At 43.3% G+C, this 72,089-nt stretch overlaps 1 pseudogene; it reads right to left on the bottom strand.

Moving 5' to 3' along the window:
* Positions 1-18,246: 18,246 nt before the first annotated feature.
* On the bottom strand, positions 18,247-39,590 carry LOC138820238 (large ribosomal subunit protein uL11m pseudogene; annotated as a pseudogene).
* Positions 39,591-72,089: the final 32,499 nt, after the last annotated feature.

Genomic DNA, 72,089 nt, shown 5'->3' with positions numbered 1-72,089 from the left:
ATTTCTGGAAGAATAAGAATTTTTTTCTACCAAGTAGAAGGGATATGCTAGATGATGGCTTTTAACTATGGAAACAAAACAGCTCTTGTGACTGAAAAAAGTAAGGCAGACAAACTGAGACAGAAAGAAAATGAGTCAGAATCTATGGAAAATCTCAGAAGCCACCGAGGGAGAAACAGCTTGGCTTTGCTTGAGTGTTCTCAGCATCATCTGGATTATGGCTCCTAGGTCCACCACTGCCCTGGAAGACCCTAGAAGACATGAAATGTTCTCTCTCTCCCTTATTGTCCCCAAAGCCATGTCCTGAGCCCAACGGACATAAGGAATGTCCCTCAGGAGGTAGTCAGAGGACATACACTGTCGGGAGATATGAACCAAGACTACTTGTAGTTTTCACTATTGATAACATCACGGCCACCTTGCTCCATGAGCATTTTATGTCTTTGGAAGGCATTAAGTGAATGGGGTCTTCCACATGCCAGGACGTGTGGTCTTCAGATTGCAGAATCAATGTGATTTTGGGTTGCTGACCTTGGCTACTCTTGCTCCAACTTTGTCTGAATTGAGCTGCCCCACTGCGGGCTGGTGAGATTTTGTGGCTCATCACTGATGGACAGAATAATAGAGCCTTGAGTTAATTCTTGTGATGAACCAAGAGGCCTGGATATTTGCTCCTCTGCAACTCATCTATACTTGTCTCCCTTGGTGATGTGGCTGTTGGTAGCCTGAGATGGTCTCAGGCAGAGGTTGTAGGGTCAGCAACTGGATCCCCCTGGACTTGGATTGTAGTTTTTCACCTACCCTGGTGTGACCTGGTGTGACCCTAGTGCCTGTTGGAGCCCTTTACTGTTAAATGAAGTTAACAAACAAGACAATTCATGTAGTGCCTGGGTCACAGTAAACACTTAGAACATGTGAGCTGTCACGGTTGCCATGAGAGAGTGCATGTCTGGAATCAGAAGTCTTAGGTACAGATTTAATAAATAGTTATGTCAAAATAATAGCTTTGCTTACTGAGAATTTCAGATGAATCAAGCATCTTGATAAATGATGATGTCAGTCGACTCATTGCTAGCCACTCTGAGGTCTTAGGATTTTATTAGTGCATTTTGATCCTGAAAATGATGCACAAAGATGAGTAGTTCATCCACGGTCCTTGAGTATAAGGGGTTTGTCCGGGGTCTATGAATGGCTTGTCCAGGGTACATGGCTGATAAGGTTCCAGCCCCAGCTTCTAGCTAGCAAGTAGAATGAAACCAGCTTCTCCTTAGGAATGTACTGTTTGCTTTGGGTTTTATGGAAACAGTGTGGTACTTTAAAGAAGAGTTTAAAGTCTGAAATGCTTCTCCTCTCCTCCCTTCTCTTCCTTCCTCTTCTCTTCCTTTCATGCCAGGGATTGAGCCAGGGACTTGAGCATGCTAGGGAAGTATTCTAACTCTGAGCTACACTCTCAGCTCCAGAAACAGTCTGGAAGCATAAGCTTACTAAAAGCCTGAGACCTAATCACACACTATGGAGGGCTTCTCATCCCACCTTTCCAATGCATCACTAACGGCTTGCCACAGTTCCTTTTACCAACTGCATCATGAAAAAAATCACAAGACAGATTAAAAAGAAACAACAACTGCTGGGCACTGGTGGCTCATACATGTAATCCTAACTACTCAGGAGGCTAAGATCTGAGGACTGTGGTTTGAAGCCAGCAGGAGCAGGAAAATCTGTAAGATTCTTACCTCCAATTAACCACCAGAAGACCAGAAGTGGAGCTATGGCTCAAAGTGGTAGAGCACAAAAGCTCAGGGGCAGTGTCCAGGCCCTGAGCTCAAGCCTCGCAACTGACCAAATAGAAAGAAAGAAAGAAAGAAAGAAAGAAAGAAAGAAAGAAAGAAAGAAAGAAAGAAAGAAAGAAAGAAAGAAAGAAAGAAAGAAAGAAAGAAAGGAAGGAAGGAAGGAAGGAAGGGAGGGAGGGAAAGAAAGGAAGGAAGGAAAAAGAAACAACAAATACATTCTCTAAAGACAGAACAAGAACAAGTATGGACCCAGACTCAGATTTAGTAGGAATATTGTGATTTTCAGACTGGGAATTTACAATAGTTAAGACTAGAATGCTAAAGACTCTGGGCTATTTGACACTATGCAAGAACAGATGGATAATGTAAGCAGAGAAATGGAAATTCTCCTAGTTTCCTCAACGTAAGCCTGACACGACCTATCTCATGAATGACCTGTGAGATTGCTTATGTGCTAACTCATAGGATGCATCCATAAATGAAGGCTGTATATTTGGAATGTATTGAGAATCCAATTCATTCAATTTTTCATGAGTGTGCCAGTAGTGGGGATTGAACTCAAGGCCTCATACTCTTGCTTGGCTTTGTCTACGCAAGGCTGGAGCTCTACTACCTGAGCCAACTTCTACTTCCCCACCTCCACAACTCCTTCCCTCCCCCCCCCCTCCCCAAGTCGTAAAGTTCGTTTTCAACATAGTGTCTTGTACATCTCATTGTCACAATGGGTCAGCCTGTGTCCTTATTTCAGCACTTTGTTATTTCCCTTGCCCTCCCCAAAGTAGAAAAATGTGTGTACAAGATGCAGGGCCCCGACATCAAACACAGTGGAAACAGGGGTCAGCCCCTTATTCTAGCAGTTGGTGGAACACAGGCCCTGTGTTGGGAGTCTGCTCGACCCTGGCCTTCTCGGAGGGCCCAGCACCCGGCGGAGCGGGTCGCCCAGCGAGGGGGCGCGGGCGCCGGGTGGGGGGTGCGCGGGCGCCCGGCGACCGGGAGACGTGGGCTCGGGGGCGCGGGCGCCGGGCGGGCGTGGGGCGCGGGCTTCCGGCGGGCCGCGGGGCCTCGGAGCACGCCTCGGCGGCACTAGGAGCGCGGGACATGCTCGAAGGCGGGCTCGGCCGATTTAGACCCGCCGCCCTAATTGCGGCGAGCTGGGCCCGGGCACCCGCGCGGGGCGGGTGTGCCGCGGCGCCGCCCGGCCCAATTGCTTCCACTTATCCGAGCCTCGGCGGCCCAGTGGGGAGCGCGGGGCCGGCTCGGGCCGCCAGGAAACGTCTTCGCCATCAATCAGCGGCAGTCCGGCGGCCGATCGATCGCCGCCTCCCGCACCGAGGGCCCCGCCTCGGGATCAATCGCCGTCGCGCTCCCGCCTCCCTCCAGGTCCCCGGCCCGCGGACGTTTCGTGCCGGAGACGGTCGATGCGTCTCCGCGTTCGGCGGCGCTGGGCCACGCTGGGCCGCGGAGGTCGCCGCCCCTCCCGGTGCCACTCGTCTGCGGGCCGAGGCCTTCGCTGGCTGGGCAGCTCTGGGGGACCCCTCCTTCCCCCGAGTGGCAGCGGCGGGGGGTGAGGAGAGACCCAGAGACCGCGCAGAGCCCTGGCAGGGGAGAGGGAGGGGCGGTGTGGGGCCGGAAGGCTCCTGATGGAGACCTCTAGACTCCCTTGCTCTGCCTCCACCCTCCCCAGAAGCATTGCCTCAGTCCACGCTAGCTCATCACAACTTTATTCCGGTGCATCTCATCCCCCTCCTCTTGCTTTCATCCTTTCAGCCTCTCCCTTTCATCCCGGCTCTCTCACTCTCAGGCTCTAGGTAGTAATCTTTTCTGAGGTTTGTTTCCCTCCCCCCTTCATTTTCACCCTCCCTTCCTCCCCCATCTTCAACCTCCCTGCCCTCATCGCCTTCCAATGCTTCCTGATTCTGAAACTGCAGCAGGCTCCAAGGCAGAGGGGCTGGTACCCGTCCTGGCCTTGGGTAATTGCTTACTGGAGAGGGAAAGAATTTCTCAGTCCTTCAAGAGTACCAGGCTAATGTCAGCAGCATTAAACTCAGGCTCTCTAATTACCCCTCTGTTCACTATTAATGTTTTCATTTGAGTGCGTGTTGAATGACTCTTTGTTGAGGAAATCAGCAACACTATGTCTGCAGGCAGCTAGAGATCCAAAGGTGAGGAGAGAGCTTTTTTGTTTAGATTGCAAACATCTTTGACAAATCACTCTCCTGGCTGTCTGTTCCTCCCAGCTTTATTCTCCTTTTCCATAAACTTATAAAATGGTAAGGACTCTTCAGAAGTACCAGGTGGGTACAAGAATAAGGGACTCACAGACACCTACCTGAAAAGCCATACTAGTTCAGCACATCTGTTGTCATCAGAGAAATGACGTTTTTACAATGGAGGGTTTCTACCAGTCATTAAGTCAAGATGTTCAAATCCTCCTCTAATATCACATCCCCATTTAAAAACTTAAAGCTGTCTTTTCTTAGCCTTAAAGAGTTGCTTTAGACTCTGTCTCTGTGCTGGATCAACCCATTTCATTATGTGGAAATCTCTGGCTTCTGCTAGCTGGGAAGGCTACCTCCGGTTAGCCTGCAAGTCCCAAATGAGCTTTGCTGTTTACTTATCCTTCCCCAGATTAGCTCTGACTTGGCTGGAAATTAGTATAAAACAATAGCCACAAAATTAGTGGCTAAAAACTCTTAAGAGGCCGGTGCTAGTGGCTCACACCTGTAATCTTACTCAGGAGGCTGAGATCTGAGGATTGCAGTTCGAAGCCAGCCAGGGCAGGAACGTCTGTGAGACTCTTACAATAAACTATTCAGAAAAAGCTGGAAGTGGAGCTGTGGCCCGAATAGTGGAGTGCTAGCCTTGAGCACAAAGAGGCTCAGGGACAACACCCAGGCCCAGAATGTGAGCCCCAGGATGGGCAAAAAACCCCACCAAAAACAAAAGAACACTAAGAAAAGCAAGAACTTAAAGGCTATACTTCCTACCCCACACCCTTTTTAATTTAAGTAGTTGTGCAAAGGGGTTTTAATCAACATTTACGAGTATAGTGCATCTCAATCGATGTCACCTTTTTCATCATTTTTCCTCATTTCTTCAAACCTCACACAACTTTTTAGATTTTGTTCCTATAAGGCATTAACACTAGTTCTTTTTTTGGGGAGGGGGTCCGGTTGTGGGGCCTGAACTCTGGGCCTGGGCTCTGTCCCTCAGTTCTTCAGCTCAAGGCTAGCGCTCTACTACTTGAGCCACAGCACCACTTCTGGCTTTTTCTGCTTATGTGGTGCTGAGGAATCGAACCCAGGGCCTCATGCATGCAAGGCAAGTGCTCTACCACTGAGCCACCTTCCCAGCCCCATCACTTGTTCTTGATAGAACTAGTAAGGCCACTTGGCTTCTGCCTCTGTGTGTGTGTGTGAGTGTGAGAGAGAGAGAGAGAGCCAGAGAGAGAGAGAGAAAGAGAGAGAGAGAGAGAGAGAGAGAAAGAGAGAGAGAGAGAGAGAGAGAGAGACAGAGAGAGACAGAGAGAGACAGAGAGAGACAGAGAGAGACAGGGTCTCAATATATAGCCCCAGATATCCTTGTGCCTTTCCTCTCTCCTGAGTTACTGGGATTACAGGTATGCACCACCAGTCCTGACTTCAAAATTATACATTTTATGTCATCTACTACACATACCAGTCTAGCTGTAAATTCATAGAGCAACTTAGTGTGATTATAGAAAGGCCCTTCCTCAATAAGACACTTTGCTTCCAACTGCCAGAAAACTGCCAGGAAAAGCAGACATGTGCCCTGGAGGCCTCACTTACAGTCACAGAGAACCACATCAGCGCTGAGGACTGACGTTCTGCCCTCAGGGGTAACTGGGTAACCACATCCCACTCAGGCAACACCTGTCTGGTAGTACTCTATGAGTTAATGTTTCATATCAATTCTGGATTCCTTTTGTGATGAGTACCATTGCATTATTAGTTTATGTGACATCATTAGTTTATTGAGAATATGGACTCAGAATATCTCATATTTTTATGATTGTCTTTTGGGTATATATATATATATATATATATATATATATATATATATATATATATATATATCTGAACTCTTACAAAATGAACATAACTTAGCTTCATCTGACCTCTCAGGGTTCCTCAGAAGGACCTTTAGTTTTAAGAAGCCCAGTAGTCATTCTCATCCAATTTTTTAAAATCAGTCTACCTCCCTTCCTCTCTCACTTCCCTCCTCTCATTCTTTCTTTTCTTTCCCCCTTCCTTCCTTCCTTCCTTCCTTCCTTCCTTCCTTCCTTCCTTCCTTCCTTCCTTCCTTCCTTCCTTCCTTCCTCCCTCCCTCCCTCCCTCCCTCCCTTCCTTCCTTCCTTTTTTTTGAGACATGATCTTGTTATGTTGCCCAGGTTGGCCTGGAAGTCATAATCCTGTCTCAGCTTCCTGATTGTAGGCTTGGAGAAACATTTCTTCTCAACTCTAGGCCCAAGAAGTTGGGATGAGAGTGAGCCTCATTCTTACTGGCTAGCCAGAATATCAGATTACCCTTAGGATAAGCATGCGCTTCAATTTTCATAGAGTGTTATTTGGCACTTTATTTGAAACTTCTGTGAAGTTAAGACATTTTCTGCTGGGGGTTGTCACAGGAGTTGGGCTCTGAAAGATAGGTTAAGGATGGGAATATATGGAAGAACAAGAAGATGGAGAAGAGGAGGTATCAGTTGTTCCTCTGCTGAGGGTTAAGCTGGATTTCAAGCTGAGGAAATTGTCCTCCCAGCCTGAATGACTGCTGGAGGGAGTTCTAGAGGTCAAAGTTTAGAGGTCATTTTATACAGATGGAACTTAGAGTCAGAGCTAATCGGGGAGTCCAGAGCTCTTTGTCCAAAGGAAGGCCAGCCTGATAGGCACAGTTGAAGAAGAAGAAAAAAAAGAACACAGAAAAAAGCTTGCTATGGTAGAACAGCTGAAATCCAGGCATTAATTAAGTTAAACTCATCAAACATTTTCCCCAGAAGCTCCTGTGTTTGCACAGATGTGCGATCAGTAAATGTTGAAGGTCAAGAATGTGCTGTGCTAGACATTGTGCTAGGCATTGTGGATGCAGTGATATCAGAAACCAGACTCAGAGGCCGAGGGTGCTGCTCAATGGTAGAGTGCTTACCTAGCATGTGCCGGGGCCTGAGTCCCATCTCCAGCACTGCCAAAATCAAACCAGAAGGAAACAAAAATGAGACTCAGTTGTGGGAGCTTCCAAGCTGTTGACAACAGTGTTCAGGTTGCCTGGCACTCAGCTCCAGGAGGATCCACAGACACTGATGTGGAAGGCATTGTGGACTCCTGATGCTGGCCCCATGTGTAGGAATAGGGACAAAAGCTAGACAGTGACTGGTCCTTGTCTTTCCAGTTCACTTGCAGGGACAGCCCTTCATAAGGTCAAGTTCCCTGACTCAAAAAACACTGAGAGCAAGAGCCAGGAGCACTGGAGAAGAGCTCTGTCATGCCCTGCTTAACATCAAGCTTTCTTAATAATTTTCAGTGATTGGGAAGAGGGGGATGGTGTGTGGGGAAGCCAGAGGGGAGCTGAAGGAAGAGAAAAGCTGTGGCCAATTAGCTGAAATGTTACAGTCAGCCTACCCCCAGCTTGATGGGCTCATTAAGCCTCGGAGCTCCCTGACAGTGTTCGGTTGTAGTTAAGAGGAGACGTGGCCTCTCTGCCTTGCATAGGTGGCCAGCACCAGCCTGAGTGTGCAGGTCTGCATGCTTCTCTCTGCTTACAGAGGGCATCCTCCTGCTCCCCCCACCTCCCCCAGGAGGATCTGGGCTGTGTGTGTGTTGACTCTTCTACCCTGAAGTCTTCCCCAAATACCAAATGATTTCCCTGCATGCGTAGATTATCTTTTCCCTTCAAAAGTTTAATCTGAGTGCTCAATGTTCAGTTGCCAAAGGCGATGAACTAATTTCTCTTGTCATTGCCACTTGCTGGAAATGTCATCATTACTGAAGCAGGAGATGCTCAAGAAGGGAGAGAAGGGAGAAGAGGGTGGGCAGGAGGTGGGGTGCTCTCAGATCCTCCTGGAGCTCTGAAATGCCACAGTTATCGCAGAGCCAGATCCTGATGAAGGGTGTGGTCTGGAGCGGGGGTGGTGTCCAGGTGTAAGAAGCCTGAAAAGTGACCAGGACCCCTAGCCTGTGCCCTCTCAGTCAGTATGCTCTGAGGACAGTCAGCTGTGTGACCTCTGTAATAAGACTTGCTCCCGAACAACAGTTCTGCTTCTTGAAGAATCACAGCTCTCTGTGCGACCTGGCTTATGTAAGGGTCCTTGCAAGAGTGCTTCCTTGCACTTGGTGAACTGGGAGACTTTGCAGACAGGTTGCCTGCTGTCTGCTACTGGTCAGGGAGAAGATAGCCTGATATCAGGGTTGACTCCAAGGTCAGGTCCACCTTCAAAGATGTCTCCGGTCTTGTGATGTCAAGTCATGTTTCTTTCTATCCCTTTCTCTTGCTTTTGTATTCTGCCTTCTATTTTATGAGTTTTTTTTTCTGTTTAAAAATATATTTAGGGCTGGGAAGGTGGCTCAGTGGTAGAGCGCTTGCCTCGCATGCATGAGGCCCTGGGTTCAAATCCTCAGCACCATATAAACAGAAAAAGCCAGAAGTGGTACTGTGGCTCCAGTGGTAGAGTGCTAGCCTTGAGCTGAAGAGCTGAGAGACAGTGCCCAGGCCCAGAGTTCAGGCCCCATGACCGGCAAAAAAAAATCTATATCTATATCTATATCTATATATTTAGAAAGCCAAGTGGCTCATACCTGTAGTCCTAGCTACTCAGGAGGCTGAGGTCTGAGGATCGAAGTTCAAAGCCAGCTAAGACTCTTATCTCCAATTAACCACCGGAAGACAAGGAGTGGTGCTGTGGCTCAGAGTGGTAGAGTGTCAGCCTTGAATGAAAAAGCAGGGACAGCACCCAGGCCCTGAGTTTGAGTTCCACAACTCACAAAAAAAAATTATTTAGAAACTGATGATCCTGGGTGTCTGTGGCTCATGCCTATAGTCCTAATTTGGAGGCTTAGATCTGAGTGAGGATCCAAGTTCAAAGCCAGCCTGGGAAGAAAAATTTGTGAGACTCTTCTCTCCAATTAATGAGGCAAAAACCAAAAGTGGAGTTGTGGCTTAAGTGGTACAGTGCCAACCTTAGGCACAAAAGCTATGGGAGAATGGGAAGGAAGGGGAAAAACAAAGAAGGAGGCAACAATGCTTGATAAGAAATGTACTCATTACCTTGTTCATGTAATTGTAACCCCTCTGTACAGTATTTTCTTTTCTTTTTTTTTTTTTGGGTCCGGTCATAGGGCCTGAACTCTGGGCCTGGGCGCTGTCCCTCAGCTCTTCAGCTCAAGGCTAACGCTCTTCCACTTGAGCCACAGTGCCACTTCCGGCTTTTTTCTTTATGTGGTGCTGAGGAATCGAACCCAGGGCCTCAGGCATGCAAGGCAAGCGCTCTACCACTGAGCCACCTTCCCAGCCCCCTGTACAGTATTTTCACAATAAAAAAACTTATTTTTAAAAAAAGCTATGGGAGAGCATGAGGCCCTGAGTTCAAGGCTTAGTACTGGTACCAAAACCAACCAGCCAACAAACTAACCAACCAACCTGATGAGCAGAAACATTACTGCAATCAATGTACCTGCTTCCATCCTTGACAGCCACAGCTCAGGTTTGTGCTGGATTTCAGAGGTACCTCATGTTCACCTTGGAAATGAGCATGTCACTGCCAAATAGAACAAACACTGAGTGTTCATGGTGCTGAGAAATGTGCTAGAAACTTTCGTCCTTAGTCTTCTCATTTCACGCTCACAACCCCTCCTATGAGGTGTGTGTGTGTGTGTAGATGGAACAAGCTGTCTTACACAGGGATTCCAGCAATGAGCTACATCCCCAATCCACAAATAGAGCTGGGAGATAAGCACTTTTAGATAAGGACCAGAAGTGGTCAATCATTTGCGTCAGGATTTACAGTCTAGTAAATGACGGGGCTGGGATTTGAACCTGAAACGAATTGACTTTTAGTATCTGTTACTTATACCAAGTTTCTTGCTAGTGGTTCTCATCAGAGCTGGCTTAGTCCCGTCTTTGGGCATGGGCTGCAGTGGATAACGAAGGCCTCAGCTCCCCTATCTGTGCAATGGGTAGAGTGTTGTGGACCCTGCCTCCCTTGCTGCTTGTGAGGGCAGAAATTGGTAGCATGTGGGGAAAGGGTCATAAAGTTTTGAGGCAGTGTTAGGACAATTAGTGAATCACTTGGTGATTTTCCTGATAGGCCAGGGGAAGCCCTGATGGCCATTGTGGTCTTGACCGGGTAGTAAAAGCCTCATATTTGACCTGGACGTCCAAGTGAAGGGTGGAGGAGGAGGTTGTGGGTGCTTAGAAGTGTATTCGTCTAGAATCTGGATTCCTTAATCTCTGCAGAAAACTTGGTGGTTTTGCTTTTAAGATCCTAATCTATTTCCAAAAGCAGAACTTGCATTTCTGTAGCAAAGTCAGCCTTCAATCCTCCCTGTTGCCCATCTTTTCAGAGGAGTGGAAGAGGGGGTGTGAAGGTCTTGCAGTGGGCAAGCACTGTTCAAATGTCTCCTGACCACTTAGGTTTTCTCATGGGCCAGAGGGCAGGTGGGCTCCTGAGGCCCAGCTCCTTCATCAGTGCCTGACTATAACTTGTCTCCCAGTCAGAGCAGGTGTCCTCTCAAGTTGTACAGTAGAGTGAGGGGCAGGGTTTGGGGAATGCTGATTCCCAGGCTGGCCTGGCAAGATACCAAGATGATGAAAAAATTGCTTTGGCCTTTGCTCATATGTGCTGCCCTGAGATCTCCCGAAATATGCAAACAAGGCTCTCGATAAGCCAGGACTCTTCATCCACTAGCAAAGCCCTTCTACTCAGTTCTAATGTCCTGGTATCATCTCTTGAACAGTGTCTGATATCTCCAAGCTGGGTCCTAAGCATAAACACCCTCCAGCCCTTCCTCCAGCTGTCTCCACTCAGTCTCTTTCATTTCTTTGCTCACAGAGCACTTACTTCAAACACTTTCTCGCCAAAAATGGAGCACAAGAAAGCACACTGAAATAGCCGCTCACCTAAAATCCCTTAAGATGTTAGGGTCCTCTCATCTGAAACAGATCCATCTGTAAGGCTTCTATAGAACCTGGGGTTAAGCTAGAGTCAGGGCCCCAGGCCCATCAATCACCCAGGTAACTCTGCCTGAGCCCCTTCTGGGAGAGAGATGTTGGTGTGTTGCTAGGAGACAGGACTCTGCCTCTAAGGAGTTTCCAGTGGCTTGGGCTCCTGGGAAACAGGAGTGAGAGGCCTGCCCTCAGGAACTAACTCTAACACAGGAAAAGGTTGAGAGGCAGGTAGGTGAAATACTGTCTTGTTTCTTTTTCCTACTTGTGAATATAATCTTTTCAAAGCCCCTGCCTCCCTTTCCTGCTTAACCTCATTAAACCTTTCTAGACAACTGTGTGAGTTGTTAGGGAAGCAGGGGTGGGGGGATGGGAAGTGGGGGGTGAGGTGTTCTCATTTTAAATCATTGTAATTCAGCAATGCCCGGAGGAATTTGCAAGGTGACACATTCACAGTGAAAACCAGGACTTGAATGTATTTTGTCTGAGTCCAAGTTCAACCAGCACTTGCTTCTAAGAATGAACATTTCACTTGGGTATTTCTCAGAGGGGGGAAGAGGGAGAGGGAGAGAGTGGTGGGAGGAAGGAGAGAGAAAGAAAAGCAAGGAGAGAGAAAGAGAGGGAGAAAAGAGAGGAGAGAGGGAAAGGAGGGTGGGAATCCAGGAAGGCTTCTTGAAGGCAATGGGCTAGCATGGGCCCTGGATAAAGAGAGAAGCTGGCAGGCAGAGCGTAGATGACCTCCCAAGGTCACTCCTTGCCAAGGGCTCTCTGATTTTGTAGGATCCAGATGCCAACCTCAACCCCTTTCCACTTCTCTCATCAGGGACCAAAGGCTGGAAATTAAAAAGTCATCATTTGCTGGAACTAGGCAGCTTCGGGCCCTAGGGTGGGCCAGTGAGGACCACACTTGACGCTTCCTGTTCACAGCCTGCCTGGGCTGAGGGGATGGAAGAGCCACTGCCATCTGGCTGCTGAGCCACATTGATGGGGGGAGGACGTGGTGCTTGGCCAGCATCCTTACCACAGGGTTTGGGCTGGAAGTTGAATTTGGGAGTGTCTTCTACCCTCATCCTACCTCCTGTTAATTTTCTTCAGCTGCTCTCTGACCCACCTCCCAGCCCAGGCTTGGAAAGGCTTGGGCTGGGGAGTCAGTGAGTCTGCAGGGCAGAAGGGAACAGGCCTGGATGAAATGAAAATGCACATTTTTCAATAACATGAGAGGAAATTTCATCACTTTGTCTGTCCTGGGACCACATACTGCCTGGGCCAAGCATACTGTGTGTGCATTGTAAGTTAATCTGCCTTTTGCTTTGCAAGAACCTGAATCTGCTCAGATTACATGATGAAGGCTTGATTTACCATGTTCCTGATTGCTCAAACCCAAAACTAAAGAAGGACCTGGGTTTCAGATCTATGAAGCAGAATAGGAGCTGTGAGTACAGAAAGAGAAATGCATACAAAGTCCAGAAAGGAAACCAGTGAATAAGGTGAGTTAGTCTAGGAGTATGGGAACTGGGAAATAAGTCTCATTCAAAATGGGTCATTCACTTCTTGGTACTGATCACCTTTCACAGAGGAAAGAGTACCCAGTATTACCTCATTTTCTGAGTTTTCAAGAGAAGCTAGAAACCTGGATTTTTAAGCATGCAAATTCTTAGTTGACAACAAATTAAAATAAGTATTTTAAAAGCATGGTAAAGGGAGACAGCACACACATATGCACAGCAATGCACATATAATATTTGGAGCCTGACCATCTCTCCAGCAGAAAAAGTTCTGAAGAAGGAAGGAAGCTGCTTGCTGGTGACGCACGCCTGTAACCCTAGCTACTCGGGGCTGAGACCCAGAGAATTTCAGTTTGAAGCCAGACCTAGGCAGAAAAATCTTTTAAGATTCTGAATCCAATTAACCAGAAAAAAGCAGGAATGGAGGCATGGCTCAAGTGGTGGAATGCCAGCTGTGAATAAAAAACCTGATGAGAATTTGAGGCCCTGAGCTCATCTCTAATACTGGCTCATGCGCGCGCGCACACACACACACACACACACACACACACACACACAATAAAAGAAAGATAATCAAAGGTGGTAGGTTTATCTATAGAATAATAGGCTTAAAGTGAGAGCATTAAAGAAAGCAAGAAACTGCCTATTGCTCTGGAAAAAAGGACTAGATTCTTCAGTAGTAGTTATGGCAGACATTTGAAATGGAGCAAGAACATTCCAATCAAGATCGATTTGGGGATATTATGATTTAGATCCCTTGTAACACATTCTAGTAAAATAAATTAGGTTGACATTCCTTTGGAGAATTTCCATTTGATTTCAGTCTGAGTATTTGTTTTTAAAGTGAATTCTTACAAACATGGATTGTATGGAACCACAATTCAAAGATTAAAAATGAATATATTATAGATTATGTATGTATATTCATATACATGTCACATTTTCTTGATCCATATTGTAGGGCCTTTGGGTTGTTCCAGCTTCCTAGTATTCATTTTGATAAACTATAAATTAGTTGTTCAGAGGAATTATACCATTGCAATCCTCCTCTGAGTATACCATACTTTAGTCTATTGGTTTGTGTGTATACATTTAACCCTCTGTAGGTTTATAACTTAGCTCTAACTTCCACATATGTGGGCAAATATGCATCCTTTTTTCATATATTTAAACATTTATGTAATTTTTCCATGTATATATTTTATTGTAAAAATACTGTACAGAGGGTTTACTGTTACATGGGTAGGGAAATGAGTACATTTCCTATCAAGCATTGTTACCTCCTCCCCCTTCATTTTTCTCCTACCATCCCTTCCCTCCCACCTCTCCAACTCCTCCCCGCCAAGTTGTAAAATTCATTTTCAACATAGTGTCTTGTACAGATCATTGTTACAATGGTGCACCCATTTTTTTTTTTTGTCTGAGCTTGACTTCACTTAGATTTTTTTTCCAGGTCTATCCATTTCCCTGCAAATGACACGATATTATTCTTCCTGGTAGATGAGTTAAATTAATATATAACATGTATATCTATGTGTGTATATAATTCATATATACTTATGTACATACATATACACATATATTTGCCATACATACCCTATATACGTATATATCACATTTTCTTGATCCATATTAGGACATCTGGGTGGTTTTCATAACTTAGCTTCCACACAGGAGAGAGATTACTTGGGACTAGCTGAGATAATTTGGAAGATTCTACCTACCTTCAAGATTCTGATCTTTTCTCTCTTAAAAGATACTGACCATTGGATGGAATTGTTTTTCCATCTGAAGAGATAGTTTTCTTGTCTGTCATCTGTTAGTATTTTGTGTGACTGACATATCTGTCATATATCATATACTCGCTTCAATTATTTGATCATTTATTCACTTAGCAAATAGTTATTCACCATTTTCTCTTTGATATTCAATGCTAGATTTTGTAGATAAAACAATGACCAAGAGCTAGGTATGGTGCTGTCCTCCAACTCTGGTGCTGTCTGTCTCCCTCTCTGTATCTGTTTCCCCTCCTTCTTCTCTTCTATGTCCATGCTCTTTGGCATGGTCACACTGGGTGACCTTTATTTCAAGATCCTTCTGCCTCAGACTCCTGAGCTCTGGGATATTGGCCTGCGCTATCACAATGTTTCTTAGTTTGGGGAGTATTTGTTTGAGATTTCTTTTATTAAGAACATGACAAATTTTAGTTTTAAATGGCATTAACAATGAAATAATTTTCTTAGTTTCATTTTCAGATTGCTTATTTCAAGTATACAGAAATATCATTGACTTTGTATATTGATCTTGTATTCTGCAACCTTGGTAAATGTGTTATTCATTCTAGTACGATTTCAGCAGTTTGTTTAATATTTTCTATATGTAAAATTATGTCATCTAGAAATAAAAATAGTTTTACTTCTTACTTTCCAATGTAGATGCCTTTATTCCACTTTTGCATAATTTCTCTGGCCATAACCTTTAACATAAAGATGAGTACAAATGGCAAGTGTAGAAATATTTGTTTTATTCCTAGCAATAAAATGTTTTTAGGAGAAAATAGAATTTTGGGTGGCCAGTTTCTTAAAAATATTTTAAAAGAAAATAAAACAAAAACCACTTAATAATAACAAAACTAAATGTAAGACTTTGTAGATATTCACATTCTGTTACGTAGCAATTCTGAGAGTCTTAGTATTCAGTGATGATGGAGAATGTATTATCCTAAACCATTGGAGAACTGATGCACAGCTGAGATTCTTCTCCAAAGAAGGGCTTGTCTGACTCTAAGAGGGTAATCAATAGACAGTCCTCAGCCTCTTCAAGGATTATTTGAGCTGCAGGGAGCTGCCTTGCCTATGGTTACAGCTCTCCCTGAGCAGACCATCTCCAGTGACTAATTTGGCGTGAGAATAAAAAGGCATGATCAACTTGGCCCAACTCTAGAGGAAAACTCTAAAGAATGAATTCAGCTCCAGAGCTCTCTGTGGGGCTGGTCAAGGCTGCTATTGTTGACATTACTAGATACCTTCCTCTACCCACTTCTGCTTTCTTATCCTTCCTGCCACTGATGGCGATCCCAAGGGCTCTTCGAAACACCTTGCATGCCAAACTCCACATCAAGTTCTGTCTCCAGGGAAATCCTATCTGCAGCACCTGTGTGTTCTCATTTCTCATTATTCCTGTAAATAGCTCCTTTTGGAGATTTAAGTCTTTTCTTTTTTCTATGTGTAAACCCTGAGTCACTATTTCTTTGGAACCTATAATAATATTTAATACAAATATATAACATTTTATACATCCTGGACTGATTTTATGCATTTTGTTCATTCCTAGAGTGATTTCCCAATCAGCTGTTGAAAACTGAATTTGTAAGTTCTCTCAGGATGCTGACTAAGGGGTGATTATCTCAGGATGGTAGATTGTAGCCTGTGTGGGCTTTTCATGCTAATTTTATCCTGATCAACATTTTAACTTGACTCAGAGTGTAGAAGGCTGGAAAACCATCAATCAAAAATATCAGGACTCAACTCCTTAGAACCTATAAATATTATCTTAAGGAAAAGAGGTCTTTAAAATGTAATTAAGGGTTTTAAATAGAGAGATTATTCTGGATTTCCTAGGTGAACCTTAAATACAATTATGAACAACTTTTGTTAGCATAAAATTCATTGTATAAAGGATTTTGTGATATTCCTATCCATGCAAATACCGTTCTTTGATCTAATTTATCCTTTTTGTTATTCTTCTTAACCCCTCCCCTTACTACTGCCCTCTTAGCAGTTTTTGGTGAGAGTCATTGTGCTCTTTTAGTGTCTATCTATAATACACTCCAATCATATTAACTTCCTATGACTTTCCCTTTACGTTTCCCTCATCTTTCTAGTCCCCCTCCAGTAGTTTCACCAGCTTTTTACAGTCATATCATCATCATCATCATCATCATCATCATCATCATCATCATCATCATCATTATTTCCACTGATTATTATTATTATTTAGGTCTGGAACTTGCATGTGAGTGAAAATTTGTGGTATTTGTCTTTCTGATCTTGGCTTAACTTGCTCATCATGATGATCTCCACTTTCTTGTAGATTTCATTTTTCTTTATGACTGAATAATTCTCTATGCACATATGTACCACATATTCTTCATCCATTCATTGGTTGGTTGATACCATAGCCTAACTATTGTAACTAACGTTGTAATAAAAAGGAGCTCACGATTGTCTCTAAAATATGTTGACTTATATTCCCAAGGATATGGAGTGGTATAGTAAGATCATAGGATCATTTTTAAAGGACCCTCATACTATTTCCATAGAAGCTACACTAATTCACATTCCCACCAACAGTGTAGAAGTATCCCTTTTCCTTTGTAACCCCTCAAGAATTTGCTGTTTGTTGTTTTGATGACTGAAATTCTGATTGAGGTAAGATGGAATCCCAGGGCCACTTTGATTTGCATTTCCTTTATGGATGACTATGTTGAGCATTTCTTTTTGGCTCTTTGTATTTCTTTTGAGAATATTGGTTCAATTTCTTCTTATTTTTGACAGTCATGGGGCTTGAACTGAGGGCCTGGGCACTGTCCCTGAGCTTCTTTGTGCTCAAGGCCAGTGTTCTACCACTTAAGCCATAGGGCCAAGTCTCTTCTGACTGGGCTGGCTTTGAACCGTGATTCTCAGAACCAAGCCTAGAGTAGCTAGGATTATAGGCGTGAGCCACCAGTGCCAGCTGTTCAATTTCTTTTTTTTTCTCTTTTTTTATTGTGAAAATACTGTACAGAGGGGTTACAATTACATGGGCAAGATAATTAGTACATTTCTTATCAAGCATTGTAGCCTCCTCAATTTCTTAACTGGATTGTTTATTTCTTTAGTATTTAAACTTTGAACTTTATATATATATATATATATATATATATATATATATATATATTTATATATATATATCATTATTTTTTCTAGGCACTAATCCTCTATGAGATGAATAGCCAGCAAAGATTTTCTCCCAGTCTTTGGGCTGTTTCTTCAGTCTAGTGTTTTTTTTCTTTTGAAGTGCAGAATTGACTGTTGATTTGATGCAGTCTCATTTGTTAATTCTTTTTTTTTTTTTTTTTTTTTGTCGATTGTGGGGCTTGAATTCTGGGGGCCTGGGCGCTGTCCCTAGGCTCTTCAGCTCAAGGCTTGTGCTCTACCACTTGAGCCACAGCACCACTTCTGGTTTTCTGGTGGTTAATTAGAGGTAAGAGTCTCACTAATTTTCTTGCCTGGGCTGGCTTGGAATTGCGATCTTCAGATCTCAGCCTCCGGAGTAGCTAGGATTACAGGTGTGAGCCACCAGCAACCGGCTGTCAATTCTTATTCATACTTCCTGAGTAATCAGAGTCCTATTGAAACCTGTTGCCCACAATTTTACCTTTAAGTATTATCCCTAATTCCAAAGTTTGAAACCATTTTGAATGGATTATTTTCATGAGCCAAGTAAACATCTTTTATTTATAAACTATACAGCCTCAAGCACTTTATTACAGCCATACACAGTTGTGATCCCTACCTACCTTCTAGGCACCTAACATCTGTCTAGGTTGGTTACAACCAGTGCTAGTCCCCTTCTCACAGGTGTCCAGACAGAAATTGAGAGTGGGTAATAAAGGATCTTTATTTAGGCTTGATCCCTTGATATTGTCAATCATACATTAGTATGATCTTCCTTCCCTGGAGCACAGCTTTCTCAACTGGCCCCCTGCAAAATCCCAGAGTATGGAGGGCAGAGGATTACTTCTTGGTAGCTTCTGCCTGGGCTGTCAAATCTGCCTCTCTCTGAGACTCCAGGAATGAGGCTTGCTCTTTCTGGAAACTTGCCAGCTCTTCTGCACTGAGGTCCTTCACCACTGGGATGCCCAGGGAACGGGCAGAGCCAATGATGGATCAGACCACAGAAGATAGAGGGACATCCTGCAGGACAAAGGCTTCATCCTGTGCTTTGACTCGGGCGATCTCTTCCATGTGCTTCAGTGTCCCCAGGATGGCCACCTCTTTTCCCATTTCCCGGGCCCCTTTCTGAATCCCAGCGGCTGTCTTCAAGAAGTAGGAAACTGTGGGTAGTCCAATCTTGATTCCAAATGTCCTATCAGGCTTCACAAATTCTTCGTGGGCAGAGGAATGCCAACTTTGATGTCCTTCGTCTTCTTGTTAAACTCCTTGCAAAACTGGCTGATAGAAACACCTGGCTGACCCAAGATGGGCCCTAGAGGGCCCAGGCATAGCCTGGCCAGCTGGCACGATGGCCCAGATCATTCCACCAGTCTCCATCTTCTTGACGGCCCGCGTGATCCGGCTGAGCTTGACACCCGGCTTTCGGTCTCACTTCACCTCAGAGCCAACTAGAGCCAACTATAAGAGTGAGGTTCTGGGCGCTGCCATCTCGGGCCAGAGGTCAAGGGTTCTCTTTGAATGGATTTTTAGGCAGAGGGAGATAAGGTTCTAGTTTAGTTTTCTTCATGTGAATAGCACCACTTATAGAAAAGCCTGTCTTTTATTCACATTGTATTTGTTGTTGTTGTTGGTCGTGGGGCTTGAACTCTGGGTCTGGGCACCGTCCCTCAGCTCTTCAGCTCAAGGCTAGCACTCTACCACTTGAGCCACAACACTACTTCAAGTTTTCTGGTGGCTAACTGGAGATAAGAGTCTCACAGACTTTCCTGCTTGGTCTGGTTTTGAGTTGTGATCCTCACATCTCAGCCTACTGACTAGCTGGGATTACAGGTGTGAGCCACTGGTACCTGGCTATCACACTGTAGCTGTGTGGGTTTATTTTTGCATATTCTATTTAATTTCATTGGTTCACATGTCTATTTTTGTGTCAGTATCATGCTGTTTTTGTTAATGTGGTTCTGTAGTATAGTTTGAAGTTAGGAGTTGTGACACCTTCAACATTGCTTTTCTTGCTCAGAATTGCTTTGGAATTTTAGGATTGAAATATCTATTTCAATTTCAAATGACATTGTCATTTTAGTGAGCATTTCATTGAATCTGTAGATTGCTTTTGGCACTATAGCCATTTTTGTAGTATTAATTTTGTCAATCCATGGGCAAAAAATGGATATTTCACTATTTTCTGGCATCTTCTCCAATGTCTTTCTTCTTTCTTCAGTGATTTATAGTTTTTCTATTTGCAGGTGTCTTTCACCTGAGTTAATTCCTAGATATTTTCGAGACCCTTAATGAATTGGATTATTTTTCTGGCTTCTGTCTCTGCTTGTTCATTGTGGTTGTATAGCAGAGTTATAGATTTTTTTTTTTTGGGTCCGGTCATGGGGCCTGAACTCTGGGCCTGGGTGCTGTCCCTCAGCTCTTCAGCTCAAGGCTAGTGCTCTACCACTTAAGCCACAGTGCCACTTCTGGCTTTTTTTCTTTTTGCTTATGTGGTGCTGGGGAATCGAACCCAGGGCCTCATGCATGCAAGGCAAGCGCTCTACCGCTGAGCCACCTTCCCAGCCCCAGTTATAGATTTTTGTATGTTGGTTTTAGATCCTACTTTGCAATGATGAGCATCTTTATGAGAAGCAGGGAACAGTGTGGCACATACAGAAGAGAAGGCAATATGATTGTGAAGGCAGAGATTTGAGCATGATTCCCATAAGTCAACGAATGCTGGCAGCTACTCGAAGCTGCACGAGGCCAGATACAGATTAGCAAGAATGTTAAGTGAGGGAGAATGCCTACCATTGTTTTGATCTTGATTAGTGAAGCTGATTTTAACTGCTGGACTTCAGCTCTACAAGAGATTGAACTTCCCCTGCTTTGGGGCACTGAATTTGTCATAATTTTGTCTAAAAGCCTTGGGGGAGTAAGATACTGGGTTTCACCTGTGCATTTCTCTCTAAGGGAGTCTCAAGTCTTCTGAACATTATTGATAATACAGAGAGTAGCATAAGTAGCATCTTCAAAGACATTACCTAAAAGAGAGATCTCTACAATGTTCCGGTCCAAGGTCATTCTAGGCAAAAGATACTGATGTGCAACACTTTGATTAATAGTATGGGATATGGCTCAGCCTACAGGATGAAGCAATAAACCTGTGGGTGCTGCAGGACACATACTCATTTTAACTTTTCTATGCTTAAATACTCCTCTTATATCTAGGAGTTGTGTTCACCAACACAAACTGAACTAGAGTATGTACTGCATGGTCAAAATTCTTCCCTTATCAGCACATATTTCTGACTCGTTATATCATCAACTGAGACCCTGTCTTCTGGGAACTGGAGTGAGGTAGGAGTGGCTTAGATCTACACAAACTTAACCTTGTTGGTTAAATTCAGCTGATATCTTAGTGTTTTGAGTCTTCTTGTTCTGAGTGGCCAAGTACAAACCTCAGGGATTTCCCTCACTTTTTATATCTGATTCTCCTATAAGGTTTTAGTGACCTATGCACTTTTTTCTTGATTTCCTAACTTCACTAGTTTTATTTCTATTGTTTTAGATATCCTCCTTTATTCTAGCACTGTAGTTTCTCCATTGATTAACACTGGTAACTTAATACTTGTTATTAATAACAAGTATTAAAGACACCGAAGGTTTGCTTAGCAAAACCACAGATGATTCAAAGCTGTAAGTAAGGCAGAGCTTTCCAACTCAAGACAAGGTGACAGAATTGAGGTTTGTAAAGATTTATCATGATTGGATAAAGAAAGATCTAAACCCACAGATTCTGTTTCAGTCTTATCAAAGTACCCCATATAGGAATGATGAGCGTTTTCATCTTCCAAGCTAGAGCCATTTGTGTGAAAAAGGTCTGGAGGATTTAGTTGGCTCAAGATGAGCCAATAGTGTTTTGTGCCTACTTAAAAGCTTGTACAGTAGTCACAGCTTGCATTAGTGGGAGTGTGGTAACCAGAGTGAGGGAGGCCATTTGTTCTGGGCTGGCCATATGACATATGGAGTTGTATTCTTCTTTGTTATAGGATGGGGAGGCTGGCATAGAGGAGAATCTAGAATGTGAAGGTGATAAAAGATTTTGAAAATGAAGAATGGTCAAGGAACCTAGGGTAATTGTCCCGGAAAAGAGATTAGCAACAATGAGCAAGTCACTGAGTTCAGAGCCAATGGGTAGGCAAAGTATAGCTCGAAGAAGACCTGGGACCAGGGCTGTGCAGATGTAAGTTGATAAAACTAAGGAATGTCAGAACTGTCAGGTACAAGGGGGAGTTTCTTGGAGCTTTCCAGAGTGGTTTGTATATGCAGAAGGAGGATGAACATCTGCCAGGAATGGCTCTGCAAAGATTTCTTGCATTTGAAAAGAAATTGGACCAGATGAGCTCTCTCTGACTCTGACAGTCCTTGGTCCTCTGAAGTCCATTCAGGCCTCCCAAGAATTGTGTGCTGGAGCAGAGTGATGACATGGCATCTCTTGCAAAGATGGGAGTGAAGGTGACATGTCTAAGACTTGCTAAACTTAGGCTTCCTCTTTCCCAGCCCAGGTCTCTTCCCACATGACTAAGGTTTCATTGGGAAGAACCATATGGGAACCTGGAGAGAGCAAAATTAGTTTTTAGCTTTTGCTTGCTGTGAAAGTGTTGAGTAGAATCTAGGAGTTGGTTGGGCTTAAGGAAGTCCCAAAAAGTCTTTGGGGGAAGAAGCTACTAGTTCGCTCTTTGACTTTCTGAAACTTAGGCTCGCTCTGTCTGCTCTGTCTGTGCTTTCCCACCTGCACAGGTCAATGTGATCTATATCCTAGGGTTCTGTGCAGGTAGGGACATGTGAGGAAATCAGACCAGAATGATCGAATCAAATGGTACTTCTTGCTCAAATCAAATGGTATTTCCATGCATTTATGCTTTTCTGGTGAGGCAGCAGTTCTGAATCAAGTGCATTAAAAAATTGGTTGGCTGTGAGCAGGCATCCCCTCTGTGAAAGACAGGCTATAGATAGAAGGCAGAGAGACTTTTAGAGTTTTAAGTCATGGCAATTTGGGCTAGGGTAGGTTGATGGGGATAAGGAGCAATAGCTGGACTTAAGAAATATGATAAAGATGCATTGCTTGGCTGGTTCCAGAATCTTTTCAGTGGCTCAAAGAATGGGAGATTTAAGATAGCCCAAAGCAGGGCTCTGGTCCCCAGTGGATATCTCACAGTGGCTGCATCCCTGATTCAGCAACCTTGGTATCTCTGACTCATTGTCTCTTCAATTTCTCTTGCAGAAATGGATGCCTGCAAGAGACATCCATTTGTCTATCTTCCTACAGAGCCAGTTGGCTGAGAGTTGTCCTCTGTGTGGAATGCATGCATCTTGACCAAGTCTAGATGGGCCCTGCCCTGTCTACGTGCAGAGTTGCAATGGCTGCTCTAGAGTTCCTCAGCTCCCTTTCCTTTCTCTGCCCCTGTTGCCTTTCCTAAGCAAATATTTTACATTTGACTTCTAGGCCAGGCAGAACCCATCCACCTCTTCCATAAGATGGCTAAGGGTTGTCACCAGGCTGCAAATGAGCAGCTTCGATTGCTCAGGAAAAGATATTACAATTTTATCTTCTTGTACTGTTCAATAAAACATTAGTATCTCAGCATTTTTATTTAACAATAGGCAACCTTAGGCCAGTAATTATGCAACAATTATAATCATAAAAACTGTCCCCTGCTGCTCACCTAGAAACACGAATATATTAAACCAAGACTAACCATCTAAAAGGCAAGCAGCAAAGCCCCCTCATTTTTAATGTCCCTGCAGTGCACCATGGGAAGCTAATAATTCACCCTCTAATTAGTATCCCTTCTGCCGCTGTTGGCGCAAGGACAGACAAAGAGGGAGAGGCTTCGTTACAAACTCGCCTTGGTAATCTTTAAACGTCGGAATGCTCTGCGGGTTAGCTGAGCAGAGATGGGCAAAATGGGGTGCAATTAACGACGGACAGAAGCTCACCTTGTCTTGACTGGGCATTCTTGCCCTAACAAGCTCGGGGCAAGCACCCCCACTGGACCAGCCCAAACTGCTTTGTCTTTCAAGCCATGGCATCATTCATTCCGATCCTCCTTCATTAAATTGGCCACAAGAAAGGGTCGGAGTGGCATTGATGATAGAGAATGTAGAACCAGGAAAGCTGCTATCCCTGTAAGTGCTGCCCTGTGTACACTGACCAGGTGAGTGCAGCGGAGCTGCAGGTGGTGATGGTTGTCTCTGCTGGTTGGAGAGGAGACATGGGCAACCATGGAGGGACTCTAAGATGGCTTTCTACCCTTGGGCCTCTTTCAAGCATTCCCAGAGTGGTGGACTGGTGACAGCACTGGTTCTCTGCTCAAGAGGTCGTGTCCTCTGCCTCAGAAGGCCTCGTGAGATCATGTAGGGCTTCTTAAGGAGGGCAAAGTCCATGGTGAGTCAGGGAACAGAGGAAAGTGACTAAAGCCCACACCAGGAGTCAGTGGCTCCGGTGTCCAGGGATAGAGGCAGTGTTGAGCTGATACTCAGGCCTTCTGTTGGCAGGGGCTGGTTCTTGCCGAGACAATGGTTGGCAGAACATAGGCATGCGTGGTTAGAGATTATAATTTTTGTAAGGGAAAACAAAAGTCTAGGTTTTCGAGGTAAAGTCTTTTGAGGTAAATGTTTTTAATGATCCAGGATTTCACAATTAGGAAAACTATGAATTTACGTTTTTTCTTTGGTGCTGCTGGATTTGAACTCAGAGCCTTGTACTTGTTAGATGCCTTACCACTTGTGCCAAGTCTCTAGCTCTCTTTACTTTTAGGTTATTTTTCGGATAGTCTCTCATGTTTTTATTTGGAGCTGGCCTAACACCACAATCCATTACTTATGCCTTCTATGTAGCTGGTATTACAGGCATATAGCCCCCATATCCAGCTTATTTGTTAAGATGAAGTGATACTAACTTTTTTTTTATCAGAGCTGTCCTTGAACCACTATCCTTCCTTCCTTCCTTCCTTCCTTCCTTCCTTCCTTCCTTCCTCTTTCTCTCTTTCTCTTCCTTCCTTCCTTCCTTCCTCCCTTTCTTTCTTTCTTTCTTTCTTTCTTTCTTTCTCTCTTTCTTTCTTTCTTTCTTTCTTTCTTCCTTCCTTCCTTCCTTTCTTCCTTTCTTCCTTTCTTCCTTTTTCCTTTCTTTCTGTCAATGTGGGGCTTGAGCTAGCACTCCACCACTTTGAGCCATAGTACCACTTCTGGTTTTCTGGAGATTAATTGAAGATAAGAGTCTTACAGCTTTCCTGTCTGGGATGGCTTTGAACTATGATCTTCATATTTTAGCCTCCTGAGTAGCTAGTATTACAGGTGTGAGCCAACATGCCTTTATATATATATAGATATAGATATAGATATAGATAGATAGATAGATAGATAGATAGATAGATAGATAGATAGATAGATAGATAGACTATCTATCTATCTGTATTTTGCCAGGCCTGGGGCTTGAACTCAGGGCCTGGGCACTGTCCCTGAGTTCCTTTTGCTCAAGGCCAGCACTCTACCACTTGAACCACAGTGCTACTTCAGGCTTTTTCTGTTTATGTGGTATTGAAGAGTTGAACCCAGAGCTTCATACATACTAGGCAAGCACTCTAACACTAAGCCACATTCCCAGACCTGGAATTTATTTTTAAATGTAATAAATGTAATGCATACTTCTGGGCCAGAACTCACCTGAGTTCACTGAGGGTGGGACTTTTGGGTTTGGGGCCAGCACCTATGGACACATAACCAGATGATGTGGATTTCTTTGTGTTGAGTTTTGGTTCCAGTTTGACCAGTAATTGGCCTTCCTTGTGCCTAGCCTGTAGAGCCAGAGAGATCAGCTCTTCTCATTGGACAGGTTGGGAGGGAGTCAAGGAACAGCTGGGCACAATTAGGCAGCTAGGATTAAACCTAAGCTTAAAAAGATTGGGCATTTTTCTCTCCATCACTAGCTCATTAAACTCACTACTTTGACAGCTGAAGCATTCCTGAGCTGGCCAGAGCCAGTGTTTTTCCTCCAGAGCCATCAGACAGCACCTAAGATTTGGTAATGAGATTCCCTGTGACCTGAGATGAGAGGACAGCAAAAGGCTGAGTCATGTCCTGGGGCATTGAGACTGACTCCAGTGGACTGCTCCGGCCAGAGGAGCTGCGTGGCAGCAGCGAGTGGAGGTAGGAGGTCACAACTACTTTGCTTAGTAGGGAAAAACCACCCAATGCTAGTGGCTCACACTTGTAATCCTAGCTACTCAGGAGGCTGAGATCTGAGGATAGAAGTTTGAAACCAGCTCATGTAGGAAAATCTATGAGACTCTTAGCTCCAATTAACCAGCAAATAACCAGAACTGGAGGCATGGCTCAAGTGGTAGAGCATCAACCTGGAGTGAAAAAGCCAAGCAGGGCTGGGATGTAGCTCAGTGGCAAAGCACTTGTCTAGCAAGTGCAACGTCCTGGGTTCGATCTCCAATACCACACACACACACACACACACACACACACACACACACACACACACACACACACACACACACACACACACACACACACACACACACACACACACACACACACACACACACACGGGGAATAGCTCTGAGGACTGGTGGTAGGAGCAGTGAGCGCTGTCCAGGTCTTCTCACTGTGAATCTTTACTACACCGTTGTTTCTGGCTGCTGGTACCAACAGAAGCTTGTCACCCTCAGCATGGGGGGGGGGGTGGGGGGGGAATCCTGGAACAGGGCCTGGAGGAAGCTCACTCAGTGAGGAGAATAGGCCAGATTCTTCCTTGAGCTCCAGGGGACAGGAGGTGTGGAGTGTCTTTCATTCATTTACCTCAGCTGCAGGGACACACTGAACCTCTTTTCTGAAGGAACTTCCCAACAGAAGAATGCCTTTTATTTGACCTCTGTTGTTTTCTCAAACAGCAAAACTGAAAATAATATTGGCGCTTTCCCTGGCACAGGAGTTCTGTGGGAGTCGTTCTGGGGGAGCCACTGGGGGAACTGACCTTGGTAACTGGATGTTAAGAAGGCCACCCTTTAGCTGATCCTTTAGGAGGACAAGCTGAGAGGCTCAGAGATCTATTCATAAGGAACAGGTGGCAATTCTAAGTTACTTTTTATTTTTTTGCCTTTTAAGATTCACATTTAAATTTACAACAGGTTTTGGTTCAGGAGAACAAATGCTATCTATGCTTGAGCTTTTATTGGCAATATCTTCTATCTAAGGGGAATGAAAACTTATTTACTCTTTACAGTTTCAGTTACATTCTCTCATTTAGCACATGATGTTGATATTATTATCTGATAAGGAAACTGAGGCTGAGAGAGGTTTAGTGATGTGATCTGGGTCCTGCCAAAGGTAAGAAAGTGTGGAGTCAGGTTTCAAACACTTGTATAGAAGACTCCAACCCAGGCCTACCAGCTGTCCTGGGTGGTTTTTAACTTGCAGCATGTTTATGAGTCAAAATTCTCACTTCTCACCCCAGAATTAATATTGACTCATAATAAAAACATACAAGAGTCCAGATATTTATTGGTTGGACCTTTATTTGCTATAGTAGGGGTAAAACCCAGGGCCTTGTACGTGCTAGATAAGCATTTTATCACTGAGCTACATACTTTTACAAGGCTGCATAGGTGTCCCTGTTATATACTTCCAAGTGAACACCTCTGTGTCGCAAAGAGACCAAGGCTCAGAATGGTTTCAGTCCAGCCTATTTTCTACCTCTCAGCTTGTCATTTTAAATCAGAATTTTAAAGTACACTATTGTGAGTCAAATGAGATTCTGCACAGGTAAATGCTTTATAAAGCCAGGAGTTTTCATGCAAATGTTAGCCACTGCTCTTTAGGCATTCAGAGACTCAGATCCAGTGTTCAGAATTACGAAAATTCACAGTTATGCTGGAACTGTTGGTCAAGAGCTCTTATTTGAAAAATCTGACAACCCTGCTTCCTCTTCCTGCACAGTTGTTCGTTGATAATTAAATTATTGTAAATTAGTTCTACTCCTTAGTATAAATGTCATTAGCATGACTAATCACACACCTGATTATACAACCCACTCCTCCTGCAATGTATTTTCTGCATCCTACACCCAATAAATCCAGTGTTGATGTAGAGTTCTTGTTAGAGCTGATGAATGGGGCAAGGGGATGTTTGCTGGGTGTGTGCTCTGAATCCTCTCACAGCTGGAAAGACTTTTAGAAATTAGCCAGCACACACTAAGCAAAAGATTTGTAGGTATCAGCTTTACTCTCGTTTGTTTGGCTTGGCTTCTAGGCATCATTGTCATTGTTATTATTGTTATTTGTTACTTTAAAATGCTACCTGGAGCCTCTGTTTAAACCACTATGTACCAGGCACTGTTATACACTTCAGGTTTATTATGATATTCATGGATGTATTGTTCTGTGCATTCCTTTAAGAAGCAATGTGCTGTGGGAATTATCATCACTCCCATTCTACAGGAAAGAACACGAAGTGCCAGAGAAATCAAGTAGCTTGTCCACTTTATCCTCTTAGGAAGTGGCAGACGGGGTTTACACTCAAGACTGCCTGCTTCAAAAGTTGAAGATCACATGAGTATTCTACTCTGCTTCCCCCGAGGAAAAACAAGGCCAACTGTTTTGCTGGTAGACAACCAGGAGGCTAAAAGAATGCGGGAGATTGGGGAACCAAAGCTTTGGGGAATGGACAAATATCTCCTGTGTTAGTGACAAAACAAGGACTGGTGGTAGATAAGAAAAGCAAATTTGGTAGTGTGAGGAGAGCACAGGATCTTGATGGGGAAGACCTGTGTTCCAATCCCAGCCCTTCCTCCTGTCTTCCACTTGTCCCAGACTTATCACCTAACTGCCTGCACCTCAGTTTTCTCATCACAGGGCTGTTTTGAGGATCAAATGAAATTAAGGTTGTGAAAACAGTTTGTAAGCTGTGAAGTGATTTCCGTATTCAAGACGCTATTTTTAACCTTCTCTAGAGGCTTCAAATCCTGTTCAAGTGGAGACTGCATAAGACCATTAAGTGAGCAAGTGGGTGTGTCAGGGGCAGCAAAGGAGGTGGTCTAGGCTGGCAGGAGGTTGTTGGTACTCTAGAGACCCTCACTCTGAGGCTCTGCCTCAAGCTTTGCTGGTATGAATGTACTGCTCCTGTGTATGGGTGTGTGCATGCATGTACTCATGTGTGCACATGCGCACACACATCCTGGTTCATATGCAGAGTAATCAAAATTGTTTCAGTGCTACCGTTATTCCTTCCAATTCTAATGGTGACTTAATCTGTGTGGGACAGGTCAGTGTGAGTGAAAACCTGTCCAGTGCCTGCCATTGCTCACCATCTAGGAAAGGAATGCTTGCCCCAGGCTTCATCTCTGTGTTCTACAACTTCAGGATCTTCTAGGTTTGGTCTGGAGGATAGAAGGTAGGAAATAAAGGGTTGGTCATGGTAGAACCGCATAGCTTGCTTGGCTTGGCATGGTTAAGCACTATAAATAGGAAACCCTGGAAACCTGCAGTGCTAGAAGGATTCTTAGTAAAGATCTGTATGAGTTGGACAACCTTGGACCATGGATATTGTTCTACCATTTCATTGTACCCTTTCTTCCCTGTCCTTTTATTTGTTTGAAGAGTCTTGCAACGAAGCCTGGTCTAGCCTCAAACTTCCTAGCTCATTTAGATTAGCCTTGAATTAAAATCCTCCTGCTTCTTGATGTTGAGAGGATAGAAATTTACTAGCATGCTTGGCTCTCCCTTCCCTTGATCGTGGCAGACATTACTAATAAATAATAGCATTCTTTCCTGGTGAGCCTCAGAATTCTTTAAATCTTCCTTATCCTTAATAAGCAAGAATGGACACAGGTAAGGAAACCGTTGCCTCTGCTCAGGAGCAAACCACTCATTTTTAAGATCTCAAGTCCCAGAGAGGAAAGGAGATGGGTTCAGGATTACTGGCAGGATTAGAATGAGATGAACTCATTTTTAATATTATATTCTGGTTTCTTGAGCCTTTTCAAAATCTGTCTTGGTACATATCTTTGAGTCTGGAGTTGTTTGCATATTAAAATTTTGTGGCATTGGAATTGAACCCTAGGGCTTGATTATGCTACAAAAATGTTCTACTACTGAGCTACATCTCCAGTCCTACTTAAGTAAGTTTTCACAGTATAAGACAAATGTATATAGTATAGTGAAAGGAAAAGGTAAGAAGTACTGTAATTCTATCATTCACATGTTGGAATCTAACCAAAGCAGGAAGAGGTGGGCCTTTAAAAGGTAAATATGTCACAAGAACTTTACCGATGGATGAGATTAGCACCTTTATAAAAAGTTCTTTCTTGCCTTTCCATTTCTTCTGCCATTAAAGGACACTGTTTATTTTGTCTTTCTGCCATGTAAGGACGCAACAAGAAGTAAAAGGTAGCGCTTAAAAGACACAAATGACTATGCTGTAAAGTATACTTCTCCGTCTCCAAAACTATGAGAAATAAGTTTGTATTATTTATAAACTACTCAGCCTGTGGTATTTTGTTGTAGCAGCAAGAATGGATGGAGATAGAAGGTATATAAGTTGAATACCTTTTATCTGAAGTGCTTGAGATTCCAGATTTTGGAATTTTCGTGTATATGTAATGAGATAACTTAGGGAAAAGACCCACATGTGAACATGAAATTCATTTATATGTCATCTTACACACATGGCCTGAAGGTAATTCTGTATAATATTTTTAGGTTGTGGGAGCAGGGTGAAATTTTCTGTTTTTAGTGGCATATTAGTGTTCAAAAAGTTTCAGATTTTGAGCCAGGCGCCAGTGGTTCATGCCTGTAATCTTAGCTACTCAGGAAGCTGAGATCTGAGGATCTTGGTTCAAAGGCAGCCCAGGCAGAAAAAGTCCATGAGACTCTTACCTACAATAAACTACTCAGAAAACCTGAAGTGACTTTGTGGCTCAAGAGGTAGAACGCTAGCCTTGAGCTGAAGAGCTGAGGAACAGCACCCAGGCCCAGAGCTCAAGCCCTGCGACCCACCCAAAAAAATGTTTAACATTTTGGAATACTTTGGGTTTGAAATTTTCAGATTAGTGATGTTCAACCTATTTCTACTCCTCTCTAGCAAAAGTTTCCCAAAGCATCATAAAACCATGACCATGTATATTTTTTCTTGAGTGTATGGGGTTGGTAGGCAGTTCTTGCTGATCTGAGCAAGATCAGCAAGTAAGTAAGTGATAAGTCGATGAAGAAACATGTGGCTAGTAGCAAAGTCAGTCACCAATTCAGGTTGGAGTTATCCCTTCCTCCTCCAAGAATTGTTGGTTGTGGTCTCTGGATCATATGGGAAAGATCTTGAATGAGTACTTCAGGTGGACTCTTGGGCCAGGAACAAGGCATGCCATGGATAGCTGCTGAGAAATAGCTATTACCTTACTGATAATTTTTTTGGGGCCAACTACCCAATTCTCCTTGCTGCTGTTCAATTACTTCTACAGTTGAAAATGTGTAAGGCCTATTACAATGGGAAGTATATACAATGGGAAATAGCTTGGGAGCCAGAATATCTGTATTTTGGCCCAAGCTCTTTTGCTAAGCGTCTATATGACACTGGACAACTCTCTTCCACTTTCTGAGCTTCAGGTTCCCCATTGGAAAAATGAAGGGATCAGAGAAGTCACTGGTTGTAAAACTTATTCTTTATTTTCTCTGTTCTTTTCTTATCTGTTACTTTCTCTTTTCTTAACAATATTAGAGCCCCAACAATTCTTTATATAAATCAGTGTTTGGAGATGTTCAAACATGTTTGAAAATCCTGGGGCTTCTACCATTCAACTGTTTCCCTATAGGGACCTAATGGTGGTCCAAGAGCCTTTTGTAAGACTCCCAAGACTCCAACAAATCCAATCTGAAAACCCTTGGTCCCTCAATGCTTTGGGCCCTTGTGCTTCAGCTTTCTGTGACTCAGGGCTGCAGAACTCAAATGCTCTTAATGAAAATCATTTCCGTTTATCCTCATTAACTATGATTGATGCACCAACCAGAGAATAAGTACATTAATACTATAATTATCTGTTGAGGATGTTTTATTGATTCTGCAATGATATTCTAGTCAGTTTGTATTATTTAGTTTCTAGCTTAAATCAGGAAGAAATAGCTATTGGTGAAGAAATTAATCATCTAAATCAAATTGTCATTGATGCTTTTAGAAATAAAATTCTCTAGTAGGCTTAGTCCAATTTCTTCCTGGTCAATGTTGGTTGCTATGATGATTGATGTTTTGGATGGAGGCTTCCGTGTACAGCTCCAAGGCTACAGGTGAAATATTGAGTTTTTTATACCCCCTCTTCCCTTGGGCTTTTATAAAAGTCTTTTCTCCAGCTCAGTCTTGTGGGAGCTTCTCTTCAATCTGCTGGAATCATTCTTCAAATATTGCATCTGTAGATAACTCTGAGGCCCAGCTAGTTCTAAGGCTTTGTAGGTTTGGGAGTCCTTTGCCTCAGTTATGGTACTATGATTACTGAGGCCTTGGGCTTCTATATCTCTTGAAGGACTGATGGGGGGGGGGTCAGAGAGAATGACAGCCTCAGATTTGGAACTTGCTGCAGTGAGAATTCTTTCAGCTCCAAATGTCAGAAAATCTAAGCAAACAAATCCAAGCAAAAGATGCAGCTAGCTCTCATACTTACATGGCCAGGGGGAGAATCTGTTTTCTACATGGTTTGGCTGAAAGTCAAGAGATGCCACAGGCCTGGATTCTCTAAGCCTCAGGCTGATTTTCTTTGATATTTGAGCCTTCTATTCAAACTGCATGGCAAGAAATATGAAAACTGTTCCACATTCTCCCATTTCAGCTTCACATTCTACAAGAAAGGTTGCCTTTTTCTCTCCCCAAAGCCTTGAGGATGTGTCACTTCTTGCAGAATCCATTATACTTTTCCCAGTCTTGTTCAATGTTGGTAGCTGGGTACCAATTGCAGCTGTTTAATTTGGCTCTTCTGGGTTCCCTACCTACCACATGTCTTCTCACCCAGTCCTCATATGTGATTTAAAAAAAAAACATCCTGAGGGAAGATAGGAAGGAGAGGAGATGAAGATGATACAATCTATCTAAAGCCTCTTGAATTCTAGCAGCCAAAGTCAGTCACATGGCTAAAACAACATAGTAGAGACTAGAGTATCACACTGGGACAAGGTTGAATGAGCACTTACAAGTCTAGATAAGACTACCACAACTCTCAGTGTTGGTGAGCTACATGGGGAGAGGAGAGCTTTTCCAAAAGGTAAGTGAGTTAGGGACAATGTCCTAGCAAAGACCAGTCGGCTTCCTTTGAGATATTTTGATTCCCATATTCACACTTAAAGTCCTATCCAATGCCCAAGTTTTTCTGCCTTCTCTTGTACAATGTAGGGAGCATCTAACTTGCAAGAGAGAGCCCAGTTTATATTGTGACCACTTTGCCACCTTTCCAAAAAAGAAACAGAAAAAGCTCTCTTCAGCTCAAGCTGTTACTGTGGGAGCTACTACTCTGAGAGAGGAAAGATGAAAAAAGTTGTATGGCTCATTTGGGAGGCTTTGCCCAAAGGAAAAGAAAAATATGGAGAGTGGGCAAGGAAAAAAGCAAAGTATAAAATGAATCTTTCAAGAGCTCTTCATGTTAAAGTATGTGAAGTCATTAAAATGTCTGCCACCCCATGTGTCCTTTACACAGAGGAAATGGATTTGTGGTCCCTGGCAAAGGAAAAATCCCTGATTAGGGTGAAGGGCAGAGTCCTTGATCCTCTCATGTGTCTTTGGATGAACCATTTACTTACACTGGCTTTTAATTTACTGTCCAACAATTAGAGCCAGCTAACAGGCCAACAAGCTGGCGTGATGCACCCAATTATCTTCTGAAAATGTATTTCTATGATTGGGGCTTTTAATTGCAGCCTAAATCAAATGCTCATGAACCCAGTTGCTATCGAGGGAATGAGACTGGCTAATGAAATAATAAGAGTCCTGACTCCAAAGGTAAAGGGACACACAGAAAGGAGAGCATTCCTTTTTTATTTTTATTTTTTCTTCCCTCCCTTCCTCTCTCCCTCCTTCCCTCCCTCCCTCCCTCCTTCCTCTTCTTCTCCCTCCCTCCCTCCCCCCTTCCTTTTAATCGCCTTTGGAGACAATAATGCTATAAATCCCACCACAAGGCAGCGATGTTACCAAATGGGCAGCTTGTTCTAATCAGGCTACAAATGGAATTCAAGTCCATCTGGCTGCCCAGGGCAAACCCCAGTCTTGGCATGCATGGGTGTATGTGAGTGCCAGGGTTCTCAGCCTCACTCCTCTAGCACATAGCCATGGCTTTGCAATTCCCATGTTCAGCGAGTGGCCCCTCACTGCATGCCTTCAGCCTTCACCTGCTGAACTCAGGCTGGAGGAGCAGTGTTCTCTCATTGGTAGGGTCATATGGAGGGAGCCTGTGTCCTGGGACTGATTCATTTATGCAGATGAGGCATGAGCCCAGAGCCCAAAGCCACAGTCAGCTTCTTCCACATACTCACAGTGCTTAATTCAGAATACTTACAAAGAGGCAATTTGCCAATTACCCCCTGAAAATTTTGATTAGTGCCTTTTACCTAAGGCACTGTGCCCTGGGCTATGGACTTGTAAGGTTCATTTAGTTTTCTGTGAAGGATGATGAGAGGGGCTTGCCTGAGAATCACAAATGCTCTACCAGTTTCAGATCCAGGAAGTCACTTTTCTAAGAGGCTCCACAGACCTTTGGGTTGGCATCTGATCAACAAAAGTAACAGCTGTAATAGTCACCTTTCCCCTGGTGAGGTGGCCATTTTTCGAATTGCAAACTAGAATTACTTGTGAGGCTTAAAAAATACTGATGCCACTGGGCACTGGTGGCTCATACCTGGAATCCTAGCTACTTAGGAGGCTGAGATAGGAGGATTCGGGGTTTGAAGCCAGGCCAGGCAAAAAAAATTTGTGAGACTCTAAATCTCCAATTAATCATCAAAAAGCTGGAAGTGGAGCTGTGGTTTAAGTAGTAGAGTGCTAGCTGTGAGCAAAAAAGCACAGGGACAGTAACCAGGCCCATAGTTCATGCCCCAGGCCTAGAATGCACACACAAAAAATATTGATGTCCAGACTCCCTGCCGGCCTTTACAGAGGATGAAGCTTTCTCTTCTTGCCAGTACAATCTGGGAGCTAGTAAGGAGAGAAATGTAATGGTAACACACTTAGGAGAAGGAAGGTGAATGGTGGCCTGGGAGGTGAGTTGGGCTGAGAGGGAATGGAAGAAGTTTCAGGTTGGTGTTTATGTAAGGACAGGTGTTACCCTGAATCTGAATGGTCTTGAGACCCCGCTATGCAGTACAATGACATCTTACTGGAGCTGCATCTAATCTTTTGTGGAGGATGCCAGCTGAGGCCACCAGAAGACTTTGCTTTTGTTCTTGTATTTGTGCTCAGTGCTCTGCACTGCCATTTCTTATCTGTCTATCTTCCTGCTGAGTTTGGCTGCTTGAAGGGATGTCATATTTTATCCATGTTTGGGCCATTGGATGCAGAGCAGAAGCAGAAAATAGACATGAATAATTATTTTGCGAGTCTCTCTGTTTATGTTTGTATTCCATGAGTGAGGCTTACTTCTTAGACAGGAGAAAGGTAGTGGCTTTAGAATCTTGAATCTGTTCAGTTTATGGAGATGTCTCCTATACAGTGCCTGGCACAGAATAAGTACTCAGTGAATTAACAAACAGATGAAGAGCTAGAAAACTGGGTTAGTCCCCTAGTCACCAACCTAGGACTATGAGCCAGCAGAAGTGATTTCTCCCAGGGCTTCTGCACTAGGGAGAAGTCATAGTCTACACAACATAAAAGTATTATCCCCAAATGTCCCAGCTTTTGTCCTCCATCATTCCCCACATCCATTTAGAAGAGAGATAGGTTAGTGTGATATATCAATGTAATTTTGTATCTCTGTGTGTGAAAGGAAAATATTAGCTCCCTTGGGAGGGTTTTTGGCAGATTAAAAAATGGTATAAGCTGGGCACTGGTGACTCACACCTGAAATCCTAGCTAGTTAGGAGGCTGAGAACTGAGGATTGTAGTTTGAAGCCAGCCCAGGCAGGAAAGTTCCTGAGACTTCCATCTCTAGCTAATCAACAAAAAAGCTGGAAGTAGAGCTATGGCTCAAGTGGTGGAGGGCTAGCCTTCAGCACAGAAGCTAAACGATGGCACCCAGACCCTGAGTTCAGGCCCCAGGACTGGCGCGCGCACGCACGCACGCACGCACACACACACACACACACACACACACACACACACACACACACACACGAGGTATAACTTGTTCACCTCAGTGCTCAACGAATGCATTGGGCATAGTATGTGCTTGGTGAGTGGTAGTTAATAATAATGATTATCACTATCTCACCAATGGGATTAATTCTCTTTCTCTCAGAGCCTTGTTGGGGGTCACACTTCTTCACTCAGGATTCTGCATCAGCAGTGCTTCCTTGGGCAGACTTTCTCATGCATTTACTTTGTCCTATATTCCCCATAGCTTGTACCAATGTCCAAAGTTATTTTATTCACCTAATTCTTTCTTTTGTTTCTAGTCTGTCCTTCCTTTTGAAAAATGACCATCACAAAGTCAGAAAGCCATGTATGTTCCTTCCATACTGTAATATATTGTGCCTAGAAGGGAGCTGGCATATTATAGTTGCTCAATACATGTGTGTCATCGAGTGTTTTTATAGACTGTCTCCTAGATTTCCACAGGTCCTTGAATATCTCCTAGAGCTTCCGGAAGGTGAAAATTTTGATTATAGGTTAGTAAAGGATTTATCTAACAACAGAGTCAAAGAAATCAGCAGTAACCAGCAGAGCTGGCCAAGCTCTTTTAAGAGCTGGCATGGGGGCATTTGATAAAAATACAGTAAGAGATCAGAGCACAATGAATCATATTTGGGAGAAAATCTCTTTTGAAAATCCCAGGGTAGGTTATGTTTTTTTCATGCTTGTCAACTTGGCTGAATAATTTGCTTAAAATAAATGGATGAGAATGGCAAGTTGCTCTGTAAGGGGAATCAAGTGGACTCCTGGCTCCTGGGGCAGCATGTCTCTCTCGGGCTCTGGAGGGTTTGGCTTGGGTGGTAATGAGCTTTGTGGGTGGGGAGGTGGTTGATACACTTAGGCAGGTTCAATGTCTCCTTGGCTTCAGCACAAGATTTCTAGGGCATGAGAACATTATTCAATTTCCAATGCAAACAGTTCTGAGCCATCACTGCTGAAACAAAGCCCTGTATCTACGATGTGTCAAGTTCTCAAACATGAGCCAATGAGTTAATATCATCTCATCATTGTCTATATTAAACCTTTGTTAAGCCAGCCTTGGCTAATGATGTGGCTCTGTCAGAGGTCTTTTAATAAAGTAAGTGTTCTCTTGAATAACCTCTCCAGGGAAAATGCTGTGGCTTTGGAAGTCCAGGGAATGGCCATGCCCAAAGCACAAGTGACTAAGCTCATCCCCAGAGTGCAAGGCCTGGTCTGCAAAAACAGACCCAGGGAACCACTCGATATTTGTGGTGAAGGATTTGGAGGCAATATACCCAGACAGCTGGATGTATTTTATGCCATAGAGGGAGAGGATGCTTTGATAGCTGGGATAGTGTGTAATAATGCCAGTCCCACCACCATGGAGAGCCAAATATGAATTTAATACCAAAGCTATAGCGTAGACATAGATGGAGAATAACCATACAGACTGGCTTGGTTCTCTCTACAGCTACTGTCTGAAAATAAGGATGGGAAACTCAGAAAAGTTACATTTGGTTTACTGCCAGCCCAAAGCTTGCTCTAGTTTCTCCTGCCATAGGCAAGGTCAGATTCTAAAATGCTCTCTCCTTCTTTTTGTCAAAAATCTCCCTTGCTGCTTGCCATTTTTCTATAAAATGCAGATAGACTGTTAGTGGAATGAGCTCCCTTCCCATAGCTTCGTCTACTCCTTCCCTTCTCCACAGCTTAGCATGCTCTCTTCCTAGGCAACACTAGGCCCATGTAGTAAAGGCAGTAAATAATCAGCCTCCAGCCCCCTTTACCTTGGGATGGCACTTCTCTGGGGCAGCTACCACCATATAAAGCAATAAGAGCCCCTTAGAGTGACCTTCAGGTCTGGGCAGCTGCAGGACCCCTTATCTACTATTTGGATAGAAGCCATACATCCTAGTCAACCATGATGAAGCCCCTGGCCCATACTGGAGTCTCCACCTCCTAGCCCCTTCTAGCCCCTCCTAAACTTCCTATGAGTCACCCCAGACAATAGACTCCTTCTCCCTTGTGAGAAGGAGTCTTGCTGGCCCTCTTTCCTGGCAATAAACCTTTGTTCTCTGTACCTGGATGTCTGTATGGTTCTCTGAAAAAATCTAATTAATCTTTTTTTAAGCTTCCACTATTTTATACTAATATACTAATGGCTTCCTTGCCCTTTGGTATTTATGACCCTGTATACTATTGTCCCTTGAATAACTTGCTTCTAAACAATAGAATATGTAGAGAGGATGCCACTTGTACAAATAGATGATAAGGATTCCTATAAGCAGGTATTTTTGATGGGGAGGCCCACACGGTGAGGAAATCAAGCCAGTCTCTGCATTAATAGGCAGTAGGAAGTAGAAGCTCTCAGGCAGACAGCCTGTGACCCGACCTAGCAATTGTCAGAGTATGTGCAGTGCTGTGTGACCTCCCTCAGACAGGCCCAGCATTCTGGGAGGATAAAGGTCTTGGTGAATTCACCTTGATCCTCAGAGTCCAAGGCTGCAAGTAGGCCAGGGGGAGTGAGAAATTAAATAAAAAAGTGGTGAACAATTCACAGAAGGAGATGAGGGACAGAATGATCTGGAAATTACCAAAGCCTGGAATTTTGGAAACTCAGTATTATCCTGGGCTAGTCACTTCCCCTTCTCTGTCCTCAAGTTCATTCTCTGTGAGCTAGTTTATGTATGTATGTATGTATGTATGTATGTATGTATGTATGTATGTATGTATGTATGTATGTATGTATGTATGTATTCCTGCTACTAGGGCTTGAACTTGGCCTTGAGCTTGTTTTCCTCTTCCTTTCATTCACTTATCTTTTATTATCTTTATGTAGTTATGCAATGCATCTTGATCACTGTCACCTCTCTCTTCATTCCCCACCATCTCTCCCAACCCCACCCATTCCCTCAATGTTTTTCTTTCTTTCTTGTCTTTTTCTTCTCCTTTTCAAAGAAAATCCACCATCATTTTTTAAGCATTTTTGTTTTCTGCTTAGCCTTTTCCCTCAAGACTGGTACTCTACCAGTTGAGTAATACCTTTACTTCAGCCTTTTGCTGGTTAATTGGAGACAAGAGTCTCTAGGATCTGTCTGTCTGGGCTGGTAAACACTGATCCTCACATTTTAGCCTCCTAAACAGTTAGGATTATAGGCATGAGTCACCAGTATCTTGCTATGGGCCAACTTAGACTGGTCCTCAAATATTAGGTTATAAATGTGTTTTGTTTGGCCAACATCAAAATAAAAAAATGTATAATTTGAATGTATGCAAGTAGGCCACACACAGTATTCAGTAGCCCACAGGAGCACCTGTAGCCAGGGAAGTCCTGTCCACTCTACATGTTCACATGACCTGCTAGACCCTCCAGGACATTTGGCTTTGTTAAACTTGATATCAGAAGCCTCTTCAGGCTCATTGGCTGTGACATGCTACAATTCTATCAAAAGAAGAGGGATGACTGATGGAGTAAAATAGAAGACAAGGAACAGAGAGAGACAAGTGGGGGGGGGGAAGAGGAAGTTAAGTGGAGGATAATAACAGGAAAACAGGAAAAAGACTGTCCCAAGGATTCAGTCTCACTTGTTCCTGGAGTCTCAGGAATACTCTCTTTAAGAGTCTAGGTCCTGCCCTGGAGGTCTGACCTTGGCTGGATCTGGAGATTGACTCACCTCTGCCCCCACAGATTCTTCCTCCTTTGGCAGTTTCAAGTGACTCTGGGGACAGCACAGCTGGCCTCTGGGGCTGCTCATGGTTACTGGGTCTGGCATTTCCACACCCTGAGCCACTGGGGCAGAGATGGAATCTGGGAGCCACGGGGGTCCCCAGAGGTTCTGCAGCCCTGACCATGGTGCTGAATTATTCATGTTCATTTCAGTTATCCTTCGGTTCAGCAGAAATATGACAAAGCAATCTCAGATAATGAAATCACCCACGTTTTCTGCTGCTCACAGCAGGTTTACAGGGGGCAAAATTTTCCCCTACCTTCAGCACTGATTGAGTTACATGTTTGTGGGTGGGTATGTGACTCCCCGAGTTATTGATTAGTGTGTAGTACATAGATTAGAGTGACCTGGAGACCTTTTTCCCCCAGCAGGTCAATGACATGTGCATGGCCAGCTGGGGGAAGAGGTCCCACTGCAGAACCAGTATCATTTCTAAGAGCATGTCTGATAGATGCTAGGAGGCCTTACAGACTTAGTCCAGCTGGGTAAATGTTCAGTTTCCTCCTGTTCCTCTCAGTCTGCTTTCACTGAATTTTCCCACCCTGAATGAATCTAAGAGCTTATCTAAATGCTTTGCTAAGGGGATTTAGATTTGCTACTTTCTTTTTGACATCTTCCTCGTTGCCATGTTTCTGCTGACTGTTTAATGTTAAAAAAATTCAAAATCCAAGCAACTTGTAAACTAAAATTCACAATTGACAACCCTGAATCTGCAGGATCTCAAATCAAACATAGCAGATTTGGTGAATGGGCTAATTTGGTCTTCAGACACATTTAGTGTTTTTTTTTCATATGACCAAATCACATCTAGGGAGCTTGAAAATATCCACTTAAGCCACTTGTATATTAAAATTGGGAAGATCATATAAAAATTCAGAGGATGATTTTTATCATATTAGAAGATTTGACTATCCCAAACTCACAAACTAATAATCTGGGAATGAAACTTTAAGCATCATGTTATTTTCCCCACTAGTTCTTTGAATAGTGGTACTTTCTGCAGCCTTATAAAAAGCCAGAAAAAAGTTAGCTAGCACATACCATTTCCTAATGCCAAGGAGAAAGCAGAAGGTCTTAGTGGATTTTTCCCATAAATGTAAATGGAATTCATATGACATTGGTCTTAAGGCATTTGTCTTCAAAAGAAAATGTCCTTTTGAAATATTAAAAGCTAGGTAACATCTTCAATGGCTTGAATCTTAACCCTTTCTAGGAGATAAGGACACCCCCTTTCCAGAGAATAAAAGAAGTATTTTCCAGGCTTCAGAGAGTGAATATATCAACACAACACTGGACTGAGGACTCCCACAGAAAAGAGACATGGTAGATCTCACATGTACACTCAGACAAGCACTGGGCCACTCCAGTAGTGCATTGGCACACACAGCTAATGCTTGGCAATTGGTGATTATGCCATTCATGTTGAATTTGGGACTTTTCTACTCTCCTTTGCATCCCCCAACAAATCCTGAAGACTTATGTTATGGGACTAGGCCTCTCTCTTACCCAGGCTTGTTTCGGCCCACAGGAGTGGGAACACCTTTGTGGAGTTGATTTGGGCCCATCATATCTTAGGATGGGGCCAGAGCTGTGGAGCTGGTTTGCATTAAGGCCAGGCTTATAGGCTGTCATGTCTGCCCCACCCCATTGAATGTGAAAGATAAAAATCATAGCACATCACCCTTGTAAAAATATTAGAACCGAAGCTGAGTGTGGTAAGCTCTTGCTTATAGCCCTAGTGACTCAGGAAGCTGACAAGGAGAATTACTTGAGCCCAGGAATCTAGGCCTGTCCTGGCCACCCTAGTGGATAAAAACTTGATACTGGATCATTGGTTTCCTGATACTTGATACTGTAGAAGTAGCTCTGACAAAGTGAACAAATCTATACAGAAAACAAAACAAAACAAAACAAAAAACAACCCCCCCCCAAAGACAACGATCACTAATAAATTGGGAGGGGAATTGCATTGGGAGTCATCTTGGCCAGCCCCCCTCTAGGCAGCTTGGCCCTGACTCATCTTAGAAGTATGGAAACCACTCTTGCTGCTCCTGGCAGGAGAGGTATCAGGCCATAGTACAGCTCTTTGTTTGCCTTTGGCTGTGAGTCTCCAGGCTAGTCCCTCAGAAGCCCCTCATTTCCCTCTTCCCTCCCAGGAGAAGGGCTCTTTATCAGTTTCCTCAATCAGAGCACCTCTGCCTTTTATTTTCTCCCCATGAGCATTATCTATTTGTTGAATTCATCCCAAAATAGCCAGACCCAGCCATGGCATAATATCTGGATCCTATGCCACTGAAAACAGGGCCTGCAGGAGCTTGAAGCTCTCTTTCCTGTCGCTTTCTCTTCTTTAATAAGCACACCTCAGGCTTCAGTCAATGACTCTCCTCCAGATTCATGAGTTTGCTGCCTCTGTAGCAGCCCCAGATTCTCATAGATAAATCTCCCCTGGAGCTGTCAGCACAGACAGAGGGGTAGGGCTCAGCCAGGTTGTCAGAGAGGCAACTACAGATGTGGCATTTATCACCATTCTGTCCTCCAGGGCATCACCTTGACCTTCAGGATGGAGGAGAGGTCAGCATGTAGTTTATTTGTTTGTTTGTTTTCCTCTGAGGGACCTAGATGCCTAAGGCACTGACTCCAAAGATTCTCCCTCTCCCCTTTGTCCTAAGTGACAAATGAAGAGGTTGGTCTTTGAGCATGGGAGGTGAGGGGCACTTTGGCTCCCCAAGGAAGAAGTGACCATGGTACTGGCCTTGTTGAGGCCTCTTTGCCACTGGAGAGAAGCATACTGTTTTCTAGCCTGCCCTCCAGGGTCACTCTGGATTAATTTTAGCCACTTCTGTGCCCTGGGATGGGCCACACATTTTTCCTCCTTAGCTGTGTCCAAGGCTCTGGTCTTGCGCAGCCTCAGCACCTTCCCAAGCGAAATTGAGACATGTGCTTATGACAGCGTGTCTCCATGAAGACAGATCACTCTCCCTCCAAGGTCAAAGCTCCCACTGGCCAGGCTCTTTGGCAAACGATTCGTCAAACAGGGCAGCGGGCAGCAGACAGTCAGCTCTCAGGCCCCTGGCCGCTTGACTCGTCAAAACCTTTCCAAAGATGATCGTGCCCTGTAGAACTTTTCTCCTTTCTCTGTCTGTCTGTGCCTCCCTTGCCGTCCCCCGGCCCCAAACACAGAGCGACAAGTTGGCACAATATCAAAAAATTATGACAGGACCTAGAAGGCAAAACAAATCGTCTGCAGAAATTGGGAAATTTCTCAGTCGTTCTACAAGGTAAGAGTTGTGGTCCCTCATGAGGTTTAACAAAACAGAACAGAAAAAGTGTCACCTGCTGGGCTGCTCCATTTACTTCTCTGTGGCAAGCACTAATGAGGAAGGTCTGGGTTTTGTTCTTCACCAGCCCAAGGCCTGGTGGCTAGCACATACTGGGTACTTCTGTACCACTGTGTTTTCTGTAGATTTGCTTTTAAGCTCCTATCTTTACTATTAGATCCTACATCTTACTATTAAGAAGTGAGGGAAAGCTGGGTTTTGGTGGCTAATGCCTGTAATCCTAGCTACTCAGGAGGCTGAGATTTGAGGATCACAGTTGAAAGCCATATCAGGCTGGAAAGTTTGTTAGATTCTTATCTCCAACCAAAGGTAGGGCCCAGACCCTGAGTTCAAGGTCCAATAATGGCACAAAGAAAGTAAGAGAAACAAGTGGGAAACATGAATCTGGAAAATGTTTCTAAAGTTATTTTGAGCCAGACACTGGTGGCTCATGCTTTAATTCTAGCTACTCACGGAAGCTACAACCTGGAGGATTGTGGTTTGAAGTCATCCAAGGCAGAAAAATTTGCAAGACTCCATCTCCAAAATAAACAGCAAAAAATAAGCTATAGTTGTGCCTCAAGGGTCAGAGTACCCACCAAGCAAGTGCAAAGCCCTGAGTTCAAACCTACCACCAGCAGCAGTAACACATAGCCCCCTGCAGTCAGGCCCTTCTGGAACACTGCCCTTTTGAAAGTAAACTGAGGCTGGGGACACAGGTCTGAAAAACAGAGTGTGGTGAAAATGGTGGGATGCTTCTTCCTAGAGAAGAGAAAGGGTGACTTTTGTCTTGCCTGTCACCCCTTGTGTCTCTCTCTGATTTCACATGATGGAAGCCCATTGTTGCAGGTGCATGGCTCTGTATGGCACTTGGGCGGTGAGCAGCTGATGTCTGTGGTTAACGGCCAGGGAAGCCCCAGCCTGTCATCAGCTGGGTGAGGGAGCTTGAAGTGGATCCTTTCCCAGGTGACCTTTGACATGACCTCTCCTCAGACAGTGATTGACTCCAGCTAGTCGAACTCTAGCAGAAGACTCAGTGAGCTACGCTGAGTCAACAAAAGCTGAAAGATGTTTGTTGGCATGCTAACTTAATATGAGGAATGCCTTTATACAAGAATATATGACTAGTACAGATATCAGCTAGAGTTTTCTGAAGATTGACAGAAGAAATGTGACTTACATAGAGTAGCCAGAAAAGGTTTCACTGAAATCTCTCCCACCATCCATAAAACTAGACGAACAGCATTTCAGGCAAAGGGAACAGTGCATATAATGACTCTTAGGCAGGAAAGAACTTAGGTTTCTTTTTTAAATTTTATTTTCTTGTAAAGATTCTATACAGAGAGGTTACAGTTACATCAGTAAGGTAATGAGTATATTGTTGCCCCTCCTTTAGAAGTTAGGTTATTTTAAGAGTTGTGGCAGGAGAGTGGTAGCTTTCTACTTTTACTGTCTTCAACTCAATTTTGGAAAGTGAGAATTACTATATTGTCTTTTTACTGGGAACACTGAGGCAGAGAGATTTCAGTCATTAGCCTGGGCTCACATCACTGAAGAAAGGGGCAAGGTTTGAATTCCAGCCTAGGTGTTCCTGAGCCTAGACGCTGTGTAATCAGTCTCCTTCTTATTGCTGCATGACTTAGCCACATATCAGATGTCCTGTGCTCCTGTTCTGCTCAGAACCAATGGTAGCTTACCATCTAAAGGGAACGAGAGAGTGTTTACCATCCACATTTCCTTGAAGTTTTATATATTTACTCCTCCAGCAGATGTGGGGGGGGGTGGGAGATGCATTATTCTACCTATTTAAAGACATGAATCCCAGCTACGTAGGAGGCAGAGGCAGGAGGATTGTAGTTTGAAGCCAGTGAAGCCAGCTGGGGTAAAAAGCAAGGCTTCATCTCTACCAACAAACCAGGTATGCTTTTGAGGTCCTAGAAAATGACACAAAACAAAACCAGTACTATGCATGACTCACAAGGTGATTCCCCATTCACCAACATGTTTAAAATGCTGTTCTCACTTGCATTTCAGAGAGGCAGAAGGGTTGTACTTCATTATACACATGAATAGAATAGAGTCAACACAGCAGCATAGAGTCAAGCTAAGACTTGAACCCAGGTCTGTTCAACAAACGTGTTTTTGCTGTGGACTTGCAGCCTGGAGTGCCACAGGTGAGAGATAGGTCATGGCTTTCCTAGGTTGGGACATTTTGGTGACAGGGAAAGGTCACTGTGGTTAGTCATCATGTGGGAGCTTGTGGGGGAGCTGCAGTTTCCCTTGGGTTGGGGGGTTAGGACAGGTCACAAACTTACCCTTCTTGTCACGACCAAGAATGCCCAATGAACCCTTGAATGCATCCACTTGCCAACTCTCCCTCTTGCCTGGGGGATTGAAAAACATCTTTTATCTCTCAGTAATATTGAGACCTAGGTATGAGATCTCAATGACTTAGAGAATTTAATCATTCAACAGGCAGCTTTGCTTATGAACAGAAATGAGAACTGACATGGAATTTTCTCTATGGGTAAATATAATTAGCCTGGCTATTATACGCCAAACCCTCCCTGAGCTTCCTAACTCAGGCAGCTAAAGGAACCTACTTGCTTTGGTGGCTTTCAGAACCAAGAATCCTTGCTGGGCTACAATAATTTGATTTACCTCAGAAACAAACCAATGCTACAGCAAGGCTAGATTTGCTATTTTCAATATGCAGAGATTAATTTACATGCAGAGCTAATTAGACACCAAAACACCCACTTAATTGATTATTACATGAAAAAGAACACATCAATTTGGAGAAATACTCTCTATAAGGTTGTACAATATTTGCAAACTTAATTTCCAAGTGGAAATTCCTCTTCTGGTGCATTATAAATTTGATCAATTAACCTTTGCTGGAATGGTCATTAGTTCCTAGAGTCCAGAGATCTTCATAAGAAGTTTGCTCTCTGCTTTTCAAATGTGAGATCAGAAAAGACAAGAATGGTGGCTGATTTTTTTTTATACTTAGCACAGGCCTGGGTTATAGTAGGGGTTCACAATAAACATCCAGGAATAAATATCTGGAGGCTTTCTGCAGTTACTTTCCACTTATTTTTTATAACCAGAATTTTGTTGGATAACACTCCTGTAAGACATTATTATTACTCTCATTTAAAAATGTCTTATGACACTCACAAAAATATAGTAACTACAGTCACAAAGCAAGCCAGGGTGGAGTTAGACCTTGAGTACATGTCTTTGGACCCCAAATTAAATGCTTTTTCTCTACGTCTAATGCACTTGCTTATTGGCTTTCCTTTTTTTAAATTGGCTTTCCTTTTAAGCAATTTTCTGGGTCCCAGGAAACAAGCTCAATGTATACTAGATCAACTGGCTATGGGTCCTACAGTCTCAGCTTTAAGGCATCATTTCTATTGGGTTGCCAAATGGTGGATCCCAACTTTAAGCGTGATTCTTGTGAGCTAAGGAGGGAGGTTGAATCTTTGTATATCCTGTGCTGAAATGCAATGACTGTATATCCTGTGCTGAAATGCAATGACTTCTTAAAGGAATTACTAGACATTGCTTCTATAGATTCATTTTAAGTTCTTATAGTCACAGACTACAAAGATCCAAGCACATGGACGGGAGAGGGGGGCAATTAAGTTTTGGCAGATCCTCTTCAGTAAATGGTCCTGGCAAAATTGGTTAAACACCTGTAGAAAACTAAAGCTAGATCCTTATATATCACCCTGCACCAGAATCAACTCCAAATGGTTCAAAGACCTCGGAGTCAAAGAAGACACCATGAAAACATTACAGGATGGAATAGGAGAACTCTAGGGCTCCTTGGCACAGGCCAAAATTTTCTTAATAGAGACCCAGAAACACAACAAATCAAAGAAAGGTTGGACAAATGGGATTGCATGAAATTGCAGAGCTTCTGCATGGCAAAGGACATAGCTAGCAAGATCAATAGAAAGCCCACAATTGGGAGAAGATCTTCAATAGCCATACAATGGACAAGGGTCTCATATCTAAAATATACAACAACAAATCCTCAAACAACTGCCTAATAAATAAGAGGGCTAAAGACTTAAAGAGAAACTTCTCTGAGGAGGAAACAAGAATGGCCAATAGACACATGAAGAAATGCTCTGTAGCCATAAAAGAAATGCAAATCAAAACAACATTGAAATTCTACCTCGTCCCAGTTAGAATGGCTATAATAAGAACTCTAATAACAACAGATGCTGGAGGGGATGTGGCCAGAAGGGAGCCCTACGGCATTGTTGGTGGGAGTGTAAACTTGTTCAACCACTTTGGAAAGTAGTATGGAGGTTCCTCAAAGGGCTATGACTCAGCAATCCCACTTCTGGACATTTACTTAAATAACTACAAACAAGGCAATACTAAAGTTACCAGCACAACTAGGTTTATCACAGTATTATTCACCATAGCAAAGACAGAACCAACCCAGATGCCTCTCAGTAGATGAATGGATCAAGAAAACGTGGTACACACACACACACACACACACACACACACACACACACACACACACACACAGAGACAATGAAATTCTGTGCCTCCACAGAAAGAATGACATTGCCCCATTGCACACAGACAATGAAATTCTATGCCTCCACAGAAAGAATGACATTGCTCCATTTGTTAGGAAATGGAGACTTGGAAAAAATTATATTAAATGAAGTAAGCCAGGCCCAAAGAAACAGAGGTCCTATGGTTTCCCTTATCTTCAATAACTAGAATATGTTTAGGACAAGCAGAAGAAGTCAGAAACTATGTACATATGACCATATAACTTGATGCTAAGCGAAATGAACCCCAAGATAGGGACACAAGAGATTTTATCTTTTCTGTTATTCTTTTTTAATGTACTTATAATGTACTAAGTGATTTTTTTGTTTCTTTTGTATGTTCTTGCCCCTATGGTATAACCCCTGTTTTCACTGTATTTGATTCTGGTGCCCTGCATCTTGTATATACATTTTTCTAATTTGGGGAGGGGAAGAGAAATAACAAAATGCTGAAATAAGGATAAAGGATGACCCATTGTAATAACGATGTACAATGACAGTAACAATGTACAAGACACTATGTTGAAAACAAACTTTACATCTTTGCAGGGGGTGGGAGGGAGGAGTTGGGGAGGTGGGGAGGGAAGAGATAATAGGAGACAAAAAAAAGAGGCGGTAACAATGCTCAATAGGAAATAGACTCATTACCTTGCTCATGTAAGTATAACCCCTCTGTACAGTATCTTTACATTAAAAATGTATATTTAAAATAAAAAATATTTTTGACAGATAAGATAGGTGGTGGCATAATCTGAGATGGTGGCCCAAGAAACCAAAGTGCTGATGGATGGAGTGGGGTCCCAAGTTGCTAGGGGGAATGCACGGATACAAGCACATGAACAAAATTGAGCCCAAAGGTAGACAAAGGTATGTGGCAAGAATGGACTGAATGAATGGGGGCATGGAAAGTTCTCCAAGATTTCCCTCTTCTCAGCTACAAAATGAGAGTCATAGTGCCACCCGTCCAGTGAAACAAGCCTAACTTGCTGCATGAGCAAAGCTCAGTATGTGCTCAGGGGCTAGATGACACCCAGTGATTAGAGAATCACTGCTACTATGTTGGTCTGCAGAAAGCTAAGAAGCATCTCCCTTACGTTCTGGTCCCAGGAGGTGTATGTTCACAGTGGGGCCAAAGTGGGACCTTCCTTCTCTGGCCCCAGTTTCTCACAGTATAGCATGAGGCAGTGGGGGAGATGATTTTTTTTTTTTTGGTCTGGTCGTGGGGCCTGAACTCTGGGCCTGGGCGCTGTCCCTCAGCTCTTCAGCTCAAGGCTAGCACTCTACCACTTGAGCCACAGCACCACTTCCGGCTTTTTTTTCCTGCTATGTGGTGCTGAGGAATCGAATCCAGGGCTTCATGCATGCAAGGCAAGCACTCTACCACTGAGCCACCTTCCCAGTCCAGGAGATGATTTTTAAAGGAGTCTGTATCCAGTGCATTCATTTATTGATTTGCTCAGCAATGATGCTGGGAGATATGCCAGGTGCAGAGTGAAGCACTGGGCCTGGAGAGACCAAGTCCCTGCTCCCGGGCAGCAGATGCTGTGGTGAAGGACACAGATCGTGAAGCACACAAATAAATTAGACCATTGTGCATGAGCATAAGTTCTGTAGAGCAGAGCAAGAGGAATTTTGTTCATTATGCCTTTTCTTCCTCTCTAGGATAGAAAATCCTTAAGGACAAAGAGTTCAAGGGGCAGATGTTTAATGGTAGGGTTAGAGATTCTGACAAAGTCTGACAAATATCAAATACCACAATCTCAGTAAATGAAGAATTGGGACTGGGTGCAGTGACATATGCTTGTAATACCTTGCTCTCAGGAGGCTGAGACAGGAAGGCCTTAAGACCAGTCTGGGCTACATAGCGAGACCTTGTTTCAGAAACAAAACAATCATCTTCAAAAACAAAATAAAAACAAACCACCAGACAGTGTCCGGGTCCCTTGAAGCCAGCTTCCATGAATCTTTTCTAGGGAAGCTTCAGATCTGCTCTGCACTTTAACTTCAGTCTTCTTTTTTGGTGGATTCTCTTTTCCAGTGTATGTAGTGGAAGATTTGGTCTAAGGTTACATGTTGCATGCAGCCTTTTAGAGAGAACTTGTTCTTGCCCAGTACAATAATCTATCCCAAGGATAAGGATTCTGATTGGTTTACTTCAAATCTACTGTGATCCAATCAGATACAGGCTGAGCAACATATATTCTAACCCAAGGGAAGACAGGAGAAAGTGGCAGGGTGTATCTGCTCTAACATCAGTCCATTATGCAGAGCAACAGATGATCATGACATCCAGTTTGTTTGGGGGATGGAAGTAACTTTCCATAGAAAAAGTAGTGATGAAGCCTCCTGGATGGTTCTAATCTAGAAGAACCCGATCTTTTCTTCAGATAAGGTGTTTTGTATTCCATTCTGCCACTGATCTGACACATAGCCTTAGATAAGTCATTTACCAAAGCCTCAGTTTTTTTCAGTGGAAAGCTGAAATAGTAATACTTGTGTTATTGAGAGGTTCTAATAAAAAAGCAAAGGTAAGAAGAGGTTTTGAAAATCCTGAAGTTAACTTATAATATTTGGGAGGCTCAGAAAAGGATGGGTAAAATAGAGAAAAGAAGGGAATATACTGAAGAACTCTGGTACAGGCTAGGCCTGCATTACTCCTTTATCTTGGGCCCGGCTTTAGATCCCTCTGTCAAGATGAAGCCTTGGACTACTTTCTCCAACATTCCCTTTCCTCTGATACCCAGAAGCTAGCTCCCACCCACACAACTCAGACCTTTACAAAATGTAAGTCTCAATAATCACATCCAAGTGGCAGTCTCTATTTAGTATCTCATTTCCTAGTATTTACAGTTTACTTTGTGGCTTCAAAACTCATGATCTCACCTACGGTTCTAAAGACAATTGAAACCAATCAGAAACATTCCCCCAGTCTCAGCAGTGATTTAGACAGAAATGCTTTCCTTCCAGGATGGAGGCCATATTCATTTGGGAGTTGGTAGGGTTTTCTGTCCCCTTCATTGGTGGCTCCACATGTCCCTTTGTCTGGTTCACTGCAGGAAATTTGCATTTATGTTTACAACACACATAGGTCACTCCTGCAATGTGGGCTGTTGGCAGGTTTATAACTCTGTGAACACAGCCTGGCAGATAGACATGTCTCCCTCCTACAGAGCAGTACATAAATTTCCTTGGTGAAGGGAGCCAAGCTGTTTGGAGTAGCCCTCTGCATGTTGGCAGGAGTGGGCCCTGCTCTATGCCCTGCTCATTCATCCCAGCTCCTCACAGTGGAATTCCCACTTCCTCTCCACGTGGGACTCTAGAATCTGGATGAGCCAGAGACTTGAAATTCATCTTTGAGTTCTTTCCACAACTCCACGTCTTACTGATTCTTCTCTACCATTTATCTCATTGCCATTACCCTGTCCTGGCCACGAAAGCTCCTTGCTATATTACTTCCTAGCTGGCTTCCCGACCTTCATGTTTCCCTTATTTACAATAACTAGTATATGTCTGAGACAAGCAGAAAAGATCAGATAAAATGATGTTAGACGAAATGAACCCCAAAATAAGGACACCAGTGGTTTTTTTCTTTCTTGCTATTGTTTCTAACGTATTTATAAGGTGATTTTTTTGTTGCTTTGTATATCCCTCCACCACGGTATAACACCTGTTTTCACTGTATTTGATGTTGGTATAATTTGGGGAGGGGAAGGGAAAAAACAAATTGTTTAAATAGGGATACAGGTGGACCCATGGCAACAATGAGATGTACAAGATGCTATGTCGAAAGTGAACTTTACAACCTTGGTGGAGTAAGGGAGGGGAATGTAGTCGTGGAGATGGGAGGGCATGGATGGTAGGGGAAAAACAAAGGAGGAGGCAACAATGCTTGATAAGAAATGTACTCATTACCTTGCTCATGTAATTGTAAACTCCCTGTGCGGTATTTTCACAATAAAAAACTTATTTTAAAAAAAGATTCCTTGTGCCAGCAACTGCAGCCTGTTTGAGCAGATGACATAAAAAGATGCTCAAGCCAGGTGCTGGTGGCTCACACCTGTAATCCTAGCTACCCAGAAGGCTGAGATCGGAGGATTGGGGTTCAAAGCCAGTCCAGGCATGAAAGTCCGTGAGACTCTTATCTCCAATAAACCACTCAGAAAACCGGAATTGGCTCTGTGGTTCAAGTGGTAGAGTGCTCACCTTGAGCTAAAGAGCTGAGGGACAGCAAGCCCCACGACTGACCAAAAAACCCAACACCACTCCCACCCCTAAAACAACAAAAAACAAAAAATGCTCAAGTGTGATGCACATGCAGAACAACCGGAACTCTCCTGTATTGTTGATGAGAATATGTAATAATACAACAATTGCCCAAAACAGTTCAGCAGTTTTTAAAAATCTTAACACATGGTGCAGAAATCCAGCTCTTGGGTGTCTTCATTAGAAAAACAAAGTTTATATTTACACCTGAGACCCATATACAAATACATATATATAGCAGCTCAAGTTATATTTGCTACAAACCAACATAAACCTAAACCATTAACTGATCTAAGCATCAATATGGTGAAATATTACACAGCAATAAAAGGATCCACTATTGATACATTCTAGAGTTTGATGAATTTTGAAGGCATACATTGAATTACACTACTGCATTATTTTGAACCATATTAGAAGCTACTCATAAAGTTACAGAATTCATGATTCAATTTGTATGTCATTTACAGAAAGACAAAAGCAGTAGTGAAGAGCATATTTGTAATTGTTAGAGGTTAGGAGTGGAGAGAGGATATTATAGACTATGGATCTGTTCTGTTAGAGTCTGATTTTAGTTGGGGGGTTATCTATCTGACAGACAGTTGTTGTCTATGTATCTGTCATCTATGTCCTACATATACCTGCCTACTATCTATTTATGTATCCATAAGTATGTATGTATATATCTATCATCTATCTTCTGTCTGTCTATCATCTATCTATCTATCTATCTATCTATCTATCTATCTATCTATCTATCTATCTTATTGATGTTAAGTTCATAGGATTACTTAATAAAAGAAAAATACTATATAATAATTTAAAATATAATTTTACTATATAATACCTGATTATGTAATAATTAAAAAAATAAAGCATTACTCTTTGGGCAAAAGTTTAAAATATTTGGAACATAATTAGAGCCTCTCTGGACTAGCTAGCCTCTGCTTTTGTCATCAACTTGTCTTTAGTTTCTCTCCTCCTAACCTCACTGTTCCTAAAATACCAAAACATAGCACTCCCAACTCACAAGGTAATCTCATCTTCATGTTGAGCCTTCTACTTTCTTGGTTGGTGAACTTCTACTCATTCTTCAAAGCTCCATTCAGAGTGAGGCTCCTTGGTGCAGCTCTCTTTCTGATTTCTTTTCACCGCCAGATTTAAGCACACCCTCTTCTGTACTACTTTTGTGTCTTGTACATTATTTTATTACGTATCTTATGATACTTGCTTATTGTGAGTTCCTTGTGAAGGGCACAACTTTCCACTTTTTATCCTAAGCCTTTCTCTGATGTTGTGGGAGCTCATTTACTCCATGTTCAAGGGAAGCCCCAAAGCAGGTGGTAAGGGCCTGGAAGGGGAAACAACCTTTAACATCAGGAGTGGGGTGGGGGTGAATGCCTCAATGGTGGCCATGTCTGTGGGATTGGTCATGACACCAGCTGTGACAATACGCTAACATACTGGCTTTACTCCTTCCAGGGCCACCTCCTAAGTGGCACCAGTGGCACCCGAATCCTCATCTGGGGCTCTGTCCTAGTTTTATATGATAGCCAGGCTAGTGGTAGATGGGAGTGATCTGTAAGAGAAACTTTCCCAACAGGGCTCCATTCTTAGAATCCAAAGACTATGGCACAGCTCCTTTATAGCTTGGAGACTTTGGAAAAACTTGTCCTAAGTCTTGGTTTCCCCACACAGCCGATGATGTTAAGGTGCTCTATGTGTGATGTCTTTCAGTTCTGTTACAAATTTAATCCTTGGGTCAGGCCCCTGTCATTAGTTAGATCTTTCAGAAATTTATGCTGTCCTGTGATAGTTTGTAGAATAAGTCATTTATTAACCCCAATCCTTGTGAAAGGAAGGGAAGAAAAAGAAAAAGGGAAGTAAGGAATTCAGAAGGCATCAGAACTGACATTAGCTTTTGCCAATCCAACCCAAGAGGCATGAGCCTTTTCCCTTGTGTCCACCAGTAATGGCAGAGCCCTTCACTGAGCCCACAGGGTTGCCCTGGGAAGGCTGAGGCCGTGGACAAGGCGCCCCTGTGAAGCTGAGGCAGATCCTGGGTGAGCGGCAGGTCTAGGTGGTGGTCTAACCCTCTTTGTATGGTTATCTGGGTGGCACATCTCCTTATCTACCTCAGAACTGAGATTGCAGTAGTGCCTTTGTGCTCCAGCAGGCAATGTTGACAAACAAAGCAGGCTGAGTCTAATGCAATTTGCAACAGTAGTAACTGTGACAGTGTGGGATGTATCTACTACTAGTTTCAGTTGACTGGAGCCAAGCTGTCATGTGCTGCCCCCAAATCGAGAGACATTGGAAATACTGAGGTACCTATAACATCTCTTACTTAAGAAACAGTGTCTGGGATGTAACTTCTGATCTAAAGACTAGCATTCACTCTGGAGAGCCGAAGGGGAAGGAAGAATGTTTAAGATTTTTCTGGGTAGGTCGAGTCATCCCACCAGAACTTTGATCTCTTGGTGGGCGGATAAGGTTGGAACAGGGCTCAGAAGGGGAATAAAATTCCCCTACTCTGGCTATCTACCACTTCAGGTATTTCTGACTCAATATTCCAATTGCATCCCGACTCCAGGGCTTTGGAAGTGAGCACAGTCTTGGAAGAAGGCAGCTTGTTAGGTTCCTAGGTGGTTGAATTCTAAGGCTTGGGGATCAGTGGCCTGTGCAAAATAGGGCCACATCTGTTTCTACATGCCTTAATTATACCTTCCCCAGGACTGGAAGAGCCAGGATTGCAGGTGTTTGAGGCAGAATGGCAGGTCCTGTCCACTCACCCTTGTTAACATAGCAGACCAGGTTTTTAATTCCATAGGGTCAGAATGCTAGCCCATGATTTCCCCGGGGAGTATTGCCAGGAAGATCTCTGCTTGGTAGGAGGGACAAACAGAGGTCTGTGGGACTGAGAGTGAAGTAGCTGCACATGACAGGTCTCACAAAACCCAGCAATGTCTTCTAGGCCAGGGCTATAGAGGCTCAGGGGACACTGAGGGCTGCTGAGTGATTCCCAGATCAAGCTGGCCAAGGACTCCTGCTGTGAAGCTGCTCTCTATGCCCCTTTTGCTCCTTTTTAGGAAAAGTGACAAACATCCTAAGCAAGGGCTTTGGGAGGAGAAGTTGCCCTTCTGTGCCCAGGCAGGGTGATTGGCCAAGCAGCCTGATGGTTTTAGGATGGTCAGCTTGGATAATGGGAGTGGTTTCTGGGAAATAATTTGCATCAGCTGCCACAATGACTTCTGGGTTTGAGGGCACATAAAATAAAATGGGGGCTTTGTTGAAGTCTCTGTACTGTTTTTTTTTGTTGTTGTTGTTGGACATGGGGCTTGAACTCTGGGCCTGGGTGCTGTCCCTCAGCTCTTCAGGTCAAGGCTAGCACTCTACCACTTGAGCTACAGCACCACTTCTGGTTTTCTGGTGGTTTATTGGAGATAAGAGTTTCACAGACTTTCCTGCCCAGGCTGGCTTTGAACCGTGATCCTCAGATCTCAGCCTCCTGAATAGCTAGGATTATAGGCATGAGCCACCGGCACCTGGCAGTCTCTGCACTTTTGACTGTGGGTTATGATGAAGAGAGAGGATGTTGTCTAGGAAGCTGTTTTGCGAATTTAACCTTTACCACTAATAAAGAAGGAACAAAACTGTTAAGTGTTGTAGTAGTTAGCTCTTGCTGACTAACAATACTCCAAAATGTGATAGTTTAAAACAACAATAATTTTATTTGCTCATGGCTTTGTAGGTTGCCAAGTTGGAATGGGGCTGTGGCTGCAGAGCATGTCTGGTGGCTTGGCTGTGATTGGAATAACTAAGCTGGTTTAGTTATGTGACTGGTGGTTGGTGCTGGCTATCAGTGGGACCATTCTTCCTTACAAGCCATCCTAGATTTTTTTTTCAAGAGAGTGATGTTCCAAAATAGCATGAAAGAAAGCACCAATGCACAAGCTTCTGCTTGGGTATTCTTGCTAATGTCCCATTGGCCAACGAAGGTCACATGGCCAATCCTAGGTTCAATGTGAAAAGGGCCTATATATAGTAAAGACTACAAAAGACATGAATCAATTAGGACCATTACTAGATAGATAATATGATAGCAATTTCCCTCCTTCCCTCTCTCCCTCACCACCTCCCTCCCTTTTCAACAAATACTTATTATCAGCTAGATGCCAGGAACTCATAAGTACAAAAATTTGACAGTAAACCAAATACCATAAACATCTCTACTCTTCATAGCTTTTACAACATAGTGTGTGTATGGGCATCAATCAATATACCAAATGAATAAGCAAAATATGGTCAGGTGGTAATTAGAACTATGGAAAAAATAGAGCAGAAAGAAGGACATAGAGTTCAGGCATCCCTGGCTATGGTTAACTATAAAGCAAGAAATATGCTGAAGGGGAAGAGCCCTGGAATGCATGACACAGGGTGGTTCTACTAGCAGGGCCAAAAGGATATGCCACACCTTTTCTGAGCAAGATCCTTGGGCACTTACAGGCCAGGTTGAAGTTAAACCTGTTCTGTGAACTTGTATATAGAATCTGCATTTCACAGAGAACTAGTTGGATCTGAACTTGACCTCTCCAATACCCATATACATTGGATTTATGGGGACTTCTCGGTTCCCAAACAATAACAGCTAGCTAGGATCTACAGGAAAAATGAAGGGGAGAGGTTTTCAGAGCTGAATCGTGTTCTTTTCTACATAGCTTAAGCCTGACTGAGGAATGAGCAAGAGAAGTTTTGAATTAGGTTTGAGATGGAAGGAAAAAGTAACTTGCAGGAGTTTTTAATGACAGCATTACTGAAATACTGTTACTGGAAGTGAGTGAAGGTTATGGAATTGAACCGAGGACTTACTGATAACTCTGAGTCTAGAATGTGAAAGTCTCATTGTCCATGAGCCCTGACTTTCCACCTACAGCAGAGTGGTCAGGGCCTATGTAGGAGACCCATTTCTTCATTTGTGTCCTGGATTCTATTTCTTCTGGCTTTGTCAAGGACATTTCTCCAGCAGTTCTTCTCTCTACCTCCCACTGCTTCCAAATTTTCCTCTCCTGATCTTTCCTTATGTCATAGAAGCAATGCTGTTACTCCCCTCCCCACACACTTAAAAATATCATGACTTCATTTTATCTTATTAGCCACCTATCTAATTTCTTTGCTCACCTCTGTAGCACATCTCTTTATAGAGTTGACTATATTTGCTGCCTCCTCTTGTTTTCTCTTAAGTCAAATGTGGTCTGCCTTTTGCTCCTACTAGTCCATAGATATTACCATAGGTAGAATTATGAATGACATTTTTGTCAAATCCAGTGGCAAATCTGAGTGCTTGTCTTGGCTGAGCTGTCAGGACCCTTGGTTGGTCATCTCCTCTTTGGTGCCTTTTCTTCCTGGGCTCCCAGGAAATTACATTCTCTTGGTTTCCCTTCATCTCACCACTCATTCCTCCACAAATCCCTTTGCTCTTTCTTCCTCTCATCTCCTCTGAATGGTAAAGATCCCAGGGATCAGACTGTGGCCTTCTTTTCTTCTCTGCCTTCCTGTGTTGGTTACATTCAGTATATAATTTCAGATACTAATCTCTATATCAGTACTCCACAAATTATATCTTCTGCTGGACCTTAAACTCAAGACAGGTATACTCAGCTGCCTACCTGACATTTCCCTCCAGGATGCTGTATCAGACAGGGGATACTAGGTTCTGCCTTACTAACAATGACCTCAAATCTCAGTGGCATATCACAACAATCACTGAAAGGTTTTGTGCTCACTCATGCTAAATATACCCCATGCTCTTCCCCTTGTCATCATCACTCTGGGATTCAGGCTGAAGGAGCAGCTCCCATCTGGAGCACTGCTGATCACAGTGCAAAAGGAAAAAAGAAAACATGGAAAATTGTAAAGCTTTTCTTGGAACTTCTGCTCATATTTCATTCATTGAATTAAGCCAATGGTCAATCCTGGGATACACAAAGTAGGGGAAGTATGGCTAATATTTGAGAATCTTTTATAAACTACACATTTCCCACAAACCATCTCCCCAAGTATCCTCTAATTGAACTCAATACTTATAGTTAGGGAGGCCAAAATTCTTGAAGACACAACATCTGTTTTACTTTCTTATTCAATTCCTCAGGCTGTGTCTTGTCACACTTGAGCTGAACCTTCACTTTATTTCTTCTTTTTTTGGGAGTGGGGGTCTGGTCGTGGGGCCTGAACTCTGGCCCTGGGCACTGTCCCTCAGCATTTCAGCTCAAGGCTAACACTCTACCACTTGAGCCACAGCGCCACTTCTGGCTTTTTTTTTCTGCTTATGTGGTGCTGAGGAATTGAACCCAGGGCCTCAAGCATGCAAGCAAGCCCTCTACCACTGAACCACCTTCCCAGCCCCACTTCATCTCTTCTTCTACCACTCTTTCTATCCACTAAAATCTCACTCCTGGATTATGTCAGTGATCTCTTAACATGAGTCTCTTTGTTTAGATCCCTGGATTCCTTTCCCTAACATGGGTCTCTTTGCTTAGATCCCTGGATTCCTTTTCCTAATATTGTCTGGTCTGAACATAGCAAGCAAACCAGAGTGATTCTTTTAAGATATAAATTGAATCACCTGCTGCCTTTGCTTGAACCCTCTAATGATATTTATTTGAGAGAGAGAGAGAGAGAGAGAGAGAGAGAGAGAGAGAGAGAGAGAGAGAGAGAGAGAGAGAGAGAGAGAGAGAGAGAGAGAGAGAGAGAGAGAGAGAGAGAGAGAGAGAGAGAGAGAGAGAGAGAGAGAGAGAGAGAGAGAGAGAGAGAGAGAGAGAGAGAGAGAGAGTCAGGGACAGACAGAGCTCCCTCTTGGCCCAAGAAGTCCTTCCAATCTTGTCTCCACCATTTGTCACCCCTTTCTCTGCTTCTTAACATCATCCGTGCTGACCACCCTGCTGCTGCTTCTCCCAGGAACTTTGCAATGGCTCTTTCCTTTGCCCAGAATTCTCTTCTCCCACGTGACCATACAGCTCACTCTGTCTTTCACCTTCTTCCTCCTGTCCCATCTCCTCTCAGGTTGATCCTGACCACTTATTTGAAGTTGCAATTCTCTTTCAACCCCTCAGAATTGATTCTTATTTACTGAATAACTTTCCTACTTATTTATGATAGTTATTTGTCTTGCCCATTAGTGGGTAAGCTCTAAGAAGATGGAATGATTGGGTCAGTTTGATTCGCCATTGTACTAGTCATGTGATTCACAGTGCTTGGCACATAGGTGATTGGTTCACTGTGGAGTTAATAGGTGTATGGATGGCACTACAGCTTGAGGGGACTCTGAGAGGAAAGACCTCCCCAGTACCAAAAGCATTAGGTCTTCAAAGCCTGAATTCTGACTGATTCAGGATTGCTTTTCACCACTAAGTGTCAATATATGGAAAGGAATCACAGAGGGTGAGATTTTAGAGAGCATATAAAGGTAAGAGTTTTATTTTAATGTTGAGAGAGAGAAAAGAGAGAGAGAGAGCGCACATCTATCTTCACCCCTCATATCTTTCATGTCCAACAGTCTTTGTGGTCCCCTCCATTGTCATTGTCTGTTATTTATAATCATTTACTCTTGCTGTTAAAGGCCCCATTCCACTTAGTCCTTTGTCCCTCCCATTTGGGAAAGATGACATGAAGCAGGGATTGGACTCACTCTCACCAGTTTTCCTAGGTTGACCACCTCTCTGACTTTTCCTGCTCATTTTTAAACCTTTCCCCTTAAACTACACACCTCAGGAAGTGAGATTTCTGAGATGATTTTGCTCCATTCACCATCCATCCATTCAATTTATTTGACTGTAGTTATTCAAGTCTACTATGCACACACTGCTCTCTAGGGTGTGTTGGAGAAATTATGGGGAAATAATATTACAGTGTTCCAGATACTCTGTAAGGGAGGGTAAAGTTTGTTTTCTCTTTGAAAATGTAGTAGATATAAGATCAGGGAGCAAGGGTATGTTGGACAAGTCAAGGTGAGTTGTCAGGGTCATGAAGTAAGTGTGTAATGGACCCATTTTAGAGGTTGAGTTTCCAGGGCTCTATGTCCTCAGTCTGGATTGATGAGCTTAGGCTGTTTTGAACTACACATTGTTCTAGAAGACATGGTCAAGGAAATGTGTCAAAGAAATGATGATCTAAAAGGGAGCTGAGGTTGGCACCAGGGAAGATAATGGCCCTGGAGTGGACATGACTGACTTTACTAAGAACCAAAGAACAGCATAGCATAATGCTAAGTGGCTTTGGATTTGGACGTGACATCAAATCCCAGCTCTGTACCACAACTTCCTCATTTATAAAATGGTTTAAAAACATTGAAAACCCAGAACTAGCACTGGCCTTTGGACCTAAGGGAGATGTCCATTTGTCCAAATTTACAAAGAATGCATCTGATTAAGTGTGAACAGGCATCATGGAAGCAAAATTAGAGAAAAGAGCTGACACCTTCCAGGAAGATGTTCAGGTTAGCATGCCTACCAAGACATGCGTCTACCGAAGACAGAGGCCAACAATTTCTGAGGTTGATAAATTGTGACCAGACCATATGAGGCCAGAGTTATGAGACAGAAGTAGAGAGAAAGGTGTAGCCCAGTGTGTTTTATGGGGTGTGGGAATTCCATGGGTTCATTCTTTCATTCATTGAGTCACAAACACTGAGTGCCTTTTATCAGACAGTAACTATTCTCAGAATGGGAACATACAGGTAAAAATTCAGGTAGATTCTCTGCCCTTAACAATAGCAATTCTAGATGGGGAAGACAGGCAGAATTTACTTATTAAGTAAATTAGGGAGAATTTTAGGAGGTGATAAGAGCTCTGGGTTTTGAGTGTTTCTATCACAAGTAAATAATAAATGTTTAAAGTGATGGATTTTCCAATTGTTTTGATTTGATTATTATATATTGCCCAAACACATTGAAATGTCACATTGAATTCTGTTAATATGTAAGGTTATTATGTATCAATTAAAAATAAAAATGGATTTTTTAAAAGGTGATAGAGAAAAAATAAAATGAAGGCAGGAGGAGAGTACACTAGAGACTGCCATGGGGAAGGGATTCGCAGTCTTATGTTTTGGGGACACAGGAGCCTTAGTAAGGCAGCTAATTGATGATGATGATGATGATGATGATGATGATGATGATGATGATGATGATGATGATGATGAAGATGATGATGATGGTGAGGATGAAGATAGGGTGATGGAGGAGATAAAGGAGAATCACAAAGAGAAGAAAGAGAAGGACTCTATGATTAAAGTCTTGCCCTTTCCAAGAACTCTGTGCTGTCCAGCCCTTTAGCCAGGTAATAACCTCCTCTCCTTTCTGCCTATTCATGCCTTCGCCACCCCCAGGCCTGGAAGGGTCTCAGCCAATTCAGTCACCAGAAGAGGTACACAAATGGTAGCCAACACTTGGAAATTCATCTTCCAAAAATTGCTTTCCATCCATTTTGCTCCAATTCTGCTTTATTTATTACCTAGCAGTGAGCAGATGGAACCATTTTTCCTCGGAGCTGCTTGAAAGAGACGCATTGCAATTGTGCAGCAGGCTCAGGGGCTGATTTATGAGCTGTGTGCTACAGCAACCAGGCCTCATGCCCCTGCTCATAGCCGCAGCTGGCAGATATAACGCAGTTTGGCTGTGGGCTGCCATTTGGGGTTGAAGCCATGGGTGCTGACAAGTCAGAGATGCCTTGTTCTCTTTATCTTATGTCTGTGTTGGAGTCTCTCCCAGCTGATCCCTAGCCATGGTCTCAGCCCATTGAGCAGAATGGGGGAAAATGCCTCTCAAGACAAAGCAATTCCCTTCTGCCAACAGAAATGCTCCACCCCATCTTTAATCATTGGAATATTCAGGGAGCTGCTCAGTTGGGTCACTTAGAAGTGATTATAGAGGCTAATTTGTTCTTTGACATTTTCTATTGAATTTTCAGTTTCCTCACTCAAACTTGAGAAGATTATGGCCCCATGACATGGCCTATTAGCCTACATTCTAACTACAAATTGGACCAAATATTTGTCTCTCCTGCTTACTTGCTGGGTGCTTAGGGGCAAGTATTTTGATTAGGGGCAAGTATTTTCTCCATCAGTAAAATTGGGTGGCCCAAATACTGTGTATTTGTCTCTCAGAATCATAGTAAGGATAAAACAAATAATGCACATATAATGTTTACTTTATATTATTTATGTATATATAAACATACACTAGACATGTTGCTTATTCTTGGTATTCTTTTTTTGTTTTTGTCCGTTGTGGGGCTTGAACTCTGGGTGCTGTCCCTCAGCTCTTCAGCTCAAGGCTAGTGCTCTACCACTTGGGCCACAGTACCCACTTCTGGCTTTTTCTGTTTATGGGGTGCTGAGGAATTAGACCTAGGGCCTCATGCATGGGAGCCAAGCATTCTACCACTGAGCCACCTTCCCAGCCCCTTGGTGGTATTCTTTAAAAATATTAGTATCAGCTGGTGCAGGTAACTCATACTTATATTTCTAGCTACTCAGGAGGCTGAGATATGAGGACTGAGGTTCCATGCCAGCCCAGGTAGGAAAGTTTGTGAGATTCTTATCTCCAATTAACCACTAGAAAACCAGATGTGGTGCTGTGGCTCAAAGTGGTAGAATGCTAGCCTTGAATGCAAAAGCTAAGGGATAGCACCCAAGCCCTGAGTTCAAGTGGACAAAAAGAAGTTAGTATGTTGGCCTTCAGAGCCCAACTCCTGTGTTAATTTAGTTATGATTTGGAATCTGAAGGAGGTCAGCAGGTTTTCTTTTTTGGGGGGGGGTGGGGTCCGGTTGTGGGGCTTGAACTCTGGGCCTGGGCTCTGTCCCTCAGCTCTTCAGTTCAAGGCTAACGCTCTACCACTTGAGCCACAGCGCCACTTCCGGCTTTTTTCTTTTTGCTTATGTGGTGCTGAGGAATCGAACCCAGGGCCTCATGCATGCAAGGCAAGCGCTCTACCACTGAGCCACCTTCCCAGCCCCGTCAGCAGGGTTTTCTAGACAAGTAACTTAGGAGAGGAATTTTATTCAAACTGATCCTCATATTTTATAACTGTGAAATGGGACAACAATACTTCCCAGGGATCCTAAAATAAAAGAAACACAATATATAGATGTTTCTTGTAAAAGCTAAAAAACATGCCTCCAAAAGGCTGAGATTTCATCTCTTTCTCATATGTATAGATGTATATGTATATATATGTATATATGGGAGGACATAGTAAAATATGTGTGTGTGTGTGTGTGTGTGTGTGTGTGTGTGTGTGTGTGTGTGTGTGTGTGTGTGTGTGTGTGTGTACACACATATATACACCTAAACCAAGCCTCCAGTTCAACCAACTTCAGGGCCCCAAAGGAATCCAAATCACCTGTGATCCAGAGTAGTGCTGGATGAAACAGAGATCACTGGAGGCTTAAGCCTGACCTGCCAGGTCTACCCCTGCTCCCCTTTAAAAGCTTCAAGGCACTCTGGAACATAGGGGCTGGAATGGCAAGTCTGCAAGTCTGACTCCTGTGTTGATGCCCAAGGACAGGGCCGAACCTTTGAAGCTGGACTGGCAGGTCCCTCACCTTGATAGCACCAAGTGCTTTAGGGTAAGCACCTGCCAGTGTCCCAAAAGCAAAACTGACACTTCCTGTTATCTTTGTCTGCCCTACAAAATATGGCCCAGCCCTGTCGGGAACCATTGGATTTTTTCTTGTTAGTTTCTCATTAGGATTTGTGCTGGCTTTTCTTTTAAACAATTTCTTGGGTTTCTTTCAAGGTCAAGCAGGAGAGTGAAGATATAAATATACTGCTGAGGGAAGGGGGAGAGCCCCACCCTAATCAAATTTGAGTGGAGAGAGGATAAAAATTAACCTTCATTTGAATATGTAAACAAACATAGGCTTTTGGTAATTTCCAGCCGTCCTTGGCTTAGGTCGGTAAGAGCCCAGTAGAGCAATACATCTGCCAGATCTCTTTAAGGCAAGAAAAACTTTATTCTTTAAGGCTTTTTTACACTCGAATAAGTGCTAAATAATAATAATAGGCCAAGACTGAAAGAAAGTCTTTCAATTGGAAGGGTGTCAACAGGAGCTGGATGAAGAACTGGGAGCTCTTTGGGGAAGAGAGAGGGTGACAAAATTCCAGTTGATGAATGCTGACATTCTGAATAAAATCACTCCATGCCTTCACCTAGGTCAAGAAACGACATTGTTTTCCTGAGCTGCGGTGACAGCGAGGTGACAGAGATTAATAGCTTGGTATTGACTGAGCAACTTCGAGTTCCCTATCTCTGTCAAGTCAAGGCTGTGTCCAAGGGCTGAGAGTGTTATTAGACTTATAATTGCAAAGACATTTAAAGGGTTTCCCCTTAAGGGACTATGAAATCCAATAAACCTTTCACAGAACCTCCAGCGCTCTAGTGCAAAGCCCCGTCTGGGAGCCCCGCACGCTCCCAGCCAAGCGCCAGGGAAACCTTGAGGCCGCCAACATTGAATAATGTTTGATTTATGAAGTTGGTTTTGAATTTGTATCAGTTGTTTTATTAAAAATATATGAAAGGAAGTTTTAAATATGAGCAAGCCCTGTAGGTGCTCCTCAGCACTGTGCCACCCATCTGGCCGAGCCTCGTCTTTCTTGATTTGTGGCTAGGACACAGAAAGGGAGGGGAGATGGAAACAAAGTCGGGGAGGGGGGAACAGGGGAAGGTGGTGTTGATTTTGCCCTGTCAGAGATTAAGTCTCAATTTTTTACTGAGGTTTTACAGAAGAAGGCAGAGGCTCTGATGGTTGGTTCACTGTCTATAAGTGGCTCAGGGACATCAATAAGTAGGCTGGATTTACTTGTCAAATAGCAACATGGACAGGTGCCTCAGTCTCTGCAAAGCACATGATTTCTTCCTTCCAGGAATTTCCAGCTCTGGAAAGCTATGGGCAGGGCTTAGGAGACTGCTTTAGGTACTGGATCTAAGGTGGAGATGGCAGAGGGACTCAACCCCTGAGCCTCAGTTGGGTGGAGCCTCTGTTGGAGAGCTGCAAGCTTGCAGCTTGCAAGCTGCAAGCATACTAGCCTGCTCTGGACCAGTGTCTAGTTAAGCTCTGTTCTCAGGTACTTGAATGATCTCAGGTACCAGCCTTCTGATACCTTGACCTCTCAGCACCCATGTATACTTCTTTGCAAGCCAGCTTAGCAAGCCTTCCTGAACTTTCTCCACAGCTCTGTCTAGAGGGATGGGCACCAAGGAGAGCAGTAATTGGGGTAGCCAGACAGACTGGGTTTTAAGTTATGGCTCTGCCACTAAAGAAGTAATCTCATCTCTCTGAGCCTCAAAAGTCATCTGTAAAATGGGGATAAGTATTAAAAACTACCTTAGAAGGTTATTCTTGAAGGAAGGGTTCATGTATTCATTGTTTTCAATGTGCCAAATATGATTACTAGGAAACTGAGTCATGAGGGTATCAGAATAAAGAGGTTTTATTTATTTTTTATTTTTACTGGTACTAGGTATCAGACCCAGAGTGTTGCACGTGCTAGGCAAGCACTTTGTTACTGAGCTACATCCCAACCCCAGAATAAAGAAAGGGTAGGAAGCAAACTCAACAGACAAACAGACTTTTATTTCAGGTAAAAGCCTGAGAGGGACACTAGAGTCTTCCAGCCAGACTGGAGAGACCATGGTGAACTCTTTACAACTGAGGTCTCCTTTTATTAGGCAGAGAGAGTGAAGTCAGGGGGGGTAGGAGTCTGGGATAGTTTGTCACAGGAAAGGGGACAGGATGGGAGCCAGGTAAGGGGCTCTTTGTGCAGAGATTGAATCTTACCTTGAGTTATAGGGAAGCATCTGTTTTTAGCAGACATGTCAACAAATGGTAGGGCCCTCAATTCACAGTTTATATCTTTTACAACCAAAGGGTATGTTTGGGGAGAGGGAAGGGGAATTGTTTGCTGTAGAGGAAGAGAGAGAGTTTAGTTTTAGCAATTTGTTTCAGCAAGGTCAGCTTGGAGGCAGCTTAGAGCCAATTCTCCATCAACGGTGAACAGTGCTTGAACTGCCTGTCCTTGGTGCTGTCATTCGGATGATACGGAGGCTTGTATGCAGCTTGCAAATGACTGTGATAGGGGATAGACCAAGCCTAACAGAACTTGATCCTGATGACAAAGCACGTGATAGCCACCATCTTGCACTTACCTTTGGACAGTTGTCACAGAATGCTTCAGGTGACCCCTGGCCACCGAAAAGTGAAGGCAGAGAACTTCCCTCTGGGGCCCAGTGATGGCTGCTCACTGATTTAATGCACGTGTTGTGAGAACTTCCTACCAGGAAGACTTTTCATAAGGAAAGAGTTGCAGATTTCATCTGAGAAAAACCTTTAAGTGCCTACTGAAAGGCATTTGTTCCAACTATGGAGGACTCACTGAGTGATGGGATGCTCGAGGTGTTTGAGCCCTGCCTGGAAGGTGGAAGACTGACTGCCAGTTGGAGCACCTCCCAGGAGATGGACAAAATTCCTGGAAGATGGGATACTTCCCTGGCAGGTGGTGCACTGGCTGGGCAGTGGAGAATTTTCTTCAGTTTAACACTCTCCCAACTGGGCTATTTCGACACCACTCTCTGTGGAGGACTTTCTGGGAGGTGGAGCATTGCCTGGGACGGAGAGCACTGCTTGGTGATAGAAGACTTCCCTGGGTAATGGTGGATAGCATGGGAGGAGGTAGACTTCCCCAGGAGATAGAAGACTCCTCATGCATTGGACTAACCCAGGCTGTGGAGGATAACTCTTAAAAGTGAGGACTGTGTAGACAGAGAAGGAGTGCTGTGGGCAGTAAGTAAGGTGCAGAATGCCCTGTTAACTGATACCCAAAGACTCGAACTTAGATAGGGGCATTTTCTTAGCATGGCTCTCCACTCTTCTTTGCCTTAGTAAGGGTGGAATGTGTTCCTTGGGGGCAAAAGCAGGCTAGGGCAGTGACACATTGCTCCTGAGACTGAGAGACCAGGGGGCTTCGTCCCAGGGGAAAGGCTACACATAACACCTGGATTTTGAGGCAGTGCTAGAACTCAGGATCTGACAGCTCTGCAGAGGACAAAAGGAGTGAGGGAAAGCTATTAGTCTTGATGCTGCCTCATCCTGCTGTTCTACCTAAGAGGGACAGCCACACTTACCTGTAATCTGGTGTTGGGGCGGATGGGAGGGAGGAGCCTTCTCCCATTCTCCCGAGGTTAGAAGGCCTTCTGAGAATCTCCTCATTCCCACCACATAGTTGCTGTGTTCCCTCCTCAGTCCTCTTTGTGTGCAGTCGTTTGCTTCGGGCTCTCTAGTTCCCTAGCCTTATCACTACTATTTCTTGCCTGTTGAGTCTCACATTGTCTATTCCGGCACCAGCCAAGGCCTCTGGTGCCCTGAACCCCACGTGGATTTAGTTTTGGGAGATGTCACTGCTTTGGAATCTCCTTTAGCACCAAAACCCTGCGAACCTTCACTTGGCCTAATTACCCATTAACTTAGGGCAAGACCAGGGCCTTACCATCTTCCTGGGGAGGGGAGGATCTTTGGATCTTGTATTTTGTTCTTTCCTACCTGTTCACTATTTCAGAAGGCCTTAATCATTCACAGAGTTGAGCTCTCCTGACAATGGATTTATGGGGCTGTAGGCTGCCTAGAAATTTGTCCTGAAGGCTGGCTCTCAACCATCTGTCATGCTTTGTACTTCCATCTGTATTTAATTGAGTTGAGTATAAGTTTTCAGTCTTCTGGGGTTTTAGCCTCTCTGGTTTTGGCTAGAAAAGAAGAACTTGGGAAGGACCAACATAGAGACAAGGTATAGGTTTCTCTCCTCAAAGAGGGATTCTAACATCACCCAGCATCTCCCACATTGGCTACATATTCAGATCACCTGGTCCATCCCTTCATCTTAAGGCAGCTAATTTCACAATCCATCATCACACCTGGAAGAAGCCTGCCTCATAAACTTTCAATGTTCCATGCATCTTCCCCTGGTCACTAGGGCTCAGCTAGCTAGGTTGCTCTACTAGTGAGAGAAGTCAGGAACTCTCCTCTCCTTCTAAGGAACTGAGTTACCCTTTAGCTGGAGTGGGGGCAGTTTGGTGTCTTTAGAAGGAAATGCTGGAAACAAGCCAAAAGGACTTGAACCAAGAGGCAAATTGATTGGCTTACCCAACTGAGAAGTCTAATTGTGGTTTAGACATAGCAGAGTGTATGGGCTCAAACATGGACTTCAGACCTTGCTCTCCACTTTTCAGCCTTCTTTCCCCCTACTTCACTCCTCAAGCAAGCTGGCGACTAGGTGCTCCAATCTACCCCTTTATCCTGCTTGCTCTGAGGACATTCTGGAAGTTGAGTCTCTCTAGCTTCACTTGGATCATATAACTACCCTTGAATCAACCAAGATGATGCAGCATGGATTGGTCAAAACCAGGTCATGTGTCCACCCCAGGAAGTGGGTCAATGCCTCATGACTAAGTGACTCAACATGTGGTATAGGCTAGAGCCGTGGCTTGTTAAAGGGATGGTACAGACGTTGGGCTTCCAACTGCACTGACTTGCTTGGGCCTTTTCTTCTTCTCTATGTTGCTCTTCTCTTCATTTCCTGCCTCCCCAAGTCCAGTTATTCATTGATGTCAGTGTGTTCCTTGGGGACATTCTTCTCTTTTTTTTTTTTTAAATTTTATTTTATTTTATTTGTGAACATACTGTACAGAGGAGTTACAATTACATGGAAAGGATAATGCGTACATTTCTTACCAAGCATTGCAGCCTCCTCCTGTGTTTACCCTTCACATCCCTTCCCAGCCTCCCCCCTCCCCCCCAATCCCAATCCCAATCCTTCCCCCCCGTCCCCCGCCCCCCCCCCACACCGACGTTGTAAAGCTCGTTTTGGACATGACAACTTGTACTTCTCATTGTTGCAACAGGTCCACCTGTATCCTTAAACAACTGGTTTTTCCCCCATCTCCTCCACAAGTTATACTGACATCAAATATAGTGAAAGCAGGGGTTATACTGTGGGGGAGGGACATACAAAGCAACAAAGAGATAATCTTATAAATGCGTTAGAAACACATGCATGAAAGAAAAAAACCTTAAAATACACATCTAAGGGTTCATTTTCCTGACATCACATTATCTGACCTTTTCCGCTTGACTCATACATATACTAGATATTACAAATAAGGGAAACCATGGGACCTATGTTTCTTTGGGCCTGGCTTACTTCACTTAATATAATTTTTTCCAAGTTTTTCCATTTCCTAACAAATGGGGCAATGTCATTCTTTCTGCTGGAGGTATAGAATTCCATTGTGTATATATACCACATTTTCTTGATCCATTCATCTACTGAGGGGCATCTGGGTTGGTTCCATATCTTAGCTATGGTAAATAATGCTGCAATAAACATAGTTGTGCTGGTAGCTTTAGTGTGGTCTTGTTTGTAAACATTTGGGTAAATGCCCAAAAGTGGGATTGCTGGGTCATAGGGGAGTTCTATGTGAAGTCTTTTGAGGAACCTCCATACTGCTTTCCAAAGTGGTTGAACAAGTTTACATTCCCACCAACAATGAAGTAAGGTTCCTTTCTGTCCACATCCCCTCCAGCATCTGTTGTTGTTAGAGTTCTTGATTTTTGCTGTTCTAACTGGAGTGAGGTGATATCTCAATGTTGTTTTGATTTGCATTTCTTTTATGGCTAGGGATGTTGAACATTTCTTCATGTGTCTATTGGCCATCCTTCTTTCTTCTTCAGAGAAGTTTCTCTTTAAGTCTTTCGCTCACTTATTTATTGGGCAGTTGTTTCTTTGAGGATTTGTTGTTGGGGGGTTTAATTTTTTGAGTTCCAAGTATATTTTAGATATGAGACCCTTGTCCGTTGTATGGCTAGTAAAGATCTCCCAATCCGTGGGCTTTCTATTGATCTTGCTAGCTATGTCATTTGCCCTGCAGAAGCTCTGCAACTTTATGCAATCCCATTTGTCCAACCTTTCTTTGATTTGTTGTGTTTCCAGGTCTCTATTCAGAAAATTTCGGCCTGAGCCAAGGAGACCTAGGGTTTCTCCTATTCCATCCTGTAATGTTTTCAGAGTGTCTGCTTTGAGTTCAAGGTCTTTGATCCATTTGGAGTTGATTCTGGTGCAGGGTGATATATAAGGATCTAGCTTAAGTTTTCTACATGTAGTTAACCAATTTTGCCAGCCCCATTTACTGAAGAGGTTGTCTTTCTTCCATTCTATTGTTTTAGCTTCCTTATCGAAGATTAGATGGCTATAGGTCTGTAGGTTCATTTCTGGGTTTTCAATTCTATTCCATTGGTCCTGAGGTCTGTTCTTATGCCAATACCAAGCTGTTTTGATTACTATGGCTTTATAGTAGAGTTTGAAATTTGGTATTGATATTCCTCCAGCAGTGTTCTTTCCATTGAGGAGCGTTTTTGCTATTCGGGGTCTTTTATTGTTCCATATGAATTTTTGGATTGCCTCTTCTATTTCCTTGAAGAATGAGGTTGGAATTTTGATAGGTATTGCGTTGAATTTGTAGATAGCCTTGGGAAGTATTGCCATTTTCACGATGTTAATCTTTCCAATCCAGGAGCATGGGAGGTTTTGCCATTTTTTAAGTTCTGTATTGATTTTCTTTTTTAAGATTTTAAAGTTTTCATCATAGAGGTCCTTCACATCTTTAGTTAATTCCTAGGTATTTTATTTTTGTGGGGCTATTACAAATGGAGTTGCTTTCCTAATTTCAGCCACACTTTTCTCATTGTTGGCATACAGAAAAGCCATTGATTTTTGGGGGTTAATTTTATAACCTGCTACTTTGCCAAAGTTTTGAATCAGCTTGAGTAATTTTGGAGTGGAGTCTATGGGATTCTTTAAATACAAGATCATGTCATCTGCAAAGAGGGAGAGTTTTATTTCTTCTTTCCCTATTTGGATCCCCTTTATGTCTGCATCTTGTCTTCCTCCTTCTCTGGCCTCAGCTTACACTGTGGGAGGTGTCAGTGGATGGCCTCCATGGTTCCTTTAAGATCCGGGATGCTACATGTAGCTTCATCCTGGAAGGCTCCCCTGGAGCTCCATCTATTTCCCTATCTTCATAGCTCTCCTTTTTGTCTTTTGACCGACTTCTTATGTCTGCATTTTGTCTTTCTCTACCCCAAGAATAACTTGAAGGCAAAGACCATGTGTGACTTAGCTTTGGTTCCCAGCAGCATCTCACACAGTAGTGCTTATGGGGTTAAGAGAGACCTGAATAATCTTCATACCTCAATTCTTCCAGTTGCATTAACAACAACAACGAAGAGATGCTGTATGAACAGGTCATCAATCATATCTGGGCATTAGTGGCTCATGCTTGCAATCCTAGCTACCCAAGAGGCTAAGAACTGAGGATCAAGGCTCAAAGCTATCCCAGGTGGACAAATCCAAGAGACTCTATCTCCAACTAGCCAGCAAAAAGACAGAATTGTAGGTATGGCTCAAGTGGCAGAAAAACTAAGCAAGAGCACAAGGCCCTGAGTTCAAATTCAATACTGACAAAAGAAAGAAAGAAAGAAAGAAAGAAAGAAAGAAAGAAAGAAAGAAAGAAAGAAAGAAAGAAAGAGAGAAAGAGAGAAAGAAAGAAAGAAAGAAAGAAAGAAAAGAAAGAAAGAAAAGAAAGAGAAAGAAAGGAGGAAAGAGAAAGAAAAAGAAAGAAAGGAGGAAAGAGAGAGAGAAAGAAGAAATAAATGCTGAAATACAGCAACAGAATCATTGTATACTATTTTTTTTATTTGAACATATCCTTTAATACCAAAGCAAGTACAACCCAATAATTTATTTGGTGCTGAATAAATTTTTAATATACTTCTATTGTTATTATTAAAGTGTTGCACAGAGAGGTTGCCTTGCCATAAGTCATGAATACATTCCTGTTTAGGACAACGTCACCCTTTCCTTTGCTTTCTCTGTTTTCTGTCCCTATCCCTGCCCATTTTCATTTCATTGCATTTCAATATTTTTGATTAATGTAAAGCATCAGAATATCTATGGTGAAAGTATGGATTGATACAAGAGATAATGTTACTTTAATTATGATGTGAACACTAACTACTCACTACCTCCCCACCTAATTCTGTTTTTAATGTTTCTATCACAGGTGGCAATGGCCAGTGCAGTTTGCTATTCACAAGGTAATTACAGGATTTGTTTTTTAAATGCCAGTCAGTAGGGTCTGGGGAGGAGTGCTGTGTTTAATGTTGGAAAATGAGGGTCTTTGGATAGTCCTCTTGTTCATTGTTCTGCCTTTATGCATAACCTCATTTTGTGACAATGTCTAGTCCAAGTTTAAAACATTCTGTGAACACTCGGCTGGCCAGCATCTCCCCCTCCCCCCTTTTCCTCCCACCTGCAGCTGACATGTTACCCCTCCTGTGAGCCTATGGAATCACTGAGTGCAGCTAATTCGGA

The sequence above is a fragment of the Dipodomys merriami genome, unplaced genomic scaffold (assembly GCF_024711535.1).
Source record: "Dipodomys merriami isolate MVZ:Mamm:240054 unplaced genomic scaffold, mDipMer1.0.p SCAF_85, whole genome shotgun sequence".
In the NCBI taxonomy this organism is placed as follows: domain Eukaryota; kingdom Metazoa; phylum Chordata; class Mammalia; order Rodentia; family Heteromyidae; genus Dipodomys; species Dipodomys merriami.
Note: the sequence above shows the minus strand (reverse complement) of the source record. Positions and strands in the feature narration are given on the sequence as shown.